At 32.3% G+C, this 72,089-nt stretch overlaps 7 protein-coding genes across 9 annotated transcripts; 5 read left to right on the top strand and 2 right to left on the bottom strand.

The window, feature by feature from the left end:
• Nucleotides 1-4,802: 4,802 nt before the first annotated feature.
• On the top strand, nucleotides 4,803-7,230 carry LOC25492470 (cytochrome P450 93B16). Its single transcript, XM_013600611.3, has 2 exons — nucleotides 4,803-5,841; nucleotides 6,459-7,230. Exons 1-2 carry the CDS (start codon nucleotides 4,918-4,920, stop codon nucleotides 7,113-7,115), a joined length of 1,581 nt encoding a protein of 526 aa, XP_013456065.1. The 5' UTR covers nucleotides 4,803-4,917; the 3' UTR covers nucleotides 7,116-7,230.
• Nucleotides 7,231-11,315: 4,085 nt separating this feature from the next.
• On the top strand, nucleotides 11,316-14,564 carry LOC25492469 (pentatricopeptide repeat-containing protein At1g07740, mitochondrial). Of its 3 annotated transcripts, none has more exons than XM_024783131.2 (2): nucleotides 11,316-11,655; nucleotides 12,152-14,564. In XM_024783131.2, exon 2 carries the CDS (start codon nucleotides 12,684-12,686, stop codon nucleotides 14,055-14,057), a length of 1,374 nt encoding a protein of 457 aa, XP_024638899.1. In that variant the 5' UTR covers nucleotides 11,316-11,655; nucleotides 12,152-12,683; the 3' UTR covers nucleotides 14,058-14,564. The 3 variants fall into 3 exon arrangements, with proteins under 3 accessions (XP_024638899.1, XP_024638900.1, XP_013456064.1); XM_024783132.2 differs by having other exon boundaries at nucleotides 12,012-14,564; XM_013600610.3 differs by having other exon boundaries at nucleotides 11,998-14,564.
• A 142-nt stretch (nucleotides 14,565-14,706) lies between these two features.
• Nucleotides 14,707-15,966, top strand: LOC25492468 (dirigent protein 10). The gene has a single exon (XM_013600609.3). It carries the CDS (start codon nucleotides 14,892-14,894, stop codon nucleotides 15,804-15,806), a length of 915 nt encoding a protein of 304 aa, XP_013456063.1. The 5' UTR covers nucleotides 14,707-14,891; the 3' UTR covers nucleotides 15,807-15,966.
• Nucleotides 15,967-17,109: 1,143 nt separating this feature from the next.
• LOC25492467 (dirigent protein 9) lies at nucleotides 17,110-18,265 on the bottom strand. Its single transcript, XM_013600608.3, has one exon. The coding sequence runs from the start codon at nucleotides 18,092-18,094 to the stop codon at nucleotides 17,252-17,254; it is 843 nt and encodes a 280-aa protein (XP_013456062.2). The 5' UTR covers nucleotides 18,095-18,265; the 3' UTR covers nucleotides 17,110-17,251.
• A 2,019-nt stretch (nucleotides 18,266-20,284) lies between these two features.
• On the bottom strand, nucleotides 20,285-22,234 carry LOC25492466 (protein SODIUM POTASSIUM ROOT DEFECTIVE 3). The gene is made up of 3 exons (XM_013600607.3): nucleotides 21,582-22,234; nucleotides 21,008-21,083; nucleotides 20,285-20,902 (listed from the first exon to the last, which is right to left on the bottom strand). Exons 1-3 carry the CDS (start codon nucleotides 22,215-22,217, stop codon nucleotides 20,709-20,711), a joined length of 906 nt encoding a protein of 301 aa, XP_013456061.2. The 5' UTR covers nucleotides 22,218-22,234; the 3' UTR covers nucleotides 20,285-20,708.
• Nucleotides 22,235-38,960: 16,726 nt separating this feature from the next.
• LOC112421174 (5'-3' exoribonuclease 3) lies at nucleotides 38,961-46,664 on the top strand. The gene is made up of 23 exons (XM_024781752.2): nucleotides 38,961-39,237; nucleotides 39,328-39,430; nucleotides 40,214-40,290; nucleotides 40,380-40,571; nucleotides 40,681-40,800; nucleotides 40,885-40,947; nucleotides 41,045-41,182; nucleotides 41,273-41,437; nucleotides 41,660-41,737; nucleotides 41,828-41,914; nucleotides 42,461-42,718; nucleotides 42,833-42,928; nucleotides 43,250-43,345; nucleotides 43,422-43,492; nucleotides 43,596-43,724; nucleotides 43,813-43,889; nucleotides 44,000-44,040; nucleotides 44,133-44,207; nucleotides 44,351-44,508; nucleotides 45,264-45,368; nucleotides 45,500-45,575; nucleotides 45,774-45,853; nucleotides 45,951-46,664. The coding sequence occupies exons 1-23, from the start codon at nucleotides 39,034-39,036 to the stop codon at nucleotides 46,387-46,389; spliced, it is 2,928 nt and encodes a 975-aa protein (XP_024637520.1). The 5' UTR covers nucleotides 38,961-39,033; the 3' UTR covers nucleotides 46,390-46,664.
• Nucleotides 46,665-49,267: 2,603 nt separating this feature from the next.
• On the top strand, nucleotides 49,268-51,695 carry LOC11412433 (60S ribosomal protein L35). The gene is made up of 4 exons (XM_003606555.4): nucleotides 49,268-49,404; nucleotides 49,509-49,644; nucleotides 49,990-50,146; nucleotides 51,440-51,695. Exons 1-4 carry the CDS (start codon nucleotides 49,401-49,403, stop codon nucleotides 51,512-51,514), a joined length of 372 nt encoding a protein of 123 aa, XP_003606603.1. The 5' UTR covers nucleotides 49,268-49,400; the 3' UTR covers nucleotides 51,515-51,695.
• Nucleotides 51,696-72,089: the final 20,394 nt, after the last annotated feature.

Genomic DNA, 72,089 nt, shown 5'->3' with positions numbered 1-72,089 from the left:
GATTAAAATGTTTTCAAATTTCAACAGAAACCATTGTTGTTTCTTTCTAAAGCAGCAAATGAAATTAAAAAATGAACTTCACACATGCACCACCCCCACGTTAAGAAATTAACACTAACTCCCTTCTACTTGTCTCCCTTCTAGTTGATAGAGAGTGATATATTTGATAATATTAAAAATAAAAATCTTGCATCTATTAAAAAAAAAATGAAGTGACATATAAAACAAATATAATTCTTAGAGCGTTGAAGACAATTTTAATTTTGTTTGAGCGGATTTTTGGTTTAAAATTGAATTTTCAAAGAAGTATGTTGTTTGGGGTAAATGTGGCTGAGTCGTGGTTACATGAGGCGACGGTGGTAATGAATTGTAATCATGGTTGAATCCCTTTTTTATACTTGGGGTTGCCCATTGGTGGGATCCAAGAAAGCTTCAGTTTGGTACTCTTTTGTTGAGCGTATTCGTAGTAGACTGTCTAGATGGAAGAGTAAAAATATTTATGTGGGGGATCGGTTTGTACTGTCGTCCATATCGGTTTGTACTGTGGATGGAAGAGGTTGTGAGGATTTTAGGAAATTGTCTTGGATCAAATATGATATTTTATGTTTACAAAGGGAGAATGGAGGTCTGGGGGTGATGAGGTTGAAGGAGTTTAATTTATCTTTACTTGAGAAATGAGTTTTGAAGGTGTTGGAGGAAAGGGAGAGTATGTGGTATAAAGTGCCTTGTGCGAGATATGTATGGGGGTGGGGAGTTATGTTTTGGAGGATGGGTTTGGTGGCAAAACTTGAACCTAATTAGAATGGGGGTTGGCATGTTAGACGAGCAGTGGTTGTTGGATAATATTACTATAGATGTATGGGATGAGATGTCTATGTTGTTTTGAAAGGATCCCAGGCTTGATGGATCCACTTTAGAAGCTCATTGTAGTAGTAGGCTTTTTTATTTGGCTGACAATAAATTAACTACTGTTGCAGAGATGAACTTTTTGGGTTGGGAGGTTAAAGGTGAGGTGTGAAATGGCGAAGGAGGTTGTTTGCGTGGGAGGAGGGATTGGTGAGCAGGTGTATGGGTCGGTTGCCTCATGTTGTTTTGCAGGTTGGAGTGGCAGATTGGTGGGTTTGGAAGCTTTATTCTCCACAACGGTGGTCAAAAGTGCTTATAATAACTTGACTGCTGCTAAAGTTGTTTATAATGAAGGTTTCAATCATGTGTTGTGGCTCAAGGCGGTTACGCTCAAGGTTAATATTTTTATTCGGAGTTTTTTTTTTCTTGAATCATTTAGCAATAAATGATAACTTGTTTAGATGGCATATTTTGGTGAATTCTGATACTTTTTGTTCGATTGATTGTAGTTTTGTGGAAGATCGGGGCCATTTATTTATTAATTGTGATTTATATGGTCGACTTAGGCTCGTTATATCAGGATGGTTAGGAATTTCAACGGTTTTTTATGGTACTTTAATAGATCATTCTATTCGGTTTAGTGGGCTATGGAGATTTTCCAAGAAGTCTCACTTGACTTTTAACATAATATGGATTTCGGTGCTTTTTACTATTTGGAAGACGCGCAACGAAAGAGATTTTTTATAATAAGACGGAACATCTTCTATCTTTATCTGAAAAGGTTAAACTCCAAACTTTCTGGTGGTCAAAATTGTATTACATTTTATTCGATTTTTATTACTCTACTTGAAGATTGAACCCTTTGTTGTGTTTACGGGCTCTCTCGTATTTTTTTTTTTTTTTATAATTTTTGGGTTTTTGGCTACTTGTTGTAGCTTAGTTTGTTTTCTATAATTTTTGGTACATCTTATACTAGAGAGGCTTACTTTGGTTTATTAATATATTCGTTTAGTCTTTAAAAAAAAAATAATCTTAGAATGTTAAGGTGACTTTAACTTTTATATATTCAATGCAATTTATTTTTTTTGTAATCTCCAATATTTTACATAATGAAAATTATCAATGTTGTCGTTTTATCACTTGTCTTTATATATTTGTTGTGTAATTATTTATATAAATTATGACACCCTTACTGATTAAAATTCCTGGATACGTCCTCGATGGATAAAAATAAATCCATGTCATTATATAATTTTCTTGTTATATTTTTGCAAAATACTAACAATAAAAAAAAAGGTTTTAGCTAGAATTTATTAAGAAAGAGGACATATTGCAGAGTAATGAGAAAATTGATCATTGAGCCTATTTTGAATTATGTGACCCATAATTTGAGATTAATTGAAGAAAAACATGCAGTCCTTTTTTTCCTTTCTCTTTTGGTTCATTTGATCTTATCAAAATGAACCAAGTTGTTCATGAACTTGAATCCAGTTGATTTCGAGCATGAAAAAAATGTTTGCGACAACTTGAGTTGAGTTTTAAACCAATTCAATGATTATCGGGTCGAATAGAACCAACCATGTTAGACTCGGCTAGACTCATTTTCAATCCTAAATGTTTGAGAGGTTTTTATTTTTAAAAAACAAAAGAAAAAAGGGAAAAGAGGATTTGATTCATATATAAGTCTGGCTCACCTTGACTTCACTATCTTATTTAATTTAACCATTTCCTTTTGAAACTAAAAATAAATTAGTATAAAAGAAAAAAGAAAAAAGAAAAAAAAGCAAACTGAATAGATTAAAGGATATAGTTTTTTGCTTTGAACATAGTTGAGATTTTGATGGTCAACTCTTTAAAATAATGTCCAATTGGTTGGTTTTGGTAGACATGATACAGAGATACTTGTGTACGCTTAGCTGGATTTCACTTTTACATAGAATTTGTAAGTTGGAAGCTACCAGAGATCTGGATTTGAGTTTTATATAGAATTTGTAAGGTTTTGAAGCTACCATAGATCTGAATTTGACTTTTATATAGAATTTGTTGATTCTATTTATAAAAAATATTTAACTTTTTTATTCATAATCATAACGATGTATTTGGTCTATTTTTTAGACAAGATACATTAATTACATAATGAATCTAAAAAGTCAATTTTTTCTTATAAATAAAATCGGAGAGTAGCAATTTATCATCAATATATGAGTTTCAAATTTCAAATCGGAGTGGATGAATGAGCTCAAAATTAATTGATTTTTCTAGGTGTAACTTGTAAGCTTAGACGTAGTGCTGTACATTACTGCATACACCATTTAAAATGGAAATTTAAAAGTTCCCGTGAGTATAAGTTGACAGGGACATGCATTGTTATATGCAGGAGTTGGGGTTCGAACACCGGACATCTCACTTATTCACCTTAAAAAATGTGAATTATAGCCACTATACTACTTGACAAAAACAAAAAAAAAAAACTTAAAATGAACGAAGGAAGTATTGTAATAGTTTTTTTTTTTTTTTTTAACAACTATATAGTTTTTTTTAAGGGAGATAAATATATAGTATTATAATAGTTGATAAAAAGGATTTTATAAGCTAAAAAAAAAAGGATTTTATAAATTTGTAAATATTTTTTTTGGAACTCAATTATTTTTTTCATAATAAATATATAGAAAAATTTATTGTAAATTGATTTTAAGTTGGCTCAAATATATTACGAAAAACAAAAAATAAATATTTAAAAAAATGCAAATAAATATACGAATATTACAATTTTTTTTTGAGGAAATACGAATATTACAATTTTATAAAATATTTTTTATCAACTATTATAATATTTCCTAGTAAGCCATTTAAATTTATTTACGCATATAAATAAATTGAGTACAAAATAAGTAAAAAAATTAACTTCCTTTGCCTTTGTTATTTAGTGTACAAGTATACACCAACTTTGTTTCTTGATAGTTTAAAATTAGTTTTCTTTACGATGAATATCAACTATACTACTTCCTCCAATCCTATTTATAGAAGATATTTGGGTCAACAAAAGTTTATGTATCTGATCCAAATTTTGAACTGGATACATCAATTTTTGTTGATCTAAATATCTCTTATAAATAAGATTAGATGAAGTATCATTAAAAAAACGGACACAAGGACAAATCGGTGTTCGTCTTCATGCTAGTACTTTTTTTTTTTTTTTTGTGGTCAGGGTTTGAACCCCGAATCTTGCATATATTATGAATTGTTCCTACCAACTGAGTTAAGTTCACGAGGACGTCTTCACACTAGTATATTAGTATGTATATATGTTTTTGTCCAGCTTGTTAATTGTGGAACTGAGAAGGGTAAAGTGTGATTACTTGAAGCAGACATTAGTTAGAAACTAGTTGAATAACTAGTTGTTAGTTATCTAACTGTTTACTAGGAGTTAGTTATGATATGCAACTACCCTTAGTTAGAGATACAAAGGATCGATACTAGTATAAATAATTCTATCACTGCAGTGTATAAATTAGATTTGTGAATGCAACTATTTTCATCTTAGTCTCTATACTTGAAAATCTATCTATCTTCCATTCTTTCCTTCATGGAGTTCAAGCTTATGGTTTCACACAGCTATTATATATGATGTTAATAGATGTTTTTCTATATTATCAACGAAAGACCGAAACCCTAATCCACATATATATTTAAAAGATTTAATGATTTGTCAGCTGTTTTACATCATACCGTTGATAGTATATGTATTTTTATTTGCACCAAAAAAAAAGTATTTGTATTTTTATCAATCTTAAATGACAAAGTTGAAAAGAAAAAAAAAAGTTTATAAATATTATTCCAAGATTGGACAAAATGTTGGACGGTGCACCTCACATGGTCTATTTTACTTGTACCCCTAGGTGGTTTCATTAGTGTAGTTAGTTAGTGCTTACCACTACTTTCCTCTCTAGAGATGGTTTCATTAGTGTAACGTATACACTATAAAATGCTCAAGGAGGTAATCCAAATCCCACAATCATTTCTCAACTATTCTCATGAGTTTTCATTTCCAATATAAAGACAATAACCAAGATGATTTCTCAGCCAATCTTATTAGCTTTGATTCTATTCCTCCTCTTCCTTCTCCAACTCTTTTTGTTTAAGAGAAACAACAGAGCAAAGGAGCACTTACCTTACCCTCCAAGTCCACTAGCAATACCAATAATTGGTCATCTTCATCTCCTCAAACCCCTCGTTCATCAAGCCTTTCGCGACCTCTCTGATCGATATGGACCCCTTATATCCCTTCGACTTGGTTCTGTTCCATTTATCGTTGTTAGTTCCCCATCACTCGCAAAAGAGTTTCTCAAAACAAACGAGCTTGTTTATTCTTCCCGTAAAATGAACATTGCCATCAACACAGTTGTCTACGATGATGCTACTTTTGCTTTTGCCCCTTATGGGGCATATTGGAAATTCATCAAAAAGCTTAGTACCTTTGAGCTCTTAGGCAACCGGACTATTGGACAATTCTTACCAATTCGAACTCGAGAACTCAACGAGTTCATTCAAACTTTGGAAAATAAATCCAAGGTTGAAGAAAGCGTGAACCTCACTCAAGCTTTGTTGAAGCTTTCCAACAACATAATATCACGGATGATGTTGAGCATTGAGAGCTCAGGAACGGATAGTCAGGCTGAACAGGCGAGGACGTTGGTTCGAGATGTGACCCAAATTTTCGGGGAATTTAACATTTCGGATTTTATAGGATTTTGCAAGAACTTGGACTTTCAAGGTCTCAAAAAGAGGGCATTGGATATACATAAGAGGTATGATGCTTTTCTGGAGAAGTTAATTTGTGATCGTGAGGAATCACGAAGGAAAGCCAAGGTTGAGGGTGGTTGTGAGGATAGAGACGAAAAAGTGAAGGATTTTCTTGATATGTTGCTTGATGTTTTCGAGGCCAAAGAATGTGAGGTCGACTTTACTAGGAACCATATCAAATCGTTGATCTTGGTACGTATATATACCTTCTTCTCACGCTTTTATACACTCTAGGATTATATATACAACAATGATATGTAGACACTATTTTTTTCTATATTCATTCAACATCTTATTTTCTATCTATCACTCTCATCTTATGACATCATAATTTATAACATATATCTAACCACTCTCTATTTATTTCTCTTTGAATGTATATATACACACAAGATGTATGAGTGTCCATTGATAATTTTTCTTATTTATATTGGTTGGGACTTCTAAATGTTCCACAATTTTGACTATGGATTCTACCAAATCACATGTATCGCATATAAGTTCAGTGAGACGCATATGAATTATATTCAATGTGTGAAAATAGATTATTCAGTTGTTGCTAGTATATCTTTTTGTTTATTAATAAAACTAACTCTCAGTACATTTAGAACAACTATTTTTTTCAAATACTTTAGTCGCAAGAATTTCACTTCTTAAGCTGAATAAGTGGCGAATCCTGAGTTCGAACCCCGACCCTTATACATTACAATGTCTTTGCCAATTGAGTTATATTCACTGACTTTTATACCAACTTTAAGTGAGAAACTATATTCTAACATTTAAATCTTGTTTATTATTAATAATTTCAGGATTACTTCACAGCAGCTACAGATACAACTGCCATTTCATTGGAATGGACAATAGCAGAACTGTTCAACAATCCAATAGTACTGAAGAAAGCACAAGAAGAGGTGGAGAGAATAATAGGGAAGGAAAGACTAGTATGTGAAGCAGACATTCCAAACCTTCCTTATATACAAGCCATTATAAAAGAAACATTGAGGCTTCACCCACCACTACCGATGATTGCTAGGAAAGGAACAAAAGATTGTGTGGTCGATGGGAAAATGATCAAAAAAGGCTCAATAGTTTGTGTGAACATTTGGGCTATTGGAAGGGACTCAAAGACTTGGAAAAACCCACTAGAGTTTAGGCCTGAAAGGTTTTTAGAATCTGGAAAAGAGAGTGAGATAGATATCAAAGGGCATGACTTTGAGTTGTTGCCATTTGGTTCTGGAAGGAGAGGTTGCCCGGGGATGCCTTTGGCCATGCGCGAATTGCCGACTGTGATTGGAGCTTTAGTACAATGCTTTGAGTGGAAGATGCTTGACTCTGAAGGTAAATTATTAGATCAAGGCAAAACAATCGATATGGATGAACGGCCTGGATTGACTGCTCCTAGAGCCAATGATCTTTTTTGCATTCCAGTTGCAAGATTGAATTTGATTCCTTTGGTTCAATTGTAGTGTAAAGCAATTGCGATAAGGTATTATGAAAATTTCTTTCAAATTGTTTTTCTGGGCCAAGGGCCTAATATAAGATAACTTTATTTATTGTATGTTTATTTTAATTTAATACTCACTCCGTCCCAAATTGTACGACGTTTTGAGCATTTAACATATATTAAGAAATATAATTAATATTGTGTGGAAAATAGATATTATGAGTTATTTTACAAAATTGTCCTTAATAAATGATACGAGAAAGATAAATGAAAGAATTGAAAGAAGAAAGAGTAATAGATAGTTAAGGATATAACAGGAAAAGTAACATTAATGTTTCATTGGTATTGTAAAGTGACATACAATTTGGGACAAATTTTTTTCCTAAAGCGACATACAATTTGGGACGGAGGGAGTAAAGATGAAGTTTAAGTACAATCTTCTTACAAAATTTATTTATAAATTATTATTTCTATTTAAGATAAATGATTCAACTCTCATAAGCAACTTGTTGATTTAATTTCAAAGTAGATGCATTTCCACGAATCAATGTAGAGGGTGCTCAACCATTGATCTGGTTAGCAAAAAACCAACGTACATAGAGAGTGCTCCACAACTACTCCTGAGAGGCTGAGAATATATTCTTTGAAAAATACTTGACTGACTCACGCATCGGAAGACAACTTCCGAGAATATTATAATGTAATTTTTGAGAACAAATCGAAACACAATCGTTGATGACTATGTATAGGGGTATTTTCATGATAACAAAGTATTTAAAAATAATTGGATACTATGATGTTTGTTTAAATGTGTAGAAAAATACACGCAGTTGATCATTTGGGGCAAACACACTAGACTAGAAGTCGACCTTCTGACTTGTGAAAGTATAAACATGAGAGTTCAAAGACTAAGCTCTACTGTCAACATAAAGTCAATGTCATGTTGACTCGAGTCATCATTCCTGGACAAATATGGTTAACAATTTGAATTATATAATTTGAACTGTGTCAACACAGAGAGAAAAGTGTATGTTGTTTAGCTTACACATTTACTTTTTTGGCAAAATGGGGAAACCAAGTTGAGAATTGTTGTTCCCACATTTGGTTTGGCTATGCCACACGAGTAATTTATCCAAATGCCCTTCGGCAGTTAACTGCCGAATTATGAAACCGGCTGCAGTTAACTGCCGAGGAAAACTTCGGTAGTAAACTACCGAGGAAACTGAAAACTTCGGCAGTTAACTGCCGAGGAAACCTCAAATCTGTTTTTTTTTTTTTTTTTATTCTTTGAGAATATTCCGCGGTCTTTATCATTTTTGATTGATTTTTCTTAATAATTCGTTTTTAATTTTATTGATTTGCCTTCCTTATTTATTTTAAATGTATTACTCCTTTAATTTTTTTTTTGTTATAACTGCTTTGATCTTCAACAATAGTGAATATTTTATTTCCAAAGAACTTTCTCGGAATTTTCTTCTTTTACTTCCTTTTTACGGAAATATTCACAATTATTTTAATTGTATTACTCATTTGATCTTCTTCTTTTTTTGCCTATTTTATTTCCAAAGAACTTTCACGAAATTTTCTTCTTTTATTTCCTTTTTCTTTGTTTTAGGCTTAACATTTTAGTCCTCAAAAACCATTTCAATAAGTGTAAAAATTAAGTATTTGAATATTGTTTTGCAAATTACTTAAATAAAAAAAAAATCTTTGTACACAATTATTTTAATGTAGAAAATATAACAACATATTATACCTTAAAAAAAATTGTTGTGCACAATTATTTTAACGATTTTTTTATTGTTATTTGTATTTAAGTAATGTGCAAAACAATATTCAAATGCTTAATTTTTACACTGATTTAAATGTTATTCTTATTAAGATATATAGACATAAGTATAATACTCCAATTGTTTAAAACGTACCAAAATAATGATTGAAACATTCAAAATCAATAAATATTATTAAAGACAATTTATGGTTTTTGTCAAAAAAAAAAAATTGATATTAATGACAATTTATGGATTTTGTCAAAAAAAAAAAAAAAAATCAGGTTTGAGATTTCCTCGGCAGTTAACTGCCGAAGTTTTTTTTTCCTCGGTAGTTTACTGCCGAAGTTTTCATCGGCAGTTAACTGCAGCCGTATTTCTAAAACTTCGGCAGTTAACTGCCAAAGGGTATTTGAGTAATTTACTCGTGTGGCACAGCCAAACCAAAAGTGGGAACAACAATTCTCAACCAAGTTGGTTTGAACATGCATACAAGAAAATTATAACAAATTTTTTTAATGAGAGCCTATGAAATAATACACATGTAACATAAAATTAAAGAGCAATGATATTTGAACAACCATTTGCTAACAACTTTCATGACAACCTCATTTTTCTCTGTTTTCATTGGGTCAAAAACAATGAAGAGAGAAAAAGGAAGAGAAAAAATAAAAATATAATGTGAGTATAAGAGATAAAGTTATTTAAAAGTTGTCAAAAAATGGTTGTACAAATATCATTTCTCAAAATTAAAATAGTGTCACCAATATTCAAAGGTTACAATCAAATTCAAATAAAAATTAAATATATAAATTATTATCCAAATGTTACAACATAGTCATAAAACTATTGGATAACATGACCACCCCTAACACGTACATGGTGCTAAATCTACCCTCATTAAGGGCCTCAACATCAACCTCATTAAGGGCCTTCTGCTCAGTTGGTCTCGGGATATGAACATTCTTCGGATGAGGTGTGATGTATGGAATTGAAATTTTAAAATATCATCTCATGTATCCAGTTTCCGTCTCTTCACCAGTCGAAGCTAGCAAGCTTAAATCATACTCAGACAACACATAATCATGATATTGTACATAGCGTTGACTGATCTCCTGTCGAGTCGTCGTAGGTGGTGCAGATTCATGTGGGCGTATGTGGATGATCTGTACATAACCAAACTGGCACAACACCTGCTTCAGCAGATTTTGGACCCTACGAGGTCTGTATCTGAGCCATCTAAGTAAAGAACGATTCGCTCAAACAAACATGTATGGTGGTGCTGCTGATACGGGTTCAAGACAACGATACTAAGATACATGTGAACCATATGTGATCTTATGGGATCCGTGACAACCTAAACCTTTATGGACCAGAAACATCATGTCATGTGGGTGTAGATCCTCCCAGGTAATAACCCAATAATCCATGGCCCCAACTGCCTGAAAATGCTAAAAAAATCCAAGCATGTATCAACAACAACATATAAGTATCTGTAAAAAATACATGAACAAAAAACATGTTTAACATGTAAATAAATAAGAATTTTATTATTATACATGTAACAAGGTCAAGTATACGGCCATCTATGAACTCTTTATAATGACATCCACAATTAAGCTTTGTGTATAAGTGAGCAACGGCAGTCGCTCCTCATGCATAATCGGAGACCAGCTCCAGGTCACGGAAGTACTTCAGGTATGTCACGTCGACATAGTTGATGCTCTTGTCAATGAAGAGCGTGACACCCACCAAATAGAACATATAGATGCAGACAACTTAGTTCGGCTTTAGTTTCATCTCCTCAACATCACTATCCTCCCAAGTTTCAGCTGCTTCCTCAAAACGTTTCTTAAAATCCTGCCTCAACCAGCTGAAAACGTGCATAAGCACCCTTCATTTTTCTCATCTGGTACTCAGCCTCCCCCAAGATCAGATGCTAACAGCCTTACCATCAAATCAACTACCTCAGACTTAGTAAGAGAAAGATCATGGTCCAGGAGGCGACCCTCGATATAGAGATGCAGCTGACATGACACATCATCAAGTGTAACTGTCATCTCTCCAATTGAAAGATGGAAGATAAACGTCTCTTGGTGCCATCTCTCAACAACGCAAATAACATGCCATAGTCAAGATATGATAATTGACATGTTGTAGCCAGTGAATACCGCTAACTTGCATGACTTCTCTGAATCAATGCTCTATAAAAAAAAAATAAAAAAAATAAAGTGAGGACGTTACATAATATATATAGGACTAGAATTTAAACACCAGACAACTAAGTTGTTCACTTTAATCACTACACTGCTTGATGCAACCAAAAAAATTCACCAAACAAAATGGTACCTCACCAATTCTTTAAAAATGCTTTTGCTACACAACAAGGATGCCACGTTATCCTCCTCCAAATTTTCGATTTGAACTGAATAATAACACACTGATAATTAACAGTGGCGGAACTGGGGGTGGCAGGGGAGCCACCGCCACCCCATTCTAAAAATAAATAAATTTTTTTATATACTGGAAATTACAAAAATATCCTTCAATAGTACTAATATTTCCTATTCAGTCTCATTTCCTCTTCCCGTTTCTCTTTCATCTGAGAACAAGTGAGAAACGCGATCCTTTTCTTCTCCCAACCAAAGCAAATCGATCCACCACCGCCGGTGAGCCGCGACCACTCTCCTCCTTCTCCATCCATCACTGCCGCCGCGATTACTCTCCTCCTTCTTCAGTTTAGAGAGTTATCTCCATCTCTCTCCACAAACCCTAATTGTTGTAACTTGTAAGGTAATGTGAAATTGAATGTAATTTCCTTCAATTATGATTATGATTTGATGATTACATGTTCTTTAGTTGATTGCCATGAGTTCTTTAGTTGATTTTCAACTCTAATTGTTAAACCTGTTGACTGTTGTTCTTTGCCCCTTTGGTCGTAACCATATTCACTGTCCTTTGTTAATTGATAAATTCATAATTGCATAACCTTTACTCTCTTTACAAAGATTTTTTTGTTAATCATAGTTTTAATCATAGCCTAGTGATGGTTTCACTTTCTAATGAAATTACTTGTTTAAGTCTTTGTGGTAAATTCTTGGAGGAATCTACTGATTAATTTTATGTGAAATATAGTATTATTGATGTAGGACTAAACTTTTTACATCTTAAACTGCTCCAAATTGAAAGCTAATGGAGTGGAATGGATGATGACTCAAGAAGATATGCAGTTAAAATGCCATATATTTGATGGTTGTTTGAAATTGTGAATATTTTTATGTAATGTTAGATAAATTGGAGCAAGAAGATAGCTATGTGGTTGTAGCTTAATGTTGGAGAAGAGAAGAAGAGTTATTTATGATAAAATGAAACCTTAGAAAAGAACTTTGAGTTTGACAACTAGCTAGAGCAAGAGCCATAGGAGAGATCATGGTTTAGTATTCGGAGCTGTCTGTGCCTTACTGCCAGTTTATTTTCTGCTGTTTTCAGTTTTTTACTGGTTTTTTGGTGCTACTGGTGTAGCAGATCAGCGCTGCTTGCAGCTGTTTTTCTGTCTTTGGTGGTTGCTTTTCAATGATGCTTGGCTAGTTCAGGAGTGAGGTAGGGGTATGCTTGCTCTATGCTAGTATATACTTCGGCCTCATTGTTTGATGCCATTGTTGGTTTTGGGTTTTCTCGGGGAATTGGTGTTACGTATTTAGGCGGCACCTCTTTGTATTTTTTCCCGATTTTTCCTCAAGTTTTTTTAATAGCAGCCACCCCAAACTTTTTTGTCTGGCTCCGCCACTGCTGATAAAGATTTCTTCTTCCACGATTGAACAATGTATCACAGAGCCAAATCGATTAACCATAATCTATTATCCCATTATCATCACTCCACTAAAAACCATGCAAAAACCTTAATCCACACACACTCACATCAACCTCAAAACCAAAAACCAAAACCAAACCATCACAAACGCAAACACATTCCCTTCATAACCGAAATCAAACAAATCGAAACCTCAGAACAAGCTTTATCTCTCTTTCACCATTACAACCAACTCGGATACAAACACTATTACCCTTCTTACGCCGCATTACTCTACAAACTCGCCCGTTCTAAAAACTTCCATGCAGTAGAAACCATCCTCACACAAATGAAAAACACCGATATTCAATGCAACGAAACGGTTTTCATCGCGCTTTTTCAGCATTATGGACCAGTAAAAGCCGTTGAACTCTTTCGGGCAATGCCGAAATTCAACTGTGCACGTACATTGCAGTCTTTTAACGCACTTCTGAATATTTTAGTTGATCATGGTATGTTTTGTGAGGCTAATGATGCTTTTGAGAGGTGTTATGAAATGGGTTTTCGTCCGAATACCGTTACTTTTAATATTATGATGAAGGGTTGGTTGAAAAAAGGTGAATGGGAGAATGCGTGTAAGGTGTTTGATGAAATGCTTGAGAGAAAAGTGCAGCCTAGTGTTGTTAGTTATAATAGTTTGATTGGGTTTTTGTCGAGGAAGGGTGATTTGGATAAAGCGATGAGGTTGGTTGAGGATATGAGACGGAAAGGGAAACGTGCGAATGGGGTGACGTACGCGCTTTTGATGGAGGGTTTGTGTAGTTTGGGAAAGTATGAGGAAGCTAAGAAGTTGATGTTTGATATGGCGTATCGTGGGTGTAAACCTCAGCTTGTGAATTTTTCTGTTTTGATGAATGATCTTGGGAAGAGAGGGAAGATTGATGAGGCGATGGTTTTGTTTCGGGAGATGAGAAAGAGACGGCTTAAGCCGGATGTTGTGACGTATAACGTGTTTGTGAATTATCTTTGTAAGGAAGGGAAGACGGCGGAAGCTTATAAGATGTTGGTTGAGATGCAGATTAGTGGTTGTGAGCCGAATGCGGCCACATATAGGATGTTGCTTGATGGTTTGTGTCGGAATGGGGATTTTGAGAGTGGGTTGAGTGTTTTGAATTTGATGTTTGCGAGTAGACATTGCCCGCTATCGGATACGTTTAATTGTTTGGTTGTTGGGTTATTGAAGTCTGGGAATATTGATGGTGGATACTTTGTTTTGGAAGAGATGGTGAAGAGAAAAGTAGATTTTGATTTGGAGAGCTGGGAAGCTGTGATAAAGTATGCTTGCAGTGAGGATGATAAGAGTGGCAGTATGCTTACGAATATACTTACATGTATGTCCGTCTAAAGCAATTGTCTACATCTTTTGTGGTGAATATTTTGTTTGTTCCATTCCGGGGGTATCATTTTGAATTTCCCTTTTCCCTGATTCTAATACGACACTGAGATGGTGGTTTTCCTGGCACAGAAGTTCCCGGTGGCAATTAACGACTGATTTCATTTCAAGGTGAAGAGCAAATTGTTTTCAGTGGGTTTATAGATGTTACTGTGAAAGATGAGATGAAAGTGAAGTCTCGGGAGAGGGAGTCCGCAATTGCTGATTTTTTTTCTCCCTGGTCTCTTGCCATAAAGATATTCTGATGAAAGTTGACTCACAGATTGAATTACGTGCCTCTATTTTGGTTGAAGAAATCGTTAAAGTTCTTAAAGAACATGTACACCATACACTAATTTAAATTTTAAATTTTCAGCTCTTTGTAGAATTGTAATCTAGTAATTTACCAAATAAGAACAATACTGGTGTAAACTTGTGTTGCAATTTCATAATTATTTTAAAGAATGGATTTTATAAGAATTTAGTTATACTTTTTCAATAAGCCAACTGATTTTACTTATTATTTAGAATTTGTTAGTATTTTATATTTTATTGGCTTCAGATTCCCAGTGACAAATTATTTCTATGTTCATATATAATACTTGTTGTTTAGTTATAACTACTACTACGAGATATTTATCAGCTCCATCCATATATACAAAACAACTCCACTCATCAACTCCATCATTTTGTTATATATTATTATATTAACTGCTAGGGCTGTTTCAAATCTTAGTATTTATATCTGTCTCCATAACTCTACCATCTCATCAAAACACAATTACAAACTATCAAACTCTAACAAGCATGGCTCGCTCTGAAACTCTCGCTACCACTATGCCCCTCAAAGCTATAATGTTTATGGCATTGATATTCCTTACATTCACTTTCACAACTTCAAGTCGAATTCTCAGTGAACTAGAAACACCAGAAGAACCAATTACTGATTCTGCAGAGTCCCCTGTTTCTTCCATACTCCCTCCATTTGTTGCCCCAACAACAGCCCCAACATCAGCCACAACAACCAGTACTGATATTCCCGATCAGCACCACACACTATCGTTTTTCATGCATGACATTCTAGGTGGCTCCAATCCAACAGCAAGAGCAGTGACCGGAGTCGTTACAAATCCGGCCCTCAATGCTCAAGTTGCATTTGCAAAGCCAAATGGTGCAAACCTTCCTCTAAACAACGGTGTTCCACAGAACAATAACAACAACGGAATCCTAAACAACAACAACCTTCCTTTCCTAACAGGACTCAGTGGGAACACAGGAAACGTGTTCAATAACAATAATAATGGGAACAATTTCCCAGTGACGAATATGAATCAGATACCGCAGGGAACGACGGTGCAGGAGCTGATGTTTGGTACAATGACAGTGTTTGATGATGAACTGACAGAAGGTGAAGAGTTGGGATCAGGATTAGTTGGAAAAGCACAAGGATTTTATATAGCAAGTTCAACGGAAGGAACAAGTCAAGTAATGGCATTCACTGCAAAGTTTGAAGAGAATGGTTATGAAGATAGTCTCAGCTTCTTTGGAGTCCACAGAACAACACAAGTTTCACAATCACAACTTGCAATCATTGGAGGAACCGGAAAGTATGTGAATGCTAATGGATTTGCTATTATTAAGACATTTCCGGTCAACGGTCAGCAACATAACACTGATGGACTTGAAACTCTCTTGCACCTCACTGCCTATCTTTCCTATTAGTAGCGTTGTCTTTTAATTATGTGTTGTGAATGAACTTTATGTTTTCACTTTACAAAACTATTGCAAAAAATTTGTCTTTTGTGTAATGAATATCAATTAGTGATTGTATTGTACTTTTGAAAAGGAATCAAAATATGTTATGCATGAATTTGACTTTACCACAAACCATGACCTAACTGTAGTGCTTTTACGTTGTATTCTCGGTTTTATGAATACCAAAACTAGAATGGAAGGCCTTGAAACACTTCCTGTCCAGAGACTGGAACATGTTTTGTCGTCATTACATTTACTGTACTATGATGATTTTTACTCATAGGTTCTTAGATAAGTTTGGTCATCCACTATTGGGTCACTCGGGTCACACTCCAGATATCTAATTGTGGGTGTGAGGGGTGTGTTAATAGTCTAACATATGATGAGATATGACTTATAAATGACTTTGTAACTAGGAGACGTCTATGATTTTACAAATCAGTTTTGTAGAGTTGAGTTACACGATTGGGAACTCCTATACCTCACACTCTAGGCCTAAAATATCCTATGTTGTTAGTAAACTTAGCCAATGTTGGATGCCCCATAGATTCTCACCTACTAGCTGCTATGTGTGTGTACATAATTCATAGAAAATAAAAAATCAGTTCCGCCTCTCAACTTACCCTTAAGGATTTTATGATTCTGGCTGAGGAGCATGCCTTGATACAAGAAGGTTTACCACTAGTTTTTGCTTCTTCCTTAGCTTCTCATTGGTATCTTTGGAAAAGAAAGAAGCAACCATCGTGTCTTGGTCCTCCTCTGAAGTAGAATACAGGACCCTGGCTCCCGCTTGTGAAGCTCAATGGTTTCTGTTTCTCATGAGATACTTGCAGGTTCCTAACCCTTACCCATGGTTGTCTACTGTAATGACAAATTTGGTCTGTGCGTTTCAGCCAATCCTGTGCATTGTAGTGCAAGACGAGATCCAAGCACGGTTTGTTACATCTGCTGCCTATCCTATCCAAGGACCAAGTGGAAATATCCTCACCAAGTCTCCATCCAGAGTCATTTTCATCTTTGCACAGCAAACTTGAAATGATTGATATTCATCTTTTCACAGTTAGCTTTGATGACTAATTTGCTAGATAGGTTAGTTGGTGACAGATTTTTCTGTTTTCAGCAAGTTACTTCTAACTCCTCAATCATAACATAAGCCCATTAAGATGCCTTGCTTGCGGAAATCATGCAATGGTGGATAAAACAACCAATTAAGATATTTCATCGCTTTTTGTGAGTTAGTTTTGTAACAATTTTATCAACAAAATAATCGTAACGATAAGCACCTAAAGGTATATATTTATTTACACATTCATCCATCCAGATACATAGTAGTATTACATCTTTTTCATATTAAGAATAGCTGAGATCTTCTCTTCTATAAAAAGAAGAGTAAAAAGAACTATCTATCATAATCATAAATAAACAGTAATCTGAAAAAGTGTTTCCATTCCATTATTAGTACTTCTGTGCTGATAAGGCAACTGTAACGTCTCAATTTTGGCATACCCTCTTGCATTTTCATATTTTCCGGTACCTCCAACAACGGCAATATAGGACTCATGTGTAGCCATTCTATGCACACCAAAGAAATTAATAGCATCATCATCATCATCATGACTTTCATCACCAAACAAAGCAGTAAATGCCATGGTTTGACTGCTTCCATCCAATGAACTAACCAAATGAAATCCTTGTACTTTACCAATAACATCTGAATTCAACTCATAACCTTTTGTAATTTCATCATCAATCACTGTAATTCTTCCAAATAAAAGCTTCTGTATTGTTACTCCTAGTGGAAGTTGATTCGACGTAACGTAAGGAAGTGAGTTAGAGTTAGTATCTATAACCACCTTGTTTTTGTCAATGTTTTTTATAATTGTTTTGGTTGAGGGAGAACCATTTGTACTAATACTAGTGTCAAAAATTGGTATGCTACCTTTATTAGGGAGTATTTTGTTATTTGGTTTTGAGAAAGGAATGTTAGTGGTTTGTTGTGTGTTGACAATTATGCCATTCATAATTCTTTCTGATGGGTTTGATCCACCTAGAATGTCATGCATGTAGAAAGTGAGTGGTGGAGGATACTCTTCTGTTTTGGCATACTTTAGGGTGATGCTAAAGAGGGAAAGGTGGATTACAATGATTTTAAAGGAAAAAGAAGTGAATGAGAACTTTATGGCCATTTGATTTTTAGTCTTGATTAGATGGGATTCATTATTGGTGTGATATTTGTAAGGATGTACTAGCAACATTTGTATATATAGTTTATAGGAGAGATTTTGAGATTGTAAAGGAGTTGGAATGGGGCAGGTTATTTTGCATTGAGGTTGGACTATATTTTCAATTGGAGTTGTTGCTCACCAAATCAGCTTTCAAAAGTGGAGTGGCTAATGGCATATGATTTTAAGAAGAAATGATAATTTACATCAATATTTTTGAAGCTGGTGTATGTAAGTTGTAGAAGATAAAAAGTAAGAGAGTTAGAGATAAACATACTAGCTGACCAGTAATAATTAAAATAAATCAATCACAGAGAGAGAATTGCATAAAATTCTCGTTGATTTCACATGGTTACCTTTCTTCTCATAAATTGGTCAGAAGGAGTAGATTTCCAAATTAAAGCAAAATGAAGAGTACACACAAAAGGCATGAAGAGGCTTTTTATCTTTTTGGTACAATGAAGAGGCTGTTCTTCTCGTGTAATAATTATGTTTTTATTACCATCCCAAACTCTCAAATTAAGAAAGTTAAAGGGGTAAAACTGCTATTAAGCCTAAAATAAATAAATGATGGATACATATCTAACATGTACATCATCTTTCAAACATTGTTATCCTTTTTATGAGATATTTTCAATGAAATTTGAATTTCTATGTTTGTATAATGAAGATTTTTATTTTGTTGCGTAGATACTTGTAGGGTTAAGTTGAAGTGTCCAACTCATTTATATGGTTATTCTTGACCCAATGTGGATGTTTCTCGAGCTCCCCTGATGATCCTACAGTGATATCATAGTCATTGGTTCGCCGAATGACTCATTATGCCGGAAGTCTTCCTAACAATAATGGTAGGGCAATGTGTCATGTTTAGTGCGGCCAATTGAGGAGGAGCATGTACACATATGAATGGATGGATGAGAGGTTATTATGTAACAAGTGTACGCAGAAGTCTCATATTAGATGAAAAAATGGATGTTGAACACTATATAAGTTATAAGACCCGTAACTCAATGTCTTAAGATTTAGGTTAAGATGTGATGTCCAACTCACTTGTATGGTTAATTTTGACACTTTATAGATGATCTCTCAGACTCGCCTTAGCACTCAAGACACTACCATCAAGTTTGACTTAGATAATGCAACAATAAAGTGAACCTGCTATCATTTTTTTTGGAGATAAAGGAAACCTGATATCGTTATTCCTCACCTGTAAAGAATGTACAATGTACAATATTAACATAAAAAATCAAACAAAACTATGTATATTACAAAAGTGTTAATGAGTTTTAGTTGAGAGGTTGAATTGATTTGAAGCACCAAAGTTTTATCACCCGTTTGAAATGCTACTAAATGTGAAGAGTGCAGGAAAAATCGGTCCCTTTGGTATGACCCACAAGCATTTAGTAGCAAACATTGATCATTAGGTGAAAAAGAAAATACAATGAAAAAGTTTGCTGCAAAAGAATGCGTCCCAAACCAGCCTGTCCTTAAGTGCTCCCTGCTACCACTGTCAGTCTCGCATGCATTACATTGTCTCCTCAACTTATTTTTAAATTAAGGTTCTCATGCTTAGTGAAGAACCATATGATTGCTAATTTCAAGTGATGATCAATTTCAAGGTATTGATAATTATGTACTCCTTCTTCTCCTGTTGTTCATGTTCGAAATGGCTGGTAGATTTGGGTTGTGTGTGCAGCCACAAAATCGTGTAGGTGGTCGTTCGATCAAGTTTGAACGGTCTTAGAAATCGTGGTTATGTCTAACATAACATCACAAAACCGGCTTGTGAGGTGAGAATTACCCCCACTTATATTTTGTCTGATGTGGGACTCTTTAATACACCCCTTCACAACCAGAACAATTGAGTTTGGTTTGTGGACATAATTGGTGGATGACTCGATAGCGAAAACGGATAGCAGATAGACCAATGTATCTTGGAGAGATTTTGATATCATCTTAGAAATCGTGATTGGGCCTAACTCAACCCTACAAATTCAGCTTGTGATGTGAGGATTACACTCACTTATAAACACATGTTCAGTCATATTTTGTCCGATATAAGACTCTTTAACAAACAATTTATATTTAAACTCATAATTTAGATTTTTTTTTTTAAATCAATCAAAATTCACACTGAAATATAGATCTCTCTAATCTTGATCAAACAATCCAATTCATAATATTACATGATGAAAATAAAAAAAAACTTGTAAGTACTTCTACTTCAATGAGGAGGAGTCATCAGTAAATTAAATACGGAAAGAAAGCCTGCATTACAAGTTAAATGGTGACCCATCTAACCTAAAATAGTACTATTCATTTACATAACATACATTAAGATTGATAAGTCATGAAGTTGAGGAACTGAAAGGGAGGTTTAGAGTTACGACCCCACCATGTTATTATCCATTTCCACTTTTTTGTACTCACATTCTTGACAATTTCTACATACCAAATAGCATTTTGCTTCTTATCATACAATAACACACATTCCTAAAGGTGCGCACCAAACAAAAGTGAACTTGAGAGGGAAATCTACGTTTATATAAATAAAAAATATCCCGTCAATAAAAGTTGATATATTTGATCTAAAATTGATCCAAATATATCAACTTTTGTTGATCAAACATTTTCTTATATAAGTAACTCATTGTGTCAATCGTGGAAATGCTAGAGTAGAAGATGACGATGATGATAATGATGATGAGGATGAAGATATCGTAGATGACCATAGTTGTGCACTCTTCACCTTGGATACACTCGCCAATACGTCTAATGGTGTCACGTCTCCGATAATTGTTACTTTTTTTGTCTCCATTTCTATGGTGAATGATCTCACTCCTACACAACATTATTAACCCAAATAATTTGTGCTTAGCATAAATTTTTATACACTTAATACAAGGAAAGAAAAACTATTCATGATTTAATATAACAAGAACTCACCTTCCATTTTTGAGATATGTTTTCTAACTTTTCCTTCGCAAGCTTTGCAATGCAATGACACCCTTAGTACCACAACCTATAGGTTTCATAAAGATAGATCATTACTGCAACAAGTAACCAAAAATCAAAGTAATTTAAAACTATATATAAGTAATCTCTCCGGTCCTTATTATAAGAAAGAATTCATTTTTTAGGTTAGTTGAATAACTGATATATCTGATCTATATTATAAATTAAATACATCAATTATACAATGAACCTAAAAAGTTAATTGTTTTTCATAATAAGAATTGAAAGAAGTATGCAACTGTGAATTATGATCAAGTTATGCCGCAAACTTTAATATTGCGACAAAATAAGAGCAACTACAACCAATACTATTGCAACTGCGATTGTGATATCGTTGTGGAGACCTCTAAAACTTTTATATTGCGACAACAATTACAGTTGCATACCGCAATTAATTAGAAGTAGAACTACTATTATAAAAGAAAAACAAAATTTACTCTCACTTTTCACATTATTTTGAGAAACAATAACAAACATAAAACATAATTAAAACTAAAACAAAAACCTGGTCCTTGGAAGCAAGAGGTGAAGAAGAGGTCCTAATTAGGGCATGAGAATCGTTTTTTCTTTTCATATCCAAGGACATGTCTTTAACATCATGCATAGAAACCATTTTGCTGGACTCAGATATCCAATCGATGAATGGCGCAGGCGCGTCATCGAGGAGATATCTTGTCGAAGACATGTCATTAACATGACTGGAGCTTTTTCTACGTATCTCGGTACTACTACTTTGTTTTTGTTTATCTGTTGTACTCTTTCTATGCTTCTCAAAGTAAGGCATAGGATTGATAGGTAATTGAGATGAACAAGGAACATGATGAAGTTGATTTTTCCTTCTTTCATGATCATAGTTTTTGGTGGTTCTACTTCTTCTTAGTATAGAACGTTGATCTATACTACTATGTATTATTGCTGTTGAAGAAGGAGAAGAACAAAACATGTCCATTCCTTTCATGGATATAAGTTGAATTGAAGTTAAGTTGATTGATTTGTTTGGTTTGTAGATATTGAGAGAATGAGTTATTGTTGGAAGCAATGGCTTTTTAAGTAGTAGTAGCTGAATGTAATGAAGGCTAAAGGGAGTGTAATTGAAAGATCTTTCTAATATTGAGGGAGGGAAAAAGAAGAGATAATGCATTATTAGGTCCCACTGTAATGATGTCTTGGAAGATTTGGGATTAATCTCGATATTCAAAGTTGTATTTTCTCTTCTTTTTTTTATGGCAATTGTATTTTCTCTTTGATCCTTATTTCTTTGCCTAAAGTATCATTTGTATCCTTTGTATATATTGCTCAAAATTCAATTTTCTCCTTGATTTTTTAGAATATTCATTTTAGTTGTTTATCTTGGCAACTTTATATGAAAAAAATTGTTATGTGAACAATTAAAATGTTGTACTTTTTTTAAGGAATAAAAATGTTATTCTTGTATACTTGTTGTTATATGGTATTTTTACACTACTTTTTTTTTTCTCTTTAACAATTTCATAGTGTTGTATTTTTATAGATGTTGATGTACAATGTCACTTTTTATACTAAAATAACACCAATCATATACAAATTCATCTATCTTAAATTTGTACTTATCAATCTCATAAATGTAATTCAGTTGGTACCTACTAAAGATATTATGTGCAGGGTCGGGGTTTGAACCACAGATTTATCATTTTTTTTCACATATAATGTATGTGAATCTAGTCGCTTGACCACTTGATAAAAAAAAAAAAAAATTATATTTATCTTAGATTGAACTAGTCGTGGAATATATATCACACTTGCCTTCATAGTTAGTAACATGTCAAAATATTCTTCTAAACTCACTAAAATGAGTGTCATCTTTTCAAAAAATCTCTAATTAAAATTATGATTCATGATTTTAAAGTGTAGACATCAGACTTGTGATACACCGTATATTTTCTTATGTTAAAATTTCTTAAAACATAAAAAACTAAAATGAATTTCGAATAAAAGATGAATTTGAAGGAGCAAAAGAATATTTTAGCATAACTTTTTACTCATTATTATGTTTTTTTAGTTGTTTAGGAATTAGAAAGTGTGCTAGCTAGTCTTTGCTGTGATATGATTACTACCACTAGTTGTGGAATTAACAAAAGTTTAGGGAAGACTACCGACTTCTATTATTGGTGCATCATTGTTTTTCTTAGAGGCCTATATTTTCCACAAAACACTAGGCTCCACATTTCATTTTGTTAATTGTATTCCTATTACTTTTCATGTTTTGGATGCAAATTTGTGGCCGGGTGCGCTGTGGATATGAGACTATAAATTAACAAGTCATGTTTTGGTTCATTTTCAACCAACAAACTTGGGAAGACACGTTTAAGATCAAATTTTGGAATTTACAAAAAAGAAGACAACTAAACGACATATATACAACATGATGATGTGTAACAACATTTCATTAAATTCAATAGGTTCACTTGTTTGACATTTCAAAAGAAAAAGAAAACTTGAACAATGAAGTCATGACTAAAGTTTTCATGGTACACGCTATGTTTTTAAGTTGTTGACGTTGTTTTATAAATAAAAATAGTTATCCCTTTGAACCTTGAAACACTTGGGGAATGCTTGATGAGAGAGAGGACGAATAATGGGTAAAAGGTCGGTTGAGCAATACGCAAAAGTTTCAACAAAGATAAAAGTTGGAGATTTTTTAATTTAGCCGCAGGAATTTAGTAAAAGCAGTTTTTCTAGAGGATTGATTACTGCATAAATACATCAACAAATCTAATTAATTAGTAGGATTTGTATGTATAATTATTTTAGGTTTAAATATGTCTTTAGTCCTTTCACTTTCATCAGATTTTGGCATTAGTCCCTACACTTTTTTTATTTGGAATTGGTCCCTGCACTTTGTAAAAATATTGGTATTGATCCCTCTATTAACTTTCTATTAAAAAAACACAAAACTATTGGTATTGGTCCTGCACTTTGTAAAAATATTGATATTAGTGCCACGTGGCGTGAAATGATTGGGCCACGTGGCACTCCGTTGGTTTTTTGTTTTTTTTTTAACAGAAAGTTAACAGAGGGATCAATACCAATATTTTTACAAAGTGCAGGGACCAATGTCAAACAAAAAAAGTGCAGGGACCAATGCCAAAATCTGATGAAAGTGCAGGGACCAATGACACATTTAAACCATTATTTTATACATACATTCAATTCAATGATGTGTTAGTATATCAATTAATAAATATGACAACTATATATGTTTTCATAATAATTAATTGACGTGATAACACATTATTAGATACATCCTTAAAAAAAAACACATTTATTAGATACATGTGTAAAATAATTGTACACGAATTTACTTTACTGGTTAACTTAATCTTTCATGTCAACGAACAAAAATAATTTAATTCATGTACAGTGTGTTGGTGTCAATATTTACAAATTCAAATCCCTTGTAGATGTGTCAAACATTGCCTTCTTAATTAATGTTTCTCTCCTTTCATGCATGATCCAATAAATGAACATGGTTCCTTGTTTGTGATTTTTGTTTTCCTCTTATATATATGTGCATAGATAATACTCATATTCATTCATTGAAATCAAACGGAGTGAAGACAGCACATTATGACAAATAAGTTCAATACGTATATGTATTCAACTGCACATAGACTCTTACCTAGCTAGCTCCGGTGGGAATTAATGCAAAATGAAAGACACCATTGCACCACGATATGAGGTTTTTCTTTGCCAACCTTTATCTGATTGCATTAAAATAGCCTTTATTATCTCATTCATTTTTAAAATGAATTAGGTTGTTGGAGAGTCGGGGTCACAGGAGAAACAACGGATTAGAAATATCATAAGATATAAAGATATCATACATTCATCCAAAATATTAAGACATTAGCTATGTAAATCCGTGTATTATTATTCAATGATGTGATATTTAGTTACTTCTACTTTGAATTGAAACCTAATATTGCTTTTCATGTGTGAACCTTTGGGTATAAATGTTACATGAACACTCTTTATTCCTACATCCCATTGTACATCCTATGTATTAGGGATATTTTTGTAAGTTCATGTCACAACCACACTTTATCTTCTATTTATGTGGGGTCCAGGTTGCCACATGTCAGAATTTTATGTGGGTGTAAAGGATATATTGCCACATGGGATGGTACGTGTATCATCACTCATACTTCTAGTGAATTCAAGCCTGGATTTTTATATATATAATCACGCGTATAAAGATGTGGGTCATATACCAGTTGAAAAATGAAAGTTTTAAATCAAAGTATCAAACTTCTCCAATATAATTTGTCAACAAGAACAACACAAAAAACTTTTCCAACATAATGTGTTCCTAAATTTGCATTCAATTTTTAAAGGTTTAATTATTGTTTCTTTATACACAAAATTTTGCTTTTAGAAAATGCACCCTTAAATATATATTATTTGATGATAGTCATGAGTTTTACATATATTGAATTTATCTGAAGACTTAAAAATCGTTTTTCAAGATTATGTGTATCGAGAGCGAAAAATAATTGAAAAAACAAAAGTGAAGAAAAGGAAAGATACAAATATAAAATTAATTTGTTGGATGAGATGATCAACAAATTGACTTATTATTTGTGAAATTGATACACTTAATAACATATCTATCTTTCTATTTTTGTAAAGGAAAATTGAGTTATTCTCATACAAGCTTTGTGATTATGTGACACTCTAGAAAAACTTCCAATGATCTCTCAAATCTTTATTATCTATAATATACTTTTTTCAAAAGTTTCTCATCTTTTTTTCTTTGGCTTATTAGATCGTTTGGTCCCTTATTTAATTTCATATTTTCATTTTGGTCCCACATTTAATAAAAATGGCGTTTTGGTCCGTCATCTTTTTCTCCGTTTGCCAATTAAATCCCAAGTATTAACTTTAACTCTAAATATCTATGGTGGATCAACCTTAAAAGTGGTCTATTGTAGACCTTATTAATTTTGTTAATTTTAACCATTCGATATATTTATCATAAAATGGACCATTAGATCTTCACCTTCTTATTCATGATCTTCATAAAATAATGGTAAATAAGTGAAATACCTAAAATACCCATAATGCCAAATTAAAAATTCCAATTTCTTTTCATGTTCTTCTCCAACGAGCAACAACAAAGAAAAATTTGGGGAAAGCATAGCAACAACAATCAACACAGGTTCAACAACAAACAACAAGAAATCCAAACAAATTCAGATTAATCTCTTCTCATATCAAATAATTCGTACAACATCAACAAACACAAAATCAAACCAAAATCCATCCATTCTCATCATCATCATCATCTCCATCTGTTCTCAAACTAAAAAAACATAATCCAAGAACCACATGAAAAGCATGTGATTCATGAAGCAGGAAGGGGAAAAAGTGTCACCGCGGCTAAAAAACCATCACCGCCGTTCATGTCGTCGTCGTTCATGTCACCGCCGTTCAACCCATCGCCGCCGTTAAACCCATTGTTCCCACCGCGTGCGACCTTGAACCACCACAGATCCATCACTGTCAGCTGCCAGTTCGTTCTGCATAGATCTGTGTTTATGGGTTTGGGAAGAGAAGAGAAGGAAAGAGGAAAATAGATGTTGATCTTGTTCTGTTGATGCAAAGAGGAAAATAGAGAATTAGATTTGTTTTTAAACGATACATTGTTGATGTTGTTCTGGGCAACTTTTTTTTTTAGAGAGAAAGGATGATTATAGTGTTGATGATGATATTTTTCTTTTTTCTGGTTTCTTGTTTTAATTTAGGTTTAATACATGCTTTGGTCCCTTAACTTATTTTTGAATTTCATTTTGGTCCCTTAACTTTAAACCGTCTCAATTTGGTCCCATAACTTTACCTCCGTTTACCTAAGTCGTCCCTTCTGTTAAAAAAACTAACAGAATGGACCACTTAGGTAAACGGAGGTAAAGTTATGGGACCAAATTTAGACGGTTTAAAGTTAAGGGATCAAAATGAAATTCAAAAATAAGTTGAGGGACCAAAGCATGTATTAAGCCTAATAAAAATAATTTTAATATCTATACCAATAATTTTAATCTAAATCAAAATAATTTCAATTAAAAACAAAATTTAACATTAATAATAATAATAATAATAATAATAATAATAATAATAATAATAATAATAATAATAATAATAATAATGAAATTAACATATACAAAAGAAATATATTCCAAAATCTATATAATAAGAATCTAAATTTAATTATTGAGTAGAATAATTATTGATCAGACTTTCCTACCTATTAATCGAACTTCAAATTACCACTACTTCTTTCTTCAAAATCGAATGGTATATTATACTATAACACTTTTTTTCTAATGAGTCAAATGTAAAAAAAAAATATATATATTGGAAGGTATATTAACTTATTTTTGAATTTCATTTTGGTCCCTTAACTTTAAACCGTCTCAGTTTGGTCCCATAACTTTACCTCCGTTTACCTAAGTGGTCCCTTCTGTTAGTTTTTTTAACAGAAGGGACACTTAGGTAAACGGAGGTAAAGTTATGGGACCAAATTGAGACGGTTTAAAGTTAAGGGACCAAAATGAAATTCAAAAATAAATTAAGGGACCAAAGCATGTATTAAGCCTTTAATTTATTTTTCTGGGTTATTTTTTACACATTATTTTTCTGAGTATGTTTGTATGAATATGATTGATGAAGATGAAAAATATAGAAGATGAAGAAAAGAAAAAATTAGGTGTTGGTGGTACATCGTAAGATAAAATAGACCTGCTTAATTCAATGGTTCTCTTTTTTTTTTTTAAATCAAACGGTCGAAATTAAAATAATTAATAGGACCTATGGTGTACCACTCTTAAAGATGATCCACCATAAACATCATTTTTATTAAACTTAACGGTTGGGATTTATTTGGCAAACGGAGGAAAAGGTGAGGGACCAAAATGCCATTTTTATTAAATGTGGGACCAAAATAAAAACATGAAATTAAATAAGGGACCAAACAATCTAATAAGCCTTTTTTTTTAGCAAAAGTTTCTCAGCTTATTGAATAGCAAAAGTTTCTCTGAGAGCATGTTTGGCCCTCCTTATTTTCCACTTCTCTTCTACTTCTAAGGAGAAGTAGGGCCAAACATAATTTTAATAAAGTAAAAGTATCTTTTTTTAAAGAATGAAGTCAAATAAAAGTGACTTCCAAAATAAGATATAAAATTGAACTTTTGCATAACTTTTTCGGAGCTACTGTTGGGCTCCCACCCATCGATTCCCACATAAACCATTTTTTATTTTATTTTATTATTCCCACTATTTTTTTTAAGGAAACTTGCTAAAACTTTATTTTATTGGATCCTATTCATTGCATATATTCATTGCATTTTCTTTAGTACCTTGCAATTGCTCATATTTTATTGGATCATAACCAAAGCAGTACGAAAAGAAAAACTAATACAAATAGAAAAACAAATGATCCTCAATTGATCTAACCTGTTCTTGTGTATTTTTTTAATAGATGATGAATTATGTTTCTAACAATGGATTATTTTCCAAACTCTTTCATTTTTTTTTTGGACAGAATCTTTCAATTTATTCTATAACAATGTTTTATATAATCAGGTCTTTACATAATTTAGTTTTATATAAAGAAAATTCTTTTATTTCATTTATGATAATTTGTAATAAAATCTCAAACATTTATAAAAAGTATTTTAACAAACAAATTTCAACTTAAAAATACTAATTTTTATCAGAAAAAAAAAAAACTTAAAAATACTAATTAAGTTGCAAAAAACAATAATTACCAAACAACTTTAACTTTAATTTAAAAGTTTCAATTTTCAACTTTATTCTAAAAGTAACTTTTAGACCTTAAAAAAGTAGGGCCAAACGCAAACTCATTTTCCCACGGTTAGAAATTGTTCATTAAATAGAAGTCATACATGTGTTGTTTAATGTATACAGCTTAAATCCATTTAATTGAAATTCATACGTTACATTTTATCGATTTTTTTAAAAGGAAATTATTATTTAGAAGGAAAAAAGAAATTATTTTGTTCATTGTTTGTTACGGGACTCTTTTTTCGTTGGATTCATGTAATAATGACTTAATAATTAACATGTTGTTATGAATACAAGTAAATTGAGAGGATAATAATAGAGAGAAGGAGAAGAAGAGAGAATAGGAACAGTATTCGTATTCGCTGATCTGTCTATCAATGTTACAAATGAGTTCTATTTATAGGGAAGTAGAGTAACTTATGAACTAAGCCCAATAAACTAGTAGTATGGCCCACTAACACATTTGCTATTTGGACATCCACTATTAATATTTATAACACTCCCCCTTAGATGTCCATTGAGGATATGCCTCATTAAAACCTTACTAGAGAAAAACCTAATAGGAGAAAAATTCTAGTGAAGGAAAAAGAGTACAATATCCCTTTTGTGTATGATAATCTGCCTCGTTAAAAACCTTACCAGGAAAACCCAATGGGACAAAACCATGGTTAAGGGAAAAAGAGTGCATAACACATTTATGTCTCCCCCTCATAAAGACAATCATCTATGAGACGAAGAAAGTCAAATAATATTTGTTCTAGTTACTCAAAAGTTTACTTGCAGCGACTTTGTTGAAATATCTGGTTTATCTTCATAGTCTTCTTCAAATTAGTAGTGCTTGAGAAGTTTCTTTATATTGAGTTGTTGTAAGACCCCTATTAAGAAATCAACAAGTTTCTTGTACTTGTAAAATCATCATCCTTGATAAAAGAGCGTTCTTCACTTCCTTAATTATGTTGCTTCTTTAAGATACAAAATATATGTTTGACTTTATTCTGATATCTGTATTTACTAACATTGGCAAACCAAAATACCACAATAAATATCATTAACAAAATACATTGATGTCCTCGTTTGAACTAAGATATGGTACTTCAGGATCAATTCAAGCTGTTTATCATTTTCTTGAGGACATGATTTATACTAATATCAAGTGACATCACAATCATTATAGTACACAGTCAACTAGATATGTCCATATCAAATACATTTGTTATATAAGTTTCTTGATGCATGAAATCTCGTTTAAATAATAAATCTGCAAATCCAAACAAACTTTGTGCATGCAACATATTTAATTTCAAATATTTCTATAATCAATAGATGTTAGAATCTCTTCAGGAGTTCAATAATATTTATACCATCATCATTAAAATGATTATAACAAATTTATTTTCAAAGATTTAAAATGGACATATGATGTCATTTCTTCAATATCTCACAAAAATTAATTTTATCAGAGAGTTTCATATACTCATCATTATCACGTGAGTCATACAACTATATTGCAACACATCTTTCATATAAATTGAGCCTTTCATGTAATACTAAACTTAATCAAACAAGAAAAAGTTCTTGAATTCACTTCAGGTAAATATGTCTCTTAAACATAAACGTTAGACATATATCAGCTCACTTCCGGTGAACATATCAAACTCTTTACATATGTATTTTATCAATGTAATTCTCTTTCGCGCGAAAAATCTTATATATCTAATTAACTTCACATCTTCAAGTGTGAGGACCACAAGTCCAAAAAGTTCGACTTTATAAAGCGAGTTTGATTTCATGTTTTAATCCATGATCCTCGTTAACACTCATCACATATAGCGCTATGTTATAAGCAAAAACATCGTCAACGTTGACTTTAAATTTTGTTCCACCTCATTCCATTCATGACATAATTTATCGAGATCTCTTTATTTTTCATACATCTCAGGTACCTAGTCGGTTCTTCTGGAACTTAAAATCAAATATGTCAGATGACTCTTTTAGAGTTTACACATCCTTATTTGGGTTATCTTTATTTTTAGCTCCTTTTATTGTTTGAGGATTTTATATGTGGAACTGATTGGTCTACCACGCTTCATGCGCAGTTGAGACTCATTTGCAATAATCGACAGGGACATCTATTTCGATTGGAGCATTAGCAGCTGCTTATTTTATTTGTTTAACTTTGCAAACGAGTTATATTTTGAGGATCAAGATGAGACAATAATATTTTCTTTCAAATAATTCATTTGAACTTCAGGTTCACATTTTCAGCTGCTTATTCTCTCCCCCTAATATTGGGAAAACTAATCAGCCTACTAGGCTGTACAAGTTGGCTCAATACAATTTATAATAGATGAGGATTTATATCAAATAGATTTTCCCAATATTCTTTCAAGATCTATCTAAGTGCATTATATTGGAGCAATTGTAATAGACACAACACATCCAAAAATTTACTTAGACAAGAAATATTAAGTTGTTAACCTAAAATAAATTATAAGGGGACGACTTACATATGGTAACTTGTTGGCTTGATGCGGATCAATATATCAACATTCATGATTGTTGATTTCCAAAGTAGAGTTTATTATGTATGGTTTCATAAGTATCAATCATACAATATACTTTAGACGTCTAAAGAATGAATATTCAAGTCCATTTTTTAAGCATATGCTAGCAGCTATTCAATATCAGTTTCAATTGACAAATGATACTTATCAAATGCTTTTTGAAAAATTCAGAAAATAAATTCTTTGTCAAATTCGTTGACATAATAATCTCACAAACTTCTGGTTTGTGAGTTAACAATAACCATACATGTCATTTAGTTGATCCATATTTTCTGTGTATTGATTCAAAAATATCACCTTATACACATTTACATATATTGAGAAACTAAAATCTTCAAATTTTCTACATCATAATGAAATTAACTATTTTGATTGAACTAATATCACCTTATACTTATTTGATTGAAGAATCTTATGCCTCTTCAACACAAATCCATTAAAATTAACTATTTTCTCATCATAATGAATCTGGGATAACACAACCGGTCTTGCCAACAACAAACTTAATATAATATGTAAACTTCTGGTTTACAATAATATGTGTTATCATTGCACTAATATTAGTGTAGTACAAATGAGAGAAAAATAAACTTTTCCACAACACTTATTTTCTCCATAGCATATCTCGTAATATAGAGATATTTACCATATATTTTTTTCAATATGATATCCATTTAGATGGACATCTTAAAACTCAATAAAATTATATTAGAATGCAACATCAATGTGTAATTTTGTTCCTTTTAACAGTACAAATGCTCTTCAGGAGCCTTCATTAGTCATGCAGTTCTTCGGGAACAATATCAAAAATGATCGAGATAAATCATTATTTGAGCAACCCTTTCGGGGTTGTTTGATACACTCAAGAATGAGCATTTAAAACATGATTTGTAAATTTCTGATTTACAATAACATATGATTCATTTGTTCTAATCTATTTGAAAACAACAATGAACAAGAAAATAATGTATCCAAGTGAATCTGTATAATAAATATTCTAAAGCCTTGATTTATCTTTTACATTACCATAGATAGAAAAAAAAAAAAAAAAAAAAAAGGATAAACATCAAGTGAGTAGTTAGGCAACACATATTTTCAATGAGATATATTTTCAAAGTTTGCCATCTTCAAAATTTATATTATCTGTAAGATCAAAATCAAAATAAGTTTATTTCATAAGAAAGTATGCATATCTTCCATATAATATTTATGAGATTATAATCTTGTGGAATAAGAAAGAATAAAATCATAATCAAATATTCTAAAAGAAAGGAGTTTAAAACATTACCTCGTAGAAAATTCTTGGTCAAATATGAAAAAATATATATTTTTGATCAAATACTAAATTTTAAACTCGTCTAAGTTCATCATACTAGCAGAACTTTATGACTTTGACATATAACATATCAATAGTAATATCTAATAAATCAACTACCATAACCACAATGTTGGTTATATAAAACAAATAGCATGTGATCTTTCACTATTTTAATCAATAACCACTCTTTTCTTAATTATAAATGTAACTAATATTTCATAAATATTCTTGAAGATGTTTTCTCAATTGTGCTACTTCAGGAGCATATTTGAGTGGTGTTTAAATTAACATATTGTCTTTTTTTTTCTTTCTCTTTTCCTTTTTTTTCCGCATCAATGCGAAGATCAAATAGATCTTTTAAACTTTTATGAAGATCTAAATGTATAGTTCTTCAAGAACTCATATATTCATGGATGTATATGTGTAGTTATTCGGAAACATACAATCAAATTTATACATCAATATAAAAAAAAATCAGATTTGTTATGCAAAAAAAATTAGCTACCAAGATTAAGGAAACAACCACTTTTTAGATATACACTGACGTGCCAAACTGAATCCATAATTTTAGCGAAAAATAACTTACAGTTTTCAAAATAAAACAAAATTGTCTAACACATCCTTTCAAAATTCTTTTAACACATTAAAAAGACTTAAGATACAATCAAAATATAGCATTAAGTTAATCATAGTTATTCTAAAATAACAGATTTTCCTTAGAAAAATGTATTTCCTTTTGTATTCATCTTCGGCCAAACATGTCATTTAATCAAATTAAACTCATGGTAATTGAAGGCAATAATGAATCATAATGTTTCTCTAAAAACATAATCATAATATTCAAAAATTAATCTCATTAAATAACAGTAAATTCAATGATGAAGCAGGATCCAATACTGCAGTTTAAAAGTAAAATAATATCGTACATATTTTAGAAATATGTATGTATTTGATTCAAACCTTATGAACCATGTGCTGATCATTTTAATGAGAGATTTGTTGAGAATAAACCAATTATCATATTTAGATTCAAGTCCAAACCAACTGATATTTGGTCTTAATATTGTATTGAATTCTTCAAGAATTCAAGGCTAATATTATTTACGATCAAACCAATTACGTGGAATCCTTCAAGAACTATATAACCATATGATACTTTAGTATGTATCATCACCAAATTCTTCAAGAATTTATATAAACCGAGTTTTGAAGTTATTCATGAACTATTCAACATAGATGCATTGCTATTGAATTCTTATGGAATTCATAGATAAAAATCCAATTTCTGTTCACAATCAATCATTTATTGTGTAATCATTTAGGGATTCATCACAAGTTTTCAAGAATTCATGGAAAAAGGATTTAGGATCCTTCAGTACTGAATTCTTTAAGGATTCATGGAGAAAAAAAATTATTTTTGTAAGTTATACAAGAACTAAATAATTGATCTAATCAGTACCAAATTCTTCAGGAAAACACAGATAATAAAATCAATATTTTTAAGTTCTCCAGGAACCATGTAACCAACTTAAAATATAAAATCAATTCTCTAAGAAATCCTCCATGGATGCAACAAATTTGAATTCTTCCGGAATTCACAGAAAATAAAGTTGAATTTTTAAGCAATTCTTTGGGGATGCGTTCCTTTTTGAATATAGTTGTTCGAGAAATATATTATACATGTGATCAATCTTTTACGCAATACTTTTGCAATCCTTCAGGGATGTATATTTATTAAATATTTGAGTTCTATAAGAACTATATACTAAGTTTGATAAATCATCTGCCCCATCCTTTAGAGATTAATCAACGTTGAATTCATCAAGAATTCATAAAATAAAATAAAAAAATGATTTTTAACTGATCCTTCAGAGATGCACTAGTATTGAATTCTTCATGAATTCATTAAAAAAAAATTTAATTTGTATGTGCAATCTTTCAAAGATGCATTAGTATAGTGTTGAATTTTTCAGGAATTCATGAAGAAAATTTTGTATGTGCAATCCTTCAGGGATTCATTAATACTAATGTTGAATTCTTCAGGAATTCATTAAGAAAATTTTGTATGTGCAAACCTTCCGGGATGCATTAGGATTGAATTCTTCAAGAATTCATTAGAGTTGCTTTATTTACTTTGAAGCGGTCCTTCAAGGATGCATGTATGTTGAATTAAAATAAATAAACACTGTATAATTTGTAAAATAACAATGATGTGTATCTATTAGGTCCTGATTCCAATTGATGGAATTGTAACAGTGACCTAAAATCATCGATACAAAATTAAGCATATATCTATATATTATTGATAAAGAAGAGTCATGTACCTTCATAATAAATTATTTACTACGGATTCAAAAACACAAACATATATGAATTCATAAGAACAATTAAACAGGGCACATAGATACCATGAATATCATAATCGAATGCCAAGAGAAAACAAAGAAACCAATTTTAATAATTCTATGCGATCACGTTGAATAGCATACAAACCACGAATCAGTTAAATAGATTATATTAATAACGTGTTATGAATACAAGTAAATTGAGATGATAATAATAGAGAGAAGGAGAAGAAGTGAGAATAGGAACAGTATTCTTATTCACTTATCTGTCTATCAATGTTACAAATGAGCTCTATTTATAGGGAAATAGAGTAGCTTATGAACTAAGCTCAATAAACTAGTAGTATGGTCCACTAACACATTTGCTATTTGGACATCCACTATTAATATTTATAACACATGTAGAATTTTTCAAGATAGTTTCAATTTTTCATTTTATTTCCACAGCTCTTCAATTTTTATTATATAATAAGGGTTTTTTTTTTTTTTTGTGGTGGTCGGGGTTTGAACCCAAACATTGCATATTTTTATGCATTATTCAAACTAACTGAGCTAAGCTCACAAAGATTAATAAGGGTTTTTCTAACCTATGCAACATTGTATAGGATAAGGTACGTGTACCACTTTTTTAAAACAAAAACAATCATATTAATTATCCTTTTCTTGAAAAATGATAATTTTCTCTATCCTATTAATCATTCTAATTTTTTATATAACTATATTTACTACAAAAATAATGACTACATCTAGTGATAAGTGGATGGAGAATTATCCATGAATTAAATGGGTGTCATGAACGATATTTCTTTGTTTTTAAATGGGTGCATGGAGAACAATCCTTTTTTATTTTTTTTATTTTTTCTTACTTATTTTTTGGAATTATTCATGAACGATATTTCTTTGTAATAATATGCATGTGTGATTCAATGAGAGAAATTGAGAAAACGTTAAAGAAATGTCTGTATGACTCAATGAAAGAAATTGAGAAAAATTGTTGAGGGCTTGTGGCGCATATCATCATCAGAAGAAATACTACTTTTTTAATATAAAAAAAAAAAAAAAACAAATATAGACATAAGAAGTTAGTCATATTGATCTGCAGTGGCCATTTAAGCGGTGTTTGTGCGTGCCTAAGAAAAACGTAATATACGCTTGTGTGACTCAATGAAATCGTAAATAAGAAATTAGTTGAGAACATATGAGAAAAGCGTAAAAAATTGAAAGAAAGTAATTATATAAGTTAATGTGGTATAGCTGCCACATAAGAACAAATGAGTGAGTTTTGAGCACTTGTCATATCTTCAGAAAAAAAAAAAATTAACGCAAAAGCAAAAAAAAAATACAGTGAAAGAAAAAAGCTCAACTACACATTAAATTGTATTTAGAAGATGACTATTTAGTTTTTCACAAAATACAGTAAATAGATGTTGGGGGAGGGGGGAGGGGGAAAGATATGTTTCGGGGGGAGGCTAATGTGATAAGGTTTGTTTTCAGGGCGAAATAGACATTGATGGTCAACCTTACACCAAAACAAACTAACCTTGCATCAAGATAGACCGTGCTTCTTTGCAGCATGTTGCCTTACCTGCTGACCATTTATACAAACTCAGAGTTTCCAAAGTAGCATCTTTTTATGAAAGGCCAATGACTGAAACACATTGTGCATAGAAGGAAGAGGATGAAAGGGTGTGATCCGGTGAGAAATGGTGGGATTTTGGAGGCTATTTATAGGAAAAAAATTACGCCTAGAGTGTAACTCCCCATAATGGTGAGTCAAAAAAACGCATTCAAAGGGGTTTTACCAGCCATTAATGCTGGTAAAAACCTTTGAAAACGTGTTGCTTGTGGTGCAGACCAACGACCAAAGAAACTGACTATTTTCGGATTATATAATCTGAAATCCTCATATGGTTTTTAGATTATATATTCCGAATTTATTCGTTACTGGTGAATATGTGAAGGAAATTGCACACCTTATGTAGGGTGAGGGACATTTCAGATTATACAATCCGAAACATGATTTTTTTCATGTGGTCCACATTGCACCGACAATTTATATGGTTCAGGCCGCCCAAAGACCTCTATAAATAGGTGTCCCTGTGTTCATAACCAGAAACCACACAAAAGAAAACCATGAAAAACATTGTCTTTGATCCGAACACCAAGCTAATTGCAGTTTACTACAACGGGGGAAACCACCCCCATCTAATCATGATTCCCGCTGATGTCACACTCTCCGGGTTGAAGAGTCAGCTGAATCAAATCAACCTCGAACTAAACTATAGAGACAGACTGAGGGTGGATGGTGTTGAGTATTGACGTCCGTCCACCGACTCAGTTGGGAGTGTGCAGTTCAGCCAGATGAAGCTCGTGAACGATGACGACGACGTTAGAACCATGTTCTCGATCTTTGATCAGTACAGTACTAGAGGGTCGATCGAGTTGGACGCTTCGTTGGTCAGATCTGTTGAACATATTCAACAAAGTTCGATCCAACTAAGGAATTACAGAGAGATCAGGGCACTAATGGACGCACCAGACAAAAACATTAATTTAAATTATCCATGATGATGTGTTATATTTTATTTAATTACGTGTTTTATGTTGTTTTTATTACGTATTAGTTATATGTTGTTCAACTAAGATGTTTTATTATGTTTTAAATAATATCTAAATAATATATATATTTTTGGAAGGTAAATGAAAAGAGAGTAGGGTGGAAAAGGAAATTATCAAACTAAACCGGCCCGCGAAGTCTCTACTTCAAACTCATGTATATACCTCGTGGGTGGGTTTGGGTTGAGTTTGGCCAAACCCAAAATCAAACCAAATAGGATACTCCGGTTTGGGTGAGGTAAAATAACCACATGTTATACTATTGGGCGGGTTTGGACAAACCCACTAATTTTTGGGTTGGGTTGGATTGGGTAATGGGTTACCCAACTTTTTTTTCTTCTATCTTTTTAATATTAAATGACTAAATGACAAGTCCTCGTAATTTTGTTTTAAAATAGTACTCTACTTTTAAATTTTCTTAAAAAAATGTTTAACTTATTTTACTAAATTTTTATGCATCATAGAATATCAAATAATAAACTCCATCATAAAATACTTGCAACAAACTAAAGTTGTATGACATAAAATTGCATTAGTATCAAAATAACCAAAAAGTGCAACATATTAATCTGTAACTCTAGTATGTTTTGATTTTTATTATATAAGGTACAATGTGTATGTTTTGAAAATATAACTTTCTTCTACCCTATAAAAATAAAGATAAGAAATAGGGTTAATAGTGTTTTACCCCTGTAAAATATATATATTTTTTTTTAATTTCATCCTTGTAATTTGAAATTTTTTTGGTTTTGGACCTTCATGAAAAATTTCACCCCTTGTAATTTGAGAAAATTTAGGTTTACCTCTTGTTAATTTGAGCAAACTTCGGTTTACCCCCTGTCATATCTTCGATTTTGTACAGTCAAAATTCATGAAGGTCCAAACCAAAAATCTTCAAATTACAAGGACGAAATCCAAAAAAAAATATTTTACAAGGGGTAAAACCGGAAAGACCTATATTACAGTGGGTTAAAACACTATTGACCCTAAAAAATATTAACATTATTGGATAAGTGGATTTTTTGGGTTTAGGTCTGGTTTTACGCGAGACCCATTTATTTTTTTGGATTTTTCGTTTTTAGAAAGCATACCCACCCAATTACCCAACCCAACCCATTTTTGTGGGTTTTTGGATGGGTTTGACCGGTCTTTTTGGGTTGACCCAACCCATAAACACCCCTATATATACCTCGATGATTAGAAAGCACTAAAATACTCCCGCTAATATCCGCAAAAGAGTCTGTGTTCGTTTTTTGAATAGCGTGCGATTGGAAGATGGGAATCCCAGCCTTCTACAGGTTTCTTTCAGATAAATATCCTAAAGTGGTTGTGGACGCCGTCGAGGAAGAACCAGTGGTTATCGATGGCATTCAAATCCCTGTCAACACAAGTATGAAAAACCCTAACAACAATGAATACGACAACCTTTACCTTGACATGAACGGCGTCATTCACCCTTGCTTCCACCCCGAGAATAGGGTAAAATATTTCTCTTTCGATTATTATGATTACTATTGCTATTATTAGACACGTAAAAACGTACTTGACGATTTATTTGATTGCTTGCAGCCATCTCCTACCTCTTTCGATCAAGTGTTTGAGTCCATATTTGCTTACATTGATAGGCTGTTTGTCATAGTGAGGCCTAGGAAGCTGCTCTTTATGGCTATTGGTTTGTGTTATTTCTTTCTTTGATTTTTCAATTTTGCGGATTTGGTCTCCTATTTTAACAGTTTTCGTCCCTTTATCGTATTTTTGAACTAAATTTGGTGTGATGTTTTAAATGAAGTGTTATATGATCTGATGATGAGAAAAGATCAACACTTGGTCTTTTAAGTTATTTAATTTCAATTTTAAGGCCTCGAATAACTTATATTTTTAAGATTTGAAATCCTCCAAATTGTTACTTTTAAATAACTTAAAGACCTAATTGGTACGGAAAAACTTATTAGAGGACAAATTTGTTATCTTTAATTAACTAAAAGGACTTTAGTACGAAAAAAGCTTAAAAGACCAATTTGTTATAGCTAAATAACTTAAAGGACCTCTAGTAGAGAAGCTACTCTTAACATCTATTTTTGAGAAGCTACTCTTAACATCTATTTTCTAAGAAGCTACTCTTAAGTCTTAACAGCTTGTCATTTGAAGCTATTTTTAGATTGTGATTTTTTTTAAAAAATCTGTAAAAAATAGATGCAATACTCTTAAAAGTGATTATTTCTTTAAAAAACTGATTTCTTACTTAAAAAGCTGTGACAGGCGGGCACTTAAAACACCTATATAACCATATTTTAGACAAAATATTTGATGGAGGGTGTAAATTTTAAAATAGGTGAACCAATTGCGTAAAATTGTGAACATAGCGGGGCAAAAACTATAATCAAGTATATGGATTGTTTTTTGGTGATTGATTTTTTTTTTCCTTTCTTTTTGAATGGTTTTTAAATTTGCATAGATGGTGTTGCTCCAAGGGCTAAGATGAACCAACAACGGTCTAGGCGGTTTAGGGCGGCTAAAGACGCATCTGATGCAGTAAGTATTTTATGATGCCAATCAGTGTTTTCATACTTTGGATTTTGGTTTATTACAGACTTTAATTTTTAATGCTACCTAATGTGTAGGCTGCTGAAGAATCAAGGTTAAGGGATGAATTTGAGATGGAGGGCAGAAAGCTTCCTCCTAAACAAGAGTCACAGATTTTCGATTCAAATGTAATTACACCTGGAACTAAATTCATGGCTGTTCTGTCAGTTGCACTTCAATACTATATTCATCTTAGGTTGAACAATGATCCTGGTTGGAAAAATATCAAGGTAACAACAAGTTCATTCAACTGTATCTAAATTGTATTGTATGGCTGCATCATGTGTGTCTCCGTGGAGCACAGGTTTTTAATACTGTGATTTATGTATATTTCTGAAGGTTATTCTTTCTGATGCAAATGTTCCTGGCGAAGGGGAGCATAAGATTACGTCCTACATTCGTCTTCAAAGAAATCTTAAAGGATATGATCCCAATACACAGCATTGCCTATATGGTTTGGTATGTATCTTCCTATATTTTCTATGCATTATTTAACCATCGACTTGATCAACTTGTTCATATCATTTTGGTGTCTTATGGCAGGATGCTGATTTGATCATGTTGGGTCTGGCTACCCATGAAATCCATTTTTCAATTCTTAGAGAGGTTTGTGCGTACTGAAATTTTCTTTTGCGTCTCTGAATTTAATAGTAAAATCACTACATAATCTTCATTATAAAAGAATGATCGTTGGTTATTGCAGGTTGTGTTTACTCCTGGACAAGACAAATGCTTCCTGTGTGGTCAGATGGGTCATATGGCTGCAGAGTGTGAAGGAAAGGCAAAAAGGAAGACGGATGATGAAAAAGGAGATGCTATTGTTGCTAAATTGCCCTTCCAGGTCAGGGTTTGAGACAGATTTTGAACTTCACAATGAAATTGTGTTCGCGATTCAGGATTTAATTCTCACTTCTACGTATTTCTTTTGTAGTTTCTGAACATTTGGACTCTTAGGGAATATCTGGAGTATGAGATGAGAATACCTAATTCTCCTTTTGAGATTGATTTTGAATGCATATTGGATGATTTTATCTTCATATGCTTTTTTGTTGGGAATGATTTCCTACCACATATGCCTACCCTAGATATTCGTGAGGTACGACATTCTAGATCTCATGTTCTTTATAGTCTTCATCTTTTTCTATTTTGCATCTAATTTCCAGTTCATGTTTTGTAACTGGTGTTGTATTTTATAAGCATTAATTTGTGGATTTTGACTGAAAGTACTTGATTTCATCTGAAGTGCACATTTTTATGCTGTTTTAGGTTATGTAACTGACATAATTTTATGAAATTTCTTTAATTTTTATTTTTATAGGGTGCAATTGACTCGCTGATGACAGTATACAAGAACGAATTTACGAAATTGGGTGGTTATTTGACAAATGGTAGTAAGGTACTTACTTTATAGTAACAAGGGTTATGTGCCGTTTTTCATCTCAATTAAGCTTGTTCATAATATCTCTTTTTCCATTGCTTTTCTCAGCCAAACCTGAGCAGGGTGGAGCATTTTATTCAGGCTGTTGGATCACATGAAGATGAAATATTCCAAAAAAGAGCTCGATTGCATCAGGTCTGTTGAACTGGAAACATTATATCACTATATCAGCCTGCAGTTAGCTTTTATTGGTCAAGAACTGTTAATTTTGTTTACTATTTATTTATTTGTTATTCATTTACCACATGCCATGTCTGATCTTGAAATAATTAGAGGAAACCACCCTAAGTATTTGGTATGCCGACATATAATTGCTAAGTTGATATGATTTATGATTATGGAAGTTTAAATTATTCAGATATTTTTCATCCAATTTTTTGTAATGTAACACTAATCATGATTCACATTGGATTCGTTATTCATTATTTCCTCTTATAATGTATGTGCTGTATTTATGTGTCATGCCTTTGTCCAGGAAAATGGGTGTTAATTGTTTTATTTTTCTCACAGTTTCTATCCATGTATACTAAAGTATATAAACTGAAGGGAGTGTTTTTGTAACAGAGTGGTCAACAATTAGTTTATATAACTGTATATAGATTTTCATGTTCATAGTAGTAATAGATGTTTGACTGCTTGCTCTGAAGTGATTATTGCTTTATGTTTTTACTGTTATTTTAGCGACAAGTGGAAACAATAAAGCGTCGGAAGAGACAAGCAAGAGGAGATGATGTTGGGCCTCAAGTTCAACCAGAATCTCTAGCTGCAATTTCACAATTCCACGGTTCTCGTCTTGCTTCAGCTCTAATGCCTTCCCCATTTCAACAATCTGGGCATAATAAAGAGGTCCTTGAGAAACCGAGTAAAGTTTCTAGGTTATCTTCAGGAGTAACTGTTGTTGCGGCTATTGTTGAAGCTGAGAATAGTCTTGAAATAGATGTAAGTTTTCCTGCTTAAGCAGCGACATTTTTTAGAACTAATATATGGGCTAACTTTTTGAGCTGGTGATTCCTTGTAATTTGTCTTGGAGTTTCTTATTCTTGTACTTTTCAGGTTCAAGATAACGAGGACGAGTTGAAAGCAAAACTGAAGAGGATACTTCTTGACAAATCTGATGTATTCAACTCAAAAGGTGGTCATGAAGACAAGGTAAATTTTAATCTTTTGGTAACTTATATGGTAGTTTGTAGAATGCAATTAGTCTTTTGGTTACATTAAGAAAGTTACATGAAGTTATCTATCATTCTTAAAGCATGTGAAATTGATTATTATATTTGAGTCTGGAGGGAGTAATGTAACATAACCTTTTAATGCATTTTTGGATCATGATTATAGCTTGTGATTATGGGAAGCATGATGTGTTAAATTGTATCTATAGCTATTCTACATTTTTATTTATTTATTTTGACTTCCTTTATCTTGATTAGTTATTTCACTTCATTGTAGATAATTTTTTATTTTATTTAACAGATTAAGTTAGGAGAACCAGGCTGGAAAGAGAGGTATTATGAGGAAAAATTTTCTGCTAAAACTCCTGAAGAACTTGTTGCTATACGGAAAGATGTTGTAAGTTAAGAAATTGAAGTTTGATTGGTTTTGACTCAAAAGGATCTGGGTTTTCTTACTATGATTTATTGTTTAGGTCTTGAAATACACTGAAGGCCTATGTTGGGTGATGCATTATTATTATGAAGGTGTTTGTTCTTGGCAATGGTGAGTATTTTTCTAATTTTCTCCAGAGTGCTATATGAATCTTTAGTTTTGTTAACTTTTCTCTTTAGTTTTTCTTATTTTCTTATTCCTTGTCATATAACAGGTTTTATCCTTATCATTATGCCCCTTTTGCGTCTGATCTTAAGGGCCTTAGTGAGCTTAATATTAATTTTGAGTTGGGTGCTCCGTTCAAACCATTTGACCAGCTCATTGGGGTTTTTCCTGCTGCAAGGTATACCTGCTATCCCATTTTTTCTCATCAAAGTTGTAACTTGCTAAGCTTGAATTGCTTTAACATGGAAATTATGATATATCTGCAGCTCCCATGCTCTTCCTGAGACGTATAGGAAACTTATGACCGATCCAAGCTCGCCAATTATTGATTTTTATCCAATCGGTATGTCTATAATACAAGTATACACGCAATATTTATAAGTTTCACTGCTTTATCTTTATTTGCATTATCGCTCCCCTATTTAACTTTTTTATGCTATTTGATGTTGTTAGATTTTGAAGTGGACATGAATGGAAAACGCTTTGCTTGGCAGGTTTGCCTCATTAAATTTGCTTTTACCTTGGTTTTTTCTTAACAGGACAACACTATATTTTGTGTTTGTAATACAATCCTTTTTTTTTGCAGGGTATTGCAAAGTTGCCTTTTATTGATGAAACGCGACTTCTTGCAGCAGTTCAGAAAATAGAAAACTTTTTAACAGTATAGCTCTCTCCTTTATTAAGTTTTATTAATTTGCATTTTCAGTTAATTGTTCTCAATTCGTTCTCTACCCATTCCCACGCTTCTTATCATATACTGATGTTAATTATGTTTTGCTGGTATCCTGTCTATTAAAAAAACAGCCAGAGGAAAAGCGACGAAATGCAATAATGTTCGACATGCTTTTTGTGAACTCGTGCCATCCTCTCTCTGCGTGCATTAGTACACTCGACAACAAATGTAGAAACACGTCAAACTGTGAACGTGCCAATGTCAAGGAAAAAATCAATCCCATAGAAAGGTTGGTTCCTAATGCTTTGAATTTTTTGAACTACTTTTGGGAGAGGAAGATTGGTGCATAATGCATTATTTACGATAATGAGCTGTGTAATTTTTCGCAGGATTATGATATGCCAAGCTACATTGTGCTTTTATTGAATTTTCCTTGTAGAATTTTTTTTGATGCTTTTGTGTTTACTTACCATTTAATAATTTAAGTTTTTTGAAAAATGACTTAACACAGAATGGCTAAGGGTTTCTATTAATTAATATTAATTTAATCTCCGTCATCATACAAGCACCACAACCATTGAAAAAGCTAAATATATTAAAATATGGAAAATGTGAGATTGCAGACCAAAATGTGGGTTCTGCCAGTGGTGCACATCGAAATTTAGTTCACCATTAATTCATTTAAGTTCATGGGTGGGGTTAGCCACTTTTTGAAGTTGCTTTCCCTTTTAAGCAATCCCTGTCATTTGTGTCAGTTCTTGACTTGAATTAGTACTTTGCTGTCGAGCATTTAATAGTTAGACATCCGTCATTATTTGGTAAGCACATGCTTTGTTGCAATCTTTTGATGAGGATTGTGTTAATTGGGAAGTAAAAAACCAATAGTTTTGAAACCTTTGACGGTGGGTGTTTATTTTTCCAAACTCTGGACAAGCAGAATGGCATGTTTTTTATCGTCCAAGTATACATCATATATTCTATTTATAATGACAAAATGAAGATCTTGCTCGACTATTTTCTCATGTTATTTATGGATACATGCAGTGGTGGAATGAATGGTTACATATCCTTCTGTGATGGAGAACCTTGCCCTCCTTTCTTCAGGTCACCTGTTGCAGGCATGGAAGACATCATCGATAATCATGTGATGTAAGTTTTTCAATGCAGAGTATAATATAATAAGAACTTTAAATCAAGTGATGTAAATTTTTATTTTTTTTAGAACTTTAAATCAAGTGATGTAATTTATTATTTTTTGTATGTACTGTACTGGTGCTCAGATGTGCAATATATAGACTTCCTGATGCGCATGAACATATTAACCGACCACTACATGGAGTTAAATTTCCAAAAAAGGTATTAAACTTTCTACCTACCTCTTATTTATAGTGCTCTAACCCCCAGGTTTCTCTTTTCGGGTTTACTGTTCAATTTCGGTGGATTGCTTAGTAAGACCGTGGACCGTACTCTGTTCAACTTAGCATGCTTCTAGTCTTTTCTCTGCTTATACTGTCCATATAGTTGGAAATATAAAATTATGCACCATTTGTGCAGACTGTGGCGATAGAGGATTTAAAACCCGAACCTGTTCTGTGGCATGAAGATTCTGGTAGGAGATATGGAGAAAGTCAAAGGTAAGGCTTTGGTTTAATTATATTGGCTAAAAGTCTTAAAAGTTCAATTGGTTACTAAATTTGTTTACTGAAACACTGGTTTTTTTTTTTATTTTAGGAAAAAACCTTCGGGAACTTATTCTTGTCGACAGCTTAACGAGGAGGCAGCACACAGACTTGTTGTCAATTCCCTGCAGGTCAAGATGGATGCAAATAGATACCATCATCCCATGAATGGTCCAAGAATGCCTTATGCTGCACCAATCGATCATAGACAATCATGGCCTCGCAATAACTACGAATCACACCCTGGCTATAGTTATGAATCATGCATAGGGTATGCTGCAATGCCACCACCGTTATCAACTCATCCACAGTTTGTACCGTACAATGTTGTCCCTACTGCGCAATATGATTATAATCAACCACCACCAGTGATGCATACTCATCATCATCGATCAAACTACTTTGCAAGAAATGTACATCATAACCCTAAATCACATGCTTATGAAAGAAATAGCCATTATGTTATTCGGGAGAAGTATAAAGGTTCATGAATACACAAGGTTCATTTGCCAGTCACAATCAACGCTGGTCGCCACCGCTAAAACTTCCAACCAGATAGAGCTTCTGAGCTGAATTGGACTCCACAAAGTAACCCAGATGTATGCAGGGAATATGGTCAACATTCGACCATAAATAAACAACCATGACCATAAATAAACAACCATTAAATGAATATGTAACCATTAATTGACTTTTGTATGAACTAAAGAAATTGAATAAATTAGCCATTAAATGAATATGTAACCAATGAATATCCCTTCCTGATAAAATTCTCTATTTCATATAATTAAATTCTCTATTTCATGTGTCCCCATGAGCTTTGCTCAGTTGGTAGGGACAAATGCATTTTATATGCAGGGGTCGGGGTTCGAACCCCGGACACCCCATTCTCCACATTTAAAATGTGTGAGCTCCAGCCACTAGGCTACCTGACCAAAAAAAAAAAAAATCTCTATTTCATGTAATCGAAAGTTGGGGCGCTGTTGTTGGGGGAAGAGTTTCCTCTCATCCTTCCTGATACATGAACTCCCTTGTCATATTGTGTGTGTGTGTGTTTTTTTGTTGTTGAAGGATTCAGATTATGTTTTTGTCGTATTGTGTGCGTGTGTTTTTTTTGTTGTTGAAGGATTCAGATTTGTTTTAGAAGGAGAAAACAAATGGGATTTTGAGTTATTTTATCTTTTATTATGTCCACCGTTAGATTCATCTAATGGATAATATTAAGAAGGAGAGAGAAGGAGACAATTTTGAAGGAGAGGATCTGATTCCTTATTATTTAGGGTAACTAAATATCTATGACTCTAAGTTAAGTTTCTAAAATTTTGTTTAAATTTACTCCTTAATTTTTGTTCTTTATTCATTGAGCTAAGTTAAGTTTAATAAACATTAAGCTAAATTATGTTCCTAAACTTAACTTAGCTCAATGTTTATAGAGGATGTCTTCTACCATCAATGTGCAGCCTTTGTAATAATTCTCACACTGAAACTTCACAACACATTTTCATTGACTGTGTCTTTGCTAAATCTATTTGGCAGTGGCTGAGCAATTGCTTGAACATGCAATGTAACTTTAGTTCAATCCCTGATGCTATTGACATATGTAATAGAAGGTGGTCACCCCTCTGCAAGGTAGTGGTTTTGTCAGCTGTTATTAACTGTCTCAATACTATCTGGTTCTGCATCCTAAATTTCTCAAAAACAACAACTAGTCAAATTTTAAACTACATGGGTTTGTTCACAAAGAATTTAAGAACCCATTTTGAAAAGGATTGAATCTTCAATAAGATTCAAGGTTTGACTGGATTCTTAACCTTCTTTAAATAAAACAAGTTTTGTTAACAATTTTTACAAATCTAAATTTGAATCAATAAAAAAATTGAAATTTGAAAGATAACGGAGAACAGAAAGATGAAAGTCGAAACTTTTAGGTTTCTCACATCGTTCTCGCTAGTGAACTAATCAAATTCGTAGACATTAGAGTTTCTTCCAATTATTGACTTTAAAGTCTTTATTGAAATGTTACAATTGAAAACCAAACCCCTCGTCCAAGTTATTCAAACCCTATAATCCTCTAGCATTCAATTTGTCTTGATCAACCTCAACAATTGTTTCTTGTCACCATGAAACCCTTAAATCCACCAATTTATTGATTTTGCACAATTCCTTGATCTTGAGCAATCAAACCCTTGATTCTGAACTATCTTTGTCAATCACTAGCAACCTCGCTTGAATCTCAAGAACAAAAATCCCCAAAACCATTTGGAGGTGAATTTTTCCTTTTAAGTTCCAAATTTCCCCAAATTGAAGAATGATTCCACTTAATCCTATTTTGACATCTAATGAAAAACCAAGCTAATCTAACTAGAGGATATAACATGCACTTATAGAAATATTAGTATGAAATTTAAATAATGTATGCGTTTAAATTTCATACCAAATTGACATTATATGTGAAACTATGTATAATAATTCATCTATAGAAATATTAGTATGAAATTTAATAAAAATGGAAGAGCAAGATGAAAAAACTAAGATGAAGTGAAAAAACTAAAACGAAGTGAAATATAAAAATGATTTTTTAGATTGTTTTATGCCCGTTTATTATAGATTAAAATAAATGTTTTTAATATATATAATTTGAAAAAATTTCTTTAGATGTTTTTAAGAAAAGCATAAAAAATATTCAAGATGACACTATACATGTTATTGTAGTTTTTCCATGAATAATGTGGTTGAAAATGCATAAATACCATAAACTATGTTTTTCTTTCTCTTCTATTACAAATGATTTTTGAGATATGGTTATACACTAATCTAACTAAAACTTCAAAAAAGATTTTTTTTTTTTTTTTAATCTTAAACAAACGAGACTCTAGTTTTTTCGCCAACAAATAGTTTTAGCTTTTTTGGTCAAATCAAATATTAGATTTCAGTTAAACGTCGTCTCAAGTGAAAAAAATTATTGCTCTTCGTCTCCCTTCATTGCTTATAAATCCTCCATAATTCTATTTTTTTTCTTCCTACTTACAGTGCCTGGGAGTTATCTCTTGGACCAATTGGTTCATACTTCATAACTCTAGAATACCTTGTTTAGGACTAAAAACAAAATTTTACGTGGCCTATGAGCAATGAAGGGAGTAGAATAGCAATTAAAAAAAAATAAAGTTTAAGAAAATGACCCATGAAAATAAGTCAATTTCTATTTACCAAGAAATCCAAACAATAGTTAACTACGGTTTGGAATAATTTTTAAATCAAGTGAACCGATTCAAAAAGTGACTCAACTGATCTCAAAAGTATTGATGTCTGAGAGTAATTACTAGGGGTCTAAAGAGAAATCCTTTAAAAATAAACTAACCCCAAACATAGCCCATTTCATTTCCCAAAGTAGGCCCAGACCCATATAACTCTGCTTTTCTCTCAGTTTAGGGTTTTGTGTAGAAACCATAACAAAGCTTCCACATTCTACCAAGTTTTCTCGCGGCGATTCAAGACCTTCGAAATGGGTAAGAACAAACCAATCCTTTATTCTCTCAATTTGATTCTAGCATCATTTTTTGTATTCAATTTAACTGAATCTGAATCCTTTCTTCTTTTTTGAATGCAATAGCTGGAGTCAAGGTATATGAGCTGAGACAAAAAACAAAACAAGATCTTCTGAATCAATTGAAGGATCTGAAAGCCGAACTTGCTCTCCTTCGCGTCGCGAAGGTCACCGGAGGTGCCCCAAATAAGCTCTCCAAGATGTATGCATTTTCCGCTATTCTATTGCACTTAATTGTATACATATTTTGTTTTTTTAATTATATAATGTATGTTTTAATTCAAACTAGGGTCTAGTATTGTAAGTGGATCACTGAGATTTAGCGACTAAAATAAACGTGTATTTATCTAAATTTTAGTTTTAATTTTCATTTTGTATTTTTTTTATAAGGACGAATTTGTGCAAAAAAAGATCCAAACAAAATAAATTACAGATTCTTTTCGATTTTTGTTTGCTGCATATGGTATGGTAGATGATATAAATTTTCGTTGTTTTTTTTTTTTTTTTTTTTTTTATGAATTTGATTGTTTTTATTGTTTTGATGCAGCAAAGTTGTTCGGCTCAACATCGCACAGGTCTTGACTGTGATTTCACAGAAGCAAAAGACAGCATTAAGGGAAGCTTATAAGTCCAAGAAGTACTTGCCGTTGGATCTCCGTCCCAAGAAGACAAGAGCTATTAGAAGACGCCTCACTAAGCATCAGGTACATTTTTTATCATTTTGTAATAAGTGTTTCTATCTATGAAGGAAAATAAAATATTTTTTGAAATAATTTGATGAAATTCGAACTTATATTTGGTAAGCTGATAGGGGAGTTAATTGATGTGTCAATATGTAGTGAATAGTTTGTAAAGTTTGTGGTTTTCTCTCTAACTGAAAATTGTAATTAAATAATGATTTTCATGATGGATGGAAGCTTCTCTGATCAATTACTCTGGAGTGTCTTTTAAATATTGAACTTCTGGCATTGTAATGTAAACATTATAGTTTTAGGGTGTGTTTGTTTCAAGTTATCTTTGTAGATTCTTGGGAATATTAGTGTTGTCAAATAGAGCGGTTAGCGGCGCTATTGCATAGCTGAATTTGAATAAACCGGTGTATTGTTCTGCTATCCGTTGTAGTACAAAGTGTTGTCAGCCGCTATTGCAGTGCTATAGCGTGGTAGTATAGTGGACTTTGAAAAAACCACTATTTTCCGTGTTCTGCGATGGACAATATTGTGGAATATAGGAATTGTGGTATTTTGACAGTATTCCGCAAAGCTCTTTCCTCCAAAGTCCTCTATTACTTCTACTTGCTCCTTCCTCTTTTCCACAGCCCTCCCCTCCTTGAGACAAACACTTCCCTAAGCTTGGAACGTGGCAGATTTGAATGTAATGTTGTGCCACATTCCTTCAGCAAGTCAAAGATTAAGCTTGAACTTGCATGGTTTAGGCCACAACATGTGGTACCATTAAATGAGGACTAACCATTTACTTATTTTTTCATAATTGTTTATGTGGACAATACTTATGGATCTTAATTGTATGCACTTTGTTACAATTATAATTGTGGCGACTGGGGGAAATTGGTTTTGTTGTAGAGTTTTGCTGCAATGGCATTATTTTATCAATGTGCCTTATTGGAGCATAGATGATATATTTTCCTCTTATCGGGAGTTTTAACTTTAAAATGACTTGCTGAAGTATCAGATGTCTTGTGCAAACCTTTTGTTTACTATAGAACTTGAGTATTAAGCTCCCGAGCACGTACATACATGTTTTGACTTTTAGGGCCAATCTTTGTTGGTGAAGTTGTTTTGAGACTCTTCTTTTCATGAATAGCTTCTTATGATGTTTTCGATGAATTATCTTCGTGCCTTGTCTTTTGAATAGCTTCTTATGATGTTTTCGATGAATTATCTTCGTGCCTTGTCTTTTCATGAATGGTTGATATTTCTGTTATATAAGCTCTCTTCATAAAATGGCTGAATGAATTTACTTGGTATTTCTTACAGAGCTCCTTGAAGACAGAGCGTGAGAAGAAGAAGGAAATCTACTTCCCAGTGAGAAAGTATGCCATTAAGGCGTAATGTTGGACCCTTTCTTTTGCATGAATTTCGATTTGTTGTTGGATATTGTTCTAGATATTTGGTGTTGTGTTCTACTTTTGTTTCCTTTTGAGTTTAACTTATCTTCATGAAATGGAATTATAAGTACACTTGTTCTGTGTTTTTTTCTTCTCATTCCAGTTTCAGATTATCTAATGCTTAATCTGTTTGTTTGCTTTATAATTCATCACAACTATACAAATAGTCGCATCATAATGTATGCAAGTATGATCGTTGTAGCATGAATGAATGACTTATGGTTTGGGAACTAGAAGGACTTATCTATAACCCTTATGTTTTCAACGTGACTTCTTCAGCCTCTGCCCATTATTACATTTTACATGCATTTCATTCATTTAAATTTTAACTAGTTCATTTACAAGACCGTTAATTTTTTTATTTTTTTTGGAAAGAGACCGTTAACTGAATTGTTGAACTGAATTCTAAAAGACATAAGCTCAACATTTTCATTAATTTGATTAGTCGTAGTAATTAACAAGTATGACGAAATTGTGTAAATTTTTGAATTTTAATTACTTTTTTTTTAGAGAATTTTAAATACATATTAAAAAAAGGCTTAAATATGCAATCCATCCCTGTAATTTGGATGAGTTTTGATTTTTGTCCTTGAAATTTTAAAAACATCTTTTCCACCCTAATTGTAAGCCTAAAATTACAGGGATGAATTGCATTTTTAAGCCTATTAATTTTGTAAAACAAAATGCGCCCAAATTACAGTGACGAATTGCATCCCCTCCCCTAAATCACAAAACGCGCCCAAATTAATTTTAATTTAAGAGGGGAGGGGAGTGTAATTCAAGCATCTATGAGGGGAGGGGAGTGTAATTTTTTTTTTTTTTATCAACGAAGTAATATATAATTTTTTTGTTGTGCTCGGAGTTCGATCCCCAATACATATATTATACATTGTTCCTAACAACTGAGTTAAGCTCACGAGGACGAAGTAATATATACATTTGTACAGTGGATTATTATGCTTATATTTGATGGTCGAAAATGTCTCAAATAAAATTACTCGGTCTAAAGAATATGAAAGAAAAAAAAGGATTGAGTAGTGGGAGGATAGGCATAGCTTTAGGAACTGATCCACAAATCGAGTGTTAACTCGCCCAAGTTTACGTTTTTAGGTGGCAAAAATGTGTTAATTCGGAGGTAATTTCGGTTTTTGGTGAAATCGAAAAGTTTGACGAGTTTGACCGAGTTAACATGTGTTAAACTCGATAAACTCGTGTAAACTCAGAGTAAACTCGTCCAAATTTACCTTTGAATTTTTTTTATTTTTTATTTTGGTTATTTTTTTGTTTCATTTTCTTTCAAAATCCAATTCTTTTTTCAATCCCAAGGTGCTGAAATGTTGCCTTTATGGTTAACATAACTTGTTTTTTCCATGCTTGTTATGTCCAGAAGGTACGCCTATGCGTGACAATGACATACATTGAATTTTAGGGAATGCATTCATAAGCTTGTTATTATTGATTGTTTTGAAATCATTCAAATATCTTACTTTCTCAAGTATTTAAATGAGAAAATGGAACAATTGAAGTTAAAAATACAACTGAAGATGATACAGTGTTTAAATGTACTGATAAATTTTGTTTTATATTGTTAGAGTTTATTATTTAAATGTGGTTAATAGTTAATTGGTTATGTTTTGTTTAAATATTAGCTTACATATGCTACATATATATATATATATATATATATATATATATATATATATAAAATAAATTTTATATAATTTTAATTTTAGGTAAACTTGTACGAGTTTCCGATTCGAGTTTACTTATGTAAAACGAGTTGAGATAAACTCTTGAGTTGTAAAACTTTGGCTTTAGACATACACAACCAAACCTTTAACATTGTCAAACCTTGATTCCCAATGCACGGCCTTCATCTTAAGTTTTGATTGCCCGATTTCCACTTGTGTAAGTTGTGTTGATTAATTTTCCCTACATCTTAAGTTTTAATTGCTCAGTTTCCATTTGTATAAGTTATCACACAGTGATGAGAATACATAGTTTCTTATATACTACTGCTTACACACTAGGTTATGATGCACTTTAATTCATGTATATATAGCCTTGTAATCATTCAATCATCAACATAATTTCACTTTTACTTCTTTCATCTAGCTTCCTGATATGGTATCACGCGCCTTCTCTCCTTAAGAGAAAGGTTGTTACGATCCATAACGGTTTCCATAACCGTTTTTCTTCCGTTGCACCTTCTTCTCCGATCGTTCTCCGATCGGTTTCTCTGGTTTTTCCGGTGTTGATTGTTGTCTATCCACCGTGATTCTTCTTCTTCTTGCTGATTCTTCTTGTTGATTGATTGAATTTTCCTTTTCAATCATTTTATCTCGCTGGTTTCTCCTTTTTTTTTGCTTCTGATTGTTGTTGATTGATTTTCCATGGCTCCTCGTAACTCTAATCCTGATACTGAATCAGTATTCTTTGTTCATCCTAGTGAAAGTCCCAATTCTCTCTCCATTACTCCCAAACTCACTGGTTCCAATTACATAGCTTGGAGTCGTACGGTTGAACGTTCGTTGGGAACGAAGAACAAGTTAGGTTTCATCAATGGCTCTATACCTATGCCTGATGAAGATGATTTGAACCGTGCAGCTTGGGAACGATGCAATCATCTTGTGCAATCTTGGCTCATCAATTCCGTTTCTGACTCCATAGCACCAACTGTTGTGTTTTGTGATACTGCTCTTGAGGTTTGGCTTGATCTGAAAGAACGTTTTTCTAAAATTGATCGTATTCGTATTGCAAATTTAAGATCTTCCATCAATAATCTGAAACAAGGTGCTAAAACTGTTTTGGATTATTTTACTGAAATGAAGTCTCTTTGGGAGGAATTATCTTCACACAGACCTATTCCTAATTGTGTATGTGTCCATCAATGTCGTTGCCTTGCTTCTAGAATTGCTAAGACACATAGGAATGAAGACCAAATCATGCAATTTCTAACTAGTTTAAATGATCAATTTTCTGTGGTTCGTACTCAAGTACTTCTTCTTGATCCTCTTCCTTCCTTGAACAAAGTTTATTCTTTGGTGGTTCAAGAAGAGAGTAATCATGCTTCACTTCCTTCTTTAAGTGTTGCTGATGATACATCTATTCAGATAAATGCTACTGATACTAGAAGATTTCAAAGGCGTGGCAAGAGTTATTCACAACCTAAACCTACTAGACTTTGCACTTTCTGCAATAGAACCAATCACACTGTGGATTTTTGTTACTTGAAACATGGATTTCCCAATGTGAATAAAACTCAACCTCGTGTTAATGTTGCTTCTCAAGAAGATTCAGATGCTGGTAACTCTTCTTCTGGTTCAAGTACTTCTGCAAATTCCAACATCAGCTTTTCTCAAGACCAGTTGACTCAACTTGTGTCCATGCTTCAACAAGCAAACTTGGTTGTTCCTGCATCTTCCACCCCTCAAACAACTTCCAATCATATTGCTGCTAGTCCTCTTATTTCCTCCAGCATTTCAGCTTCTGAGTCTTCAGCAGGTATACCTGTTTCTTTTCCCTCTTCCTCCACAAATAAGCCTCCTTTCTGGCTCATTGATTCAGGTGCTAATGAGCACATTTGTTGTGATATAACCTTTTTTAGCTCATTTTATAGAATTAAACCAGTTAATGTCTCTTTACCTAATGGTACTATTGTTTTAGTGCATTATGCTGGTACTGTTTCTTTCAATTCAAAATTTTATCTTAATCATGTTCTTTATTCTCCAAATTTTCTGCTTAACCTCATCTCTGTGGCTAAGTTGTGTGAGTCTTTGACCTGTTTCTTTCATTTTTCTCTTGACAAATGTCTCATACAGGACCAACAATCTTTGAAGATGATTGGTTTGGCTAAGCAGATGGATGGCTTATACAAATTTTATCCTTCTAGCAGTTCTTGCAATTTAGAATTGTTTAGTTCCCCTACAAAATATTGTAATGTTGTTTTGCCTTCTTCTTGTAATAAAATTCCTACTTTTGTACCTTCAGATACCTTGTGGCACTTTAGGTTAGGTCACTTGTCTAAACAAAGACTTCAAACTCTGTCTCTATTGTATCCTTCTATTAAAATTGATAATAAAGCTATTTGTGATTTGTGTCATTTTGCTAAACACAAACATTTACCTTTTACTTCCAGTACTTCTTATATTTTGAGCTTATTCATCTAGATATTTGGGGTCCTATATCTACTGCTTCTGTTCATGGCCACATATATTTTTTAACTATTTTAGATGATCATAGTAGATTCCTTTGGATTATTCTCCTTAAAACCAAAGCTGAAGTTTCCACACATGTTAAAAACTTTATCACTATGATTAAGAACCATTTTCACACCACTCCCAAGTTTATAAGAACTGATAATGGCCCTGAATTCATGTTATCCACCTTGTATTCTTCACATGGTATTATTCATCAAAAGTCTTGTGTTGAGACTCCCCAACAAAATGGGAGAGTTGAAAGAAAGCACCAACACATTCTCAATGTTGGGAGAGCTTTACTTTATCAGTCTAAACTTCCTCCTGCTTATTGGTGTTATGCTATACAACATGCTGTTTTTCTCATCAATAGAGTTCCCACACCCACTCTCAACAATCAATCTCCTTATTTTGTTCTTCATCATAAACTTCCTGATAGTTCTTTGTTCAAAGTTTTTGGTTGTTTATGCTATGCCTCTACTTTACAATCTCATACAACAAAATTGAAACATAGAGCCAGAAAATCCATTTTTATAGGTTACCAGTCAGGTTACAAAGGATTCACTCTTTATGACCTTCATTCTAGAGAAATTTTTATCTCTAGACATGTCACATTTCATGAAAATTTTCTTCCCTATCCACATACTTCTTCTTCCACTTCTCCTGATTGGCAGTATTTTTCATATTTTCATCCTACACCTGTTGCTCCAAACTTACCTTCTCCACCTATTATTGATGATATTATTGCTCCAGATCATCCTTCCCCTGACCCTACTCCTCCTACATCACCTATACTTCCTATTGTTCCTAGACATTCCACTAGAAATGTTACTGCTCCTTCATACTTACAAGATTACATATGCAATAACATACATGCTTTCACATACCCTATAACTCATTCTCTTTCTCATCATCATTTATCTAACAGTCGTTCCTTTTTTGTCATGTCTCTTCACACCCAACCTGAGCCAAAATCTTATGCTGAGGCAAGCAAGCTTGATTGCTGGAAGCATGCTATGCAAGTTGAACTTCAGGCTCTTGAGAAAACTGGTACTTGGAAACTTGTGGATTTACCACCAAATGTGAAGCCTATTGGTTGCAGATGGATTTATAAGGTCAAATTTCATGCTGATGGAACGGTTGAGAGATACAAAGCACGATTGGTGGCTAAAGGTTACAATCAAATTGAGGGTTTGGATTATCTTGATACATACTCCCCAGTTGCCAAACTCACAACAGTCAGACTTGTAATTGCTTTGTCTTCCATCAACAACTGGCATCTCCATCAACTTGATGTCAATAATGCCTTTTTGCATGGAGATTTACAAGAAGATGTGTATATGATGGTTCCTCCTGGTATCAAATCTTCTAAACTCAATCAAGTCTGCAAGTTAACTAAATCTCTTTATGGTTTAAAACAAGCCAGTAGAAAGTGGTATGAGAAGTTGACATCTGTTCTCTTTGATCAACATTACACTCAAGCTACATCTGATTATTCCTTATTTGTCAAGAAAACCTCCACTTCCTTCACTGTGCTTTTGGTGTATGTGGATGACATCATCCTTGCTGGCAACTCAATCAGTGAATTCAGTCACATTAAGTCTATTTTGGATTCACTCTTCAAAATAAAAGATTTAGGCCAACTGAAATATTTTTTAGGCATTGAAGTAGCACATTCCAAACTTGGAATTTCCCTTTGCCAAAGAAAATATTGTCTGGATTTACTTGCTGATATAGGATCTCTAGGTTCTAAACCTATATCCACTCCTTCTGATTCATCTATTAAGCTTCATCTGGATTCCAGTTCACCTTTTGAAGATGTTCCAGCATGTAGAAGGTTGGTTGGCAGGTTACTATATCTTAACAACACTAGACCTGATATTACCTTCATCACCCAACAACTGAGCCAATTTCTTTCACAACCAACACAAGCTCATCATTCAGCAGCTCTTAGAGTTCTCAAATATCTTAAGAGTTGTCCTGGCAAAGGCTTGTTCTTTCCCAGAAGTTCTTCTCTCAACTTGCAAGGTTTCTCAGATGCAGACTGGGCTGGATGTATTGATACTAGACGATCTATTTCTGGCCAATGTTTCTTCTTAGGCAATTCATTGATCTCTTGGAGAACTAAGAAGCAAATCACTGTCTCCAAATCTTCTTCTGAAGCTGAGTATAGAGCTTTAGCTTCTGCTACATGTGAGCTTCAATGGATCTTGTATCTTCTGAAAGATTTACACACTACTTGCCCTAAGCTACCAGTACTATATTGTGACAATCAAAGCGCCATCCACATAGCTAACAATCCTGTTTTTCATGAACGAACAAAACATTTGGAAATTGACTGTCACTTAATTAGGGACAAATTGCAGTCAGGGGTTCTCAAATTACTTACAGTTTCTTCACAAGATCAAGTGGCTGATTTCTTCACAAAAGCATTGCTTCCTAAGCCTTTCAATATCCTCTTATCCAAGTTAGGGTTGATAAACATTTACCAACCTCCAACTTGTGGGGGGATATCACAGAGTGATGAGAATACATAGTTTCTTATATACTACTGCTTACACACTAGGTTATGATGCACTTTAATTTATGTATATATAGCCTTGTAATCATTCAATCATCAACATAATTTCACTTTTACTTCTTTCATCTAGCTTCCTGATATAAGTTGTGTTGATTTAGTTTGCCAAAAAAAGGGTGTGTTTTCCCTTGTGTAAGTTTTGTTGATTAATTTCCGCTTTATCTTAAGTTTTATTTAATTGCTCAATTTCCAGTAGTGTAAGTTTTGTTGATTAATTTACCCAAAAAAAAGGTGCGTGTGAGCCTTGTTTAAGTTGTGTTAATTAATTTGCCCTTTATCCTAAGTTTTAATTGCCAATTTCCACTTGTGTAAGTTGTGTTGATTAATTAATTTGCCACAAAAAAAAAAAAAAAAAAGGTGGGTTTTCCCTTGTGATAAGTTGTGTTGATAGATTCCTCAAAAAAAAAATTGTGTTGATTAATGTTCCCTTTATTGAGTTTTAATTGATCAATTTCGACTTGTGTGAGTTGTGTTGAATAATTTACCCTTCAAATGGAGACTTTTGAAAATTAAAATAGTAGACCAGACATATATGTACGATTACGAATAGTCCAACATGTATTTAACTAGACAGATTAATTAACAAATTTTTTTTTTAAAAGAAAGACTATTTAACAATTTTATCAGCACAATGATTACTTTCACGGTAAACATGTGAAAACATAAACGAAAATCTATTCGAAATATTCAAGCAATTCAAGTAACATGACAAGTTGGTGAAATATATAAATCAGCGGTATTACGTTGACAATAAATTGCTTTCGGAAAACGATTTTTTTTTTATTGCATTGTGGAAAACGATTAATTAGTATATGAAGACTCTCATTAGTAAAAATAGTGGATGACTGACAAGCTAGCTTATAGCTTATAGTTGATGGCTGATAGCTTATAACTAATGACTTATAACTGATGATTAATAGCTGATAAGCTACTTGAAGTGTTTGGTAAAATTAGCGGTTCAATTAGTCATTTAGTTGATAGATGTAAAATTACATAAAATGACATTTTTAATTCATAATAAAGTTTATATCAATTAATGTTTAAAATATTTAAAAATTAAAAATTGTTAATTTAATATTATTATTAAATTAATTTTTAATTCCTAAATGTTAATTTATATTTATTTTCATTTGCCTAAAAAATTTAGATATAAAGTGTAAAAAATTTTAAACGTAACAATAAATATAGTTTGTACAAATATATATATATATATAGTGAAGGTAAACGTAACGTTCTCAGTTTTTTTTGTTGGAGAAAATTATTGTCCTTGTTCTTATTCTCTACAATTATGATATATCACACAAAAATAACGTGTCATTTTGCAAAAAAAAAAAAAAAAAGGTGACATTAAATATTGAAATAGCCCCACAAAAAAACATAACAATTGTAACGAAAAAAAACATAAACGTAACAGTAAAAAAAATATCTTTTTCTATTGAAAAAAAAAAGATCTTTCATTCATAAAAAAATAACATTCATATTTAAAACATATGTTTTTTTTTGACAAGCCAAAATGAAATATATAGGCAAAATTACACAATTAGTCCCTTAACTTTATTTTAGGTAACACTTTCGTCCTTTATCTTTTTTTTGTCACGATTTAGTCCTTTATGTTATAAAATGACAATATCTTATCATTTTTTATGAGATTTTTTTCAAAGAAATTTGATTTTATATGCTTGTATAATGAAGATTTACGTTTGCCTATGAGTTTGATGATTTTTTTTGGAGTTTTTGATTATTTTTTTCATAAAAAAGGATAACTATGTTGTTATTTTATAACATAAAGGACTAAATCGTGACAAAAAAAAGATAAAGGACGAAAGTGTTACCTAAAATAAAGTTAAGGGACTAATTGTGTAATTTTGCCAAATATATATTACCACAAACGTAATTGTTACAGCACAAGGTGTGCTAAACAATCACGGAAGAAAACAAATCCTGTCAAGAATACACAAGTTATCAATCGATGCCCATACAAACCAAAGGGCTCGACCACCAATTATGAGTACCATAGCTAAAAACAACATTACTAGCTTTTAACCACCACAAAGAAGATGATTTTACTTTGTCTACATTTGTGATAAAGAGCTCTGCCTGTTTCTAAAAACTCTATCATTCCGCTCATTCCATAAAACCCAAATACACTGAAGCCAAATCAAATGGAAGAACGATCGACGTGATTTCAAACTACCAGCATGCTGAATAAATTGCAAAAAGTGATCCGCCATAGACTGAGAATCAACGCCTTCAAACCCCAGCCACTCCCTCACCAAAGACCATAAGGCACCAAAAAATGGAAGAACATATGTATTTTAATTTATAATATAATAAATGATAAGGGTAAAAAAAATGGAATTTAGTTAGAATAATAAGGGTAAAATTGGAATTAAAAGTGAGAATCTATAAGCTATAAGCTTCAAAAGCTACTTGGAATAGCTTCTGAAAAATAGCTTATAAGCTCGTGAAATAAGCTATAAGCTCATGGGGAAAAAGTGTTACCAAACAGAATTTTTTTTGTCAACGAACTTATAAGCTAGTATAAGCTAAGAGTTATAAGCTCTTTTTTAGACCCGAAAATGTTTGAGAGGAAAACAATATTATTTGGCTAGCTAAGTTTTCATCCGTTTGTCCTTAAAAAAAAACAAAAAGTTTTCTTCCGATTTGTTACAAGTTATATAATACTTGAGATGAACTCATTTTAAGGTATTTTTATACAAATTTTAAGGTTATTTTTTGTTGGAACGTACAAGTATGTTGGTGTATGAATTGAAAAATCCTAGTAGTCCCACTTAAGAGATTACACACAATACTAGCGTATTTTTTTTTTGGTTACAACACTAGCGTATATATAGTACAGGTATGATACTTGGGGCGTGCGAGTTTTGTCTTATATTGATTTTTTATGTAACTTTGAATTATTTTTAATTTTGGATATTTTGTTTTCGGTCAACTTCACACTTTTGCATATGTCAACGTGTGTTGGGCACACACTCACGTGCGTCCTCCATGTTCAATCTTACTCTCGCGTCTGTTTTTAATGAGGCTTGATTAGGTTTTCCGTTTTCCAATGAGTAAATAGTCAATTTCCCTCCTGAAATTGTAAGTTTCGTCAATTATCTCTCTGAAATTATCAAAACTTCAATTACCCCCATGAAATTGCATAACGTTAATCAATTTACCCCCTCCGTCAAGTTTTTCAGTTAGTCAACATAACGTTTTGCAAATACCCCATGAAGTTTTGCACTTATGTGCAAAATGCCCCCGAACTTTAAAATTTATATATTTTTTTCTTATCCTTGACTCAAATGATATTAAAGACAAACAATTAACAATTAGTTTTAAGTCTCCTCTTAAGTTCTTGGAATAGAATTATTGAATTTTATTAACGTCATGACGTCATGTGTATCATCATTGTGATTTCACCTTTGACTTATTGACCTTCCTTTACAAGTTGATTATGGTGTCATTCTCCTCTGTCCATTTGTTTATTTCCATTTGTGTTTGTTTACAATTTCCATTCATGAAGCTCATGAACATTGTTTGGATTGGATAGGGTTTTTGTGTTCCTTTTATGCATATAGATATAGATTATGTTTTTGGAGCATTTGAAATCAATAGTAAACAGCTACCCATCATACCATACAACAAAAATGGTTAATGAGTAGTTAAAAAATTAACAAGAGTTGCTATCAAAAAAGAAAGAAAACAACAAATAAATAGATTAAACAAATAAATTTCGATTATGGTGCAGAATAATGTGATGAGAATTGACCCAACATAAAGCTAAATGTTAATTGTTTGCCTTTAATATCTTTTGAGTCAAATACAAGAAAAAAAAAATAAAAAATTTCAAGTTCAAGGGGCATTTTGCACATAAGTGCAAAACTTCAGGGGGGTATTTGCAAAACGTCATGTTGACTAACAGAAAATTTTGACGGAGGGGGCAAATTGATTAACGTCGTGCAATTTCAGGGGGGTAATTGAAGTTTTCTTAATTTCAGGGGGGTAATTGATGAAACTTACAATTTCAGGGGAGTAATTGCTTATTTACTCGTTTTCCAATGGTTATGGGATCTGATCCATCCATTTTTCTTACCATTTTGGTTTTCGCACTACCCAAAGAGTGCTCAAGTCCCACTTATAAGTATATCAAAACTCAAACCATTTCCGAGTTTTCTCTCTTCTCCTTCTTCAGCTTGATAGAATTCCAAGCCCCCTTTCTTTTCTGTCCCTTCCAAAAATTATTCCTTCGATAAATTTGTCCCTTCGGGTTATAGAGTGGTCTTATTACCATATTCAAGTGATCTTATTGCCATATTTAAGATGTATTTTTAAAATGGATCTTACAAGTAGTAGGACTTCAATACTGTTGTAGCTGAACTGTTTTATCTTAAGGATCTCGTGATGGATGGAATGCTTGCACAAAATTAGGCAATGTCACGAAATATCTTAGAGAGAGCAACCTGCGTCTTTGATGGCTGAGTTTTTGTTTATAAATGATTTTAAACTCCGGTTATATAATTTTTTTAGAGTTTTTTTTTTTTTTTTTATTAATAAAGGGTTATGTGAAGTTCAACACAAAGACTTTCCCAGAGGCCAAAGACATACATTATTTTGCGTTTGTTTACAATAATTATAAAAAAGAAAAAAAACTTTTAAATGTGATTTTGCATTTCACCAATTTCTTTTGAAAATAATTTTTTCACAAAAAACATTTTTTCTTTTATAACATATATATACCTTATGTTTTTAACAAAATTTACTCAAACATAACATTAAAGTTAATTTTTTACTTATAAAGTGATTTTACTGTCAAATAATCTCAAACAAGGGTAATCTATAGGGTCTGCTTGTTATAAGTTTTATTTAAAAGAAAGTAACTTTTTTAAATAACTTGCATAGATATTTTCATTTTTTTGTTACAACTTCAAAAAAAAAATGAAGGAATTTTCTTTTAAAAAATTAGAAACGGTTTTGAGTAGTTTCTCATAATTATTTTTTTTTATAAATTTATAATAAAAGTAATTTTTTTTATGTGGTGTTCAGAGTTTGAACCTCGGACCTTACATATATTATGCATTGTCCCTACCAACTGAGCTACGCTCACAAGAACTATAATAAAAGTGATTATCAATAAGGTAAACAAACACAAAGTATGTCTATTATGTTTTTAAAAGAAATGTCTAATAAATATCTCTAAATTATAAAATATTGAATAATTTTTTTTTTTTTTTTATGATCGGTGACAACCCGGTTGGTGTGGATTGCATGTGTACGGCCATACAAAATTTGACTTTATTATATCTCATCAATTTATAAAGATTATCGGTCATTACTCGTTAGTGACTTTCCTCTAAAAAATAAGTCATTGGTGCCTTTCAGTATGCACGGTTTATATTTGCTTACCGTTTATAAAAGAAAAATTAATCAAAAATAGATAGAGACTACATTACATTTTAAAGTAATAATGTATAACTTGATCAATTAATTTAATGGTTAAACTCACATACCCTAAATGTAAAAAAATGAAGAATCAAGATTTTGAACTATATTAACGTCCTTGTTACCACCAATTGAGTTTTACTTATAGAATTTATAATAAAATGATTATTAATATGATAAACTAACCGTATGTCTACCTGTTTTTTTGTTTTTGTTTTTTTATGTCTATTAAATATCTCTAAATTATTTTATTTTATTTTTTGGTACAAATCTCTAAATTATAAATTATCAAATTAAATTTTTTATAATCAGTGATAGGTCGGGTTGTTATGGATCGCATATGTACGGCCATATGAAATTTGACTTTATTGATTTCATCATGTACGGCCATATGAATTTGACTTTATTGTATTTTACTATTTTAAAAACTCGAAAGTTAACGGACTTTACAACTTTGATTTAACGGACATATTAACTTTGGCTTAACGGAGGTTGATAGAAATGACCTATCTGAAACAAACTCGAAAGTTAAAAGACCTATCTGAAACCTTAGAAACTTAAAGGGTCTATCCGAAACAAACTCAAAACTTAAAGGACTTATCTGAAACCTTAGAAATTAACTTAAAAGACCTATCCGAAACAATCACGAAACTTAAATGACCCAGGGAGGTATTTAGCCTTAAAAGAAAGTAAATTTTTTAAATAACTTGCATAGATATTTTCATTTGTTTGTTACAACTTAAAAAAAAAAAATGAAGGAATTTTCTTTTAAAAAATTAGGCACGGTTTTGAGCAGTTTCTCATAATTATTTATTTATTTTTTTTTTATAAATTTATAATAAAAGTAATAATCAACAAACACAAAGCATGTCTTTTTTTTTTTTAAGAAACTAATAAAAATATATTAAAAAATCAGTCACTCAAGCACAATATGTGCCAGAGAAAACTGAGAAATTTAATTACAATACAAAAAGGCAATGAGAGCCATAAAACAAAAACCAGAAACAGACTTTACAAAACAGTCTGTAAACAAGGTAAATGATTTTTTCTCCAATAAGAATAATAAAAAACGAACAAGATGCAGTTAGCTTTCAACCACCAAAACGTTTGAAATTTGACTCTTTCAAGTAGAACTTCCAAAAGAACAATTTGGTTTTGGAAAATCCTCCTGTTGCGATCTTTTCATATAGTATATAAGACCGAAATCCAAATAATAGTAAAAGCTTTCATAGAATTCTTTGAGAAACCTCCAAGAGCGCAAAACTGATTAGCATGAGTATATAAATTGCCATTGAGAACCGTAACAAAACCTAACCAATCCGATAGCATAAGCCATAATCGACCATAATAATCATATTGGAAAAACAAATGATCCCTTTCCTCCTCCTTACCACATAAAGCACCACAAGAAACATTGGTAGCCTCAAGAACATTCCTCTTGCGAAGATTATCCTTTGTAGCAAGTCTATTCAGAAAGAGCCGCCAAACAAAAATATTAACTTTTAAGGGGACTGCTTTAAGCCATAAAAATTGATCAAAATATGCAGTGATGTTAGTGTCCACCGCTGTTAAGTAAGAATAAGCTGAATGCACCATATATACTTGTGACGAGTGGAGTCTCCACACCCATCTATCAGACATGTCTACCTGCAAAACAAAGTTAGTCAACCGCTCCACACACTCCTCCACCAACTCTTCCTCCCATGCAAATAATCTCCGTCTCCACCTCCAAGCACCCCCATCGACCCCCCATCCTAACAAAAACATCCCCCTCACCGTTACACCTTTATTTTCTGACAACTCAAAAAGTCTAGAGAAAGACACTGCCAGCGGAACATCTAACAACCAAGAATCCTCCTAAAACATGGTGGTACTCCCATCTCCTACCTTCCTGACTATGTTATCAACCAACCACGTAGACTCAGCCAACCCCACACCAGCTCTAATTTGGTTTAACTGACGCCACCAAATCAACCCAACACCCTCACAAAACCGCACCCTCCCTCCAAACTCTCTGTATTTCGGACGCAACACCACATTCCATAAACTTTCCTTATCCTCCAAAACCCTCCACACCCACTTTCCTAATAAAAACATATTGAACTCCCGCAATCTTTTCACACCCAAACCCCCATTCTCCTTATTCAAACAAATATTATCCCATTTAATCCAAGAAATTTTCCTAGAATCCTCACCACCACCCCCAAAAAAATTAATAAAAATAGAATCAAGGGTAAAAATGAAACCTGAGGGAGCTTTGAAGAAAGAAAGGAAATAAACTGGAATGGACGACATAACGGACTTTAGCAAAACCAACCGACCATCCAACGATAAATTTTTAGACTTCCACCCGGATAACCGCCGACGAATTCTCTCAACCAAAGGGTACCAAAAGAGAAGTTTACGAGGATCCCCACCAATAGGCAAACCTAAATAAATGAAAGGTAACTATCCATGCCTATAGTGCATAACCACCGCTGCCTCATGCAGCCAAGACTCAGTAATATTCACACCAAACAACATGCTTGTGTGAAAATTAACTTTCAGACCTGATATAGCTTCAAATAACAATAGGACAACCTTCATTGCTCTAACATTAGCCCAAGACTTAACACCTACCAATAAAGTGTCGTCAGCAAACTGCAGATGGGACACTGACACAGGTACCTGCGTCCCAATTGTATACGATGTAAACAAACCAATTGAGCCAACCGCAGTCATCATCACATTAAGGCCTTCAACAGCTAACAGAAACAGAAAAGGGGAAAGAGGATCCCCTTGACGGAGTTCTCTTTCAAAATGAAACTCATCAGTCGGACAACCATTCACTAGCACGGAAGCTGTAGCCGTTGCAACGCACTCCATAATCCAAGAACGCCACATACGCGGAAAATTCATTTTACCCATCACCTCATCTAAGTACCCCCAATCCACCGAATCATACGCCTTTTCAAAATCCACTTTAAACATAAGTAGCTCTTTATCATTACGCTTTGCATCATCTACCAATTCATTTGCTATCAGAATCCCATCCAAAATCTGTCTACCCTTAATAAAAGCAGATTGAGAAGCAGACACCACACTTCGCTTCCAACCACCATTCTCAATCGATTGGCCAGGACTTTAGATAAAATTTTATAAACACTACTCACCAAGGCTATAGGAAGAAAATCTGCCACCCTTTGAGGGCTTTCAACCTTTGGAATCAAAGCTACGAAAGAAGAATTAAGGCCTTTAGTTAACTTACCATGATAGTAAAACTCCGCAAAAAAATTCAATAAATCAATCTTTAAGATTTCCCAAAAGTCTTTGAAGAAACCCAAATTAATATCATCTGGTCCGGGACATTTAAAGCTATCACAATCCCACAAAGCATGTCTATTATTTTTTTTTTTTTAAGAAATGTCTAATAAATATCTCTAAATTATAAAATACTATCAAATAAATAATTTTTTTATGATCGGTGACAACCCGGTTGGTGTGAATTGCATGTGTACGGCCATACAAAATTTGACTTTATTATATTTCATCAATTTATAAAGATTATAAGTCATTACTCATTAATCATAAATAGATAGAGACTACATTTTAAAGTAATAATGTATGATTTGATCGATTAGTTTAATGGCTAAACTCACACATTTTAAATCTAAAGAAGTGAAGAATCGAGATTTTGAACTATATTAACGTCCTTGTTACCACCAATTGAGTTTTTCTTATACAATTTATAATAAAATGATTCTTAATATGGTAAATAAACAGTATCCCTAAAAAAAATGATAAATAAACAGTATGTCAACCTGTTTTTTTTTTTTTTTTTAAAGTCTATTAAATATCTCTAAATTATTATATTTTATCTTTTGGTACAAATCTCTAAATTATAAATTATCAAAATAATTTTTTTTATAATCAGTGACAGCTCGGGTTGGTGTGGATCGCATATGTACGGCCATATGAAATGAAATTTGACTTTATTGATTTCATCATGTACGGCATATGAATTTGACTTTATTGTATTTCATCATTTTATTTTAATAATTAATAAGAGTACTCTTTATGCCTTTCAGCATGCACGGTTCACATTTGCTTAATGCGTTTATAAAAGAAAAATTAAACAGAATGAGATAGAGACTTCATTTATAAATAATAATATATGACCTATCAAACCAAAGAGATGCAACCACCCCATGTGCACACTGCCAAAATAAAGCTAAATATTTGGATATCTATGTTAAATTTTTCTCTTGAAGGGGAATATGTATGTTAAATTAGTAAACATGATAAAGACGTGAATGAAATGAGGTAAAGGTGTAACAGAATATTGCCAAAACGACGAAAAATGTCATAATATTGTTAGAATGATGCTATGCAGAATATGACTTGAGACAAAAGCACATTCAAGTAACGACGTCCAATTTCCAAAAAAAAAAATAAAAAATTGGTGGATGTTAATCGCAAAATTCAATGGTTGATACGTAAATCTCTTTAAAACTTTAAATATATAAGACATGAAACGCAAGCATGTTTTACCGGAAATATTAAATAATAATGTGTATTGTTTAAAAATAATCCAATATGACCAAAACAAAGAACCTTGAGAAAGTTTCGTAAGAAAAAAAGGAACCTTGAGGAAAAAAATAATCAATAAAGTTAAGTAAAATTTAGCAACATTTAGGAAGTTTAATCAAGATGTTGCAGATTACTGCATGCACCTTTATTACTTTGATCTCAAGAATCTTGTTACTACCCCTCCTTAGAATCAGGAAGATCAACTGCTTTTGATTGATACCTCTTCTGCCGATCTCTCATTGAAAAATGCTTAACTTTTCAAAGCTGCGTTGAGCTAAAAGAGGTTGCAAGACTCATGCAAGACAAAATGCCCTAATAAAGAGGTTGCTGGGGCTATAACTTGGACAAAATGTCCATTGATGAGAAGCTTACTAAAAGAGGTTATAGCTCCCATTATTTTTTTAATGTCCTTATGCTTTCAACATTTGGTGTTGACTTCTATGTTAAATGGTGTTTTTTTTTTTTTTTAATGGCCGGGGTTTGAACTCCGAATCTTGCATATTTTATGCATTGTTTCAACCAACTGAGCTAAGCTCACGAGTATATGTTGAATGGTGTCTCCCATAATACTATGAGTATTAGAGGGTGAACATACTAAGTGTAAGTATACATTGTCCAAATTATACTATAAAAAAAATATTGATTCCACAGGGATTGGGGAGCTATAACATTCTATAGCTTTCCAGCAGAAAAATTGTTTGCAAGAAAATAAAATAAATCATTCGTCACAAGAATAAATAAAAGTAAAGGTTTGGGAAAACAGTTAAAAAGACTTAGAAATTCTCAATGATAAAAACGTAGTTTAAACAAAGAATCAATTATGACAGAGCTGTGCTACGATTTATAGGGCTATAACTTTATATGACTTCCTAGCAACTTGATGGCCTCTAGGAGATGTCTCACTCAACCATCATGTTAAGAATGTGAAAACTTCCTATCAGAATACAATTACATAATCTTAACATGCAACATTGCTAGGTTAGATCATCAATAGTTCAAACCGAGGCCATCAAGAATGATTGTCATTTTGAAGAAGCTAAATGTTAGCATGCATCCTCCAAAGGCACCGATAATTAAAGAAGTAATTAATTTGGCAACTTCCTTTTGCTAGTTGGATAAGATCTAACATGTATGGTGCCTCTCCAAACATTCATCATGTGGTGGAATTTTGAGAAACAACAAAGTCCATCTTATACTCCCACCGTCCCAAATTGTATGAAGTTTGGACATTTCACACATATTAAGAAATATAATTAATTTTGTGTAAAAAAGAGATATTATGAGTTGTTTTACAAAATTGTCCTTAGTAAATAGTATGAGAAAGATAAATTAAAGAATTGAAAGACGAGAGAGTAATAAATAGTTAATGACATAACAGAAAAAGTAACATTAATATTTCATTGGTATTATAAAGTGACATATAGTTTAAAATATTTTTTTCCAATGCAACATACAATTTGGGACGAACGGAGTATGTTGTTTTGTTGAGAATACATGCATTGGAACTGCTTACCATGCTGAGCTCCCACGACAGCGAGAGCTATTGAAATTGTATCTAAGAATAATTGGAGTAACTTGTGGTTTGAATCGGATTTATCTATGGTGGCCCTTGCCTTTGAATCGGATTCCTTGGAACTTAAGAAACCATTGGAACAAATGTATGATGTTAATTAGCAACATAATTTGTGTTTCTAATATCTTTAGAGAAGGATATCAACATGCAGATGACTTAGTTAACATTAATTTATGGCTTAATTAAATATCTGGTTCTTTAACTTAATTCTTATTTTTAAAATGGTCATATAACTATAAAACGTCTCAATTTAGTTCTTTATCTCTGCTTCCTTCAATCAAGTTAGATCTCTCCGTTAGTTTTTTTGCAAAATCTGTTAACTCTTACCCATATGTCATTTAGGATTAATGATCAAGGGTTGGATTTGAAAAACACACAATTATACAATGAACTCACAACATATAATAATTTCTATTGTCTTTCTCTATTTCTCTTGAATTTCCTAAAAATAAAAATTAAAAATCAGTAACAATCTTCATCTTCCTTCCTCTTCATCTTTCAATATCATACCAAAATCAAATCCAGTAACACAAAAAGATTTATACCCAAAACTCAAACCAAAACAACTAAAATTTATCATCCAACAACATAATCAAAATCTTTAAATAAATTCTCTTTTTTTTTTTTTTCATCATCAGTGTCACCAACAACATCAACAATTTGTTCATCATCAACAACAACTAATTTTAGGTCTAATTCTAATATATATTTTTCCATGAACATCATGGCTACAACACACAGTTTTTCATTTGAAAGTAACACAAGGGGTTATTCATACCACATCCTGATGGCTACTAATCTTTGATTGTTCAATTTGCCTCATTCATCCAAATCGATTATCATATTTCCTACCAACTAAGTTATATTTACATGGACTACGCTAGACTTCATATTCCTTTGCGCCGTTTCCATTGAACCAGAACGCTGATTAAGGATGTATTCAACTTTTTAAAAGTCAAAATATTGTATTTTAACATAAAACATCTGTTTTTAGAATGCTTAACATGTGTTTTAAAGACACAAGTTAACAAATTAGCAAGACATCTGTTTTAAAAGATTTACAAGACTTTTTCTTTGTCAAGTCCTTTTTTATTTTATACAAGAGTATGCAAACAATAAAAATATTCAACCGCTACAAACAAAAAGAGTACGCAACAATTAAAATATTTATTATTTTATTTTTCCCTTAAAAAAATTTAAGATAATATTATTTGACTGAAAATAGCACTTACGTATCACCGCTGTCTATAAGATAAGAGAAGGAAAAACGTACGGTATGATTAGATATGTTCATCCATCAATTGACTTTTTTATTTAGTATACCTTTTATTTAGTATTTTGTTTTTGTTACAAAAGAGGAGCAAAGCCCATTTTTCCTTATATTTTTTCTCGTTTTAAAATATATATGACAGTCAAACATTTTATGCATACTAATATATAATTTTGACTGTTAATATCTTTAATTATATATACTAAAGAAATAAAAAAAAATTAATATTTTAAAAATAATTATTGAGACAAATTGAATAACATCTTACATGATAACGTTACATTTTATATATAGGTTAAAAAATATGATTAAAATAAGGTATATGAATAGTAGAAATTGTAAAAATGCAATATGCATCTTAAAACAGATGAAGTATTAAATATGATAGTTAATCATGAGATTGGAACTAACATAAAATACTTGCCTCTTACAACTTGCCGAGCAAAGATTAAAATCCTAATGAAAGAGGTATCTTTATATAGCAGTGTTCAATATAAGTGAGGCAATAGTACAATGTTTTCTTGTGTATTATTTTAGAGATTATATGTTACATACAAAGATTAAAATCTTAATTGAAAGAGGTATTTATACGTAGTATAAAGTATAAGTGAAGCAATTGTATAATGTTTTTTGTGTCTTATTTCTTCCGTCTCAAAATATAAAGAAAAATTGATCAACAAAAATTAATGTATTTAGTTTAAATTTGTTCAATTTGAGCACCTTAAAAAGTAATGTTGACTCATTTATACTTATATTTTATGACGAAGGAAGGAAGTACTTTAAATAGAATTAGCTCCATCTAGAGAATTATGAGAAAAATAAAAATTAAGTGGTAGGAGGATAAGCACAACCCTATGCATACACTTCATCTTTAAGTTGTAAAACTTT

Source organism: Medicago truncatula, chromosome 4 (assembly GCF_003473485.1).
Source record: "Medicago truncatula cultivar Jemalong A17 chromosome 4, MtrunA17r5.0-ANR, whole genome shotgun sequence".
Classification (NCBI taxonomy): Eukaryota; Viridiplantae; Streptophyta; class Magnoliopsida; order Fabales; family Fabaceae; genus Medicago; species Medicago truncatula.
This window is presented reverse-complemented; position numbering and strand designations above follow the sequence as displayed.

Bases quoted from the DNA above. Each gene is read 5' to 3' on its own strand.
- LOC25492470 (XM_013600611.3), top strand. From the start codon at position 4,918: ATGATTTCTCAGCCAATCTTATTAGCTTTGATTCTATTCCTCCTCTTC. The intron at 5,842-6,458 runs GTACGTATATAT...TAATAATTTCAG, and splicing joins ATATCAAATCGTTGATCTTG to GATTACTTCACAGCAGCTAC.
- LOC25492469 (XM_024783131.2), top strand. From the start codon at position 12,684: ATGTATCACAGAGCCAAATCGATTAACCATAATCTATTATCCCATTAT.
- LOC25492468 (XM_013600609.3), top strand. From the start codon at position 14,892: ATGGCTCGCTCTGAAACTCTCGCTACCACTATGCCCCTCAAAGCTATA.
- LOC25492467 (XM_013600608.3), bottom strand. From the start codon at position 18,094: ATGTTGCTAGTACATCCTTACAAATATCACACCAATAATGAATCCCAT.
- LOC25492466 (XM_013600607.3), bottom strand. From the start codon at position 22,217: ATGCATTATCTCTTCTTTTTCCCTCCCTCAATATTAGAAAGATCTTTC. The intron at 21,084-21,581 runs GTTTTTGTTTTA...TGAAACCTATAG, and splicing joins CTCTTGCTTCCAAGGACCAG to GTTGTGGTACTAAGGGTGTC. The intron at 20,903-21,007 runs GTGAGTTCTTGT...AATGTTGTGTAG, and splicing joins ACATATCTCAAAAATGGAAG to GAGTGAGATCATTCACCATA.
- LOC112421174 (XM_024781752.2), top strand. From the start codon at position 39,034: ATGGGAATCCCAGCCTTCTACAGGTTTCTTTCAGATAAATATCCTAAA. The intron at 41,438-41,659 runs GTACGACATTCT...TTATTTTTATAG, and splicing joins CTACCCTAGATATTCGTGAG to GGTGCAATTGACTCGCTGAT. The intron at 44,041-44,132 runs GTTTGCCTCATT...TTTTTTTTGCAG, and splicing joins GAAAACGCTTTGCTTGGCAG to GGTATTGCAAAGTTGCCTTT.
- LOC11412433 (XM_003606555.4), top strand. The intron at 49,645-49,989 runs GTATGCATTTTC...GTTTTGATGCAG, and splicing joins CCAAATAAGCTCTCCAAGAT to CAAAGTTGTTCGGCTCAACA. The intron at 50,147-51,439 runs GTACATTTTTTA...TATTTCTTACAG, and splicing joins GACGCCTCACTAAGCATCAG to AGCTCCTTGAAGACAGAGCG.